This window comes from Bidens hawaiensis, unplaced genomic scaffold (genome assembly GCF_021521415.1).
Source record: "Bidens hawaiensis isolate Kalapana, Puna unplaced genomic scaffold, B.hawaiensis_p1.1 tig00028286_1, whole genome shotgun sequence".
Lineage (NCBI taxonomy): Eukaryota > Viridiplantae > Streptophyta > Magnoliopsida > Asterales > Asteraceae > Bidens > Bidens hawaiensis.
This window is the reverse complement of record NW_027494613.1, coordinates 77,138-149,226: the sequence shown is the minus strand read 5'-3', so window position 1 is coordinate 149,226 and position 72,089 is coordinate 77,138. Positions and strand designations below refer to the sequence as shown.

Sequence of the window (72,089 nt, the reverse complement as noted above, 5' to 3'; positions counted from 1 at the left end):
AGGTTCGCAGTCCTCCCCTATGCTACAAATACAGCACGTATAAGGTTCACAGTCCTTTCCTACGCCTATCTACATTACGTATAAGGTTCGCTGTCCTTATCTACGTTTACATATATCATCTACTTCACGTATAAGGCTCGCAGTCCTTATCTACGTTTACATATATCATCTACTTTACGTATAAGGCTCGTAGTCCTTAACTACGCCATCACCAGCCGAGTCTATGTTCGACAGAAGCTAGAGGGATTTGCCATCCTAACTTACTATGTCGAACGTAGAACTCACATGCAATTCGTGTACCTATATACACATACTTACATTTGTAGGACCGATTCGGGACTCGGTTTCCCAACGATTCACGGGGCAACGTGTTAGAGTGCGGAATCCTCTAACACGGCGATTCGGTGGTGATCAACGGGCACGTAGGTACGATTCCTAAAGGTGTTTGACGCCTAGGATTGGAGGAAACGACCAAGAACACGAAGAACAATCGAGAGAGTTTCTGTAGGCTGCTGGTTCGTGAGTGTGTATTCTGTTCTCTCTACTTGTGAAATTTCCCAAGTATCGTTTATATACCGAAGACTCATTCGATCGAATGAGATACTCATTTGATCGAATGAGATCTGGTTCGATCGAATCAGTCACTGATTCGATCGAATCAGCTTCGTTTGACATTTTCAGTACGTTAACTTGGTTTCACGATCGTTGGTTTCATGTTGAACCAACCTGATAGAACTGGGGACATACATGTGACATTTCATGTCCTAACAAACTCCCCCTTGGAGCCAGTTCTATTTGCTTGAACCAATCGAGTTCTCTTGCTCGATCGTAACTCCCCCTTGGAGTTATCTCACTCTCTCTTTTCTCAAAACTAGTGGTGCATACGTTGCATCCACAAACTCCTTTCTTCATGGAGTTCTCTCTTGATCAAATGGTACAGTCAGTCAGACTTACCATAGGTTCCGCATATCCTGAGACGCTGTCAATTGGAATTTTAGATTAACATTTAAGCACAATTGTATTAGATTTGTAAAATTGACATTAAAGCATAATCTATCACAATATTCCAAATCATATTTCATTCAATTCAAAACAATTACAACCAGAAGATTTAACTTTGAATTACAACAAGAAACAAGATAAACGATAAACATGACAATTAATCTTCAGTTTTTTGGGCATACTTCTTCTGTTGTTCTTTCCAATTTGTTCCCGCATGTATGTCATAGGCAAAGCAAATCCTAATGACATTTCTGTACGTTAACGCTTGCTCTATATCTTCGGGAGCGTAAAGAATCTCTGTCTTGTACAACGTATAGACATCCTCCCGTGACAAATTTGTGAGCCACATTGGATCAAAAATACGAATTGTGCTCCAGTTTCCATATTCATTGAGCACAATAACTGCCTCATGCAGTCTTCCATCATAGTACCTATGCCTGAATGATTTGTAGAAGTCCTGCTTCATCTTTCTAAGAGGAATCTTCTTCATTGTGAGTGGTGGCATGTACTTCAAAATAACTTTTGGCCTGTTGGTGATCGGATCGATCTCCTTTTTGCTTACATATCTCTTCGGCCTTTGTGGTGTGATCATCTTCCATTTTGTGTTGTACTCTTTTCGCAATACACTCTGATAATACGTGGCAAATGGAGATGAGTTGGCGTATAGCATATCAAGATAATTCAGACGGTTCAGATCATAAGTAGGAAGGGTCTTCAAATCAGTAATACGTTGAAAGTATTCAACCCCCCTTTCTCTCTTGACAGCTACGCAGTTAAGATCCTTCAGACATGCCCAAGCGATAATTTCTCCTGAAGTTCTGCGACCCTTCATCTTATATGAAGTTGTATGAGGAATGGTCGGCTTCGCTTGTCGTCTGGATCTTATCTTCTCAAGAATAGCATTGAATGCTTTCTTGCATTCCTCGGTTTTCTCTAAAAATTCGGCTTGATCCGCTTCAGAAGGATGTTCCATATTGTTTGACCTTTCTTCAGCCTTTTTCTGTATTTCCTCCTCTGTTACATTTTGGAAGAAACTTGCAGAGTTAGGAAGATCGTCATTTTGAGACGTATAGTATTCAGGATACTCTTCCTTTGACAAGTCTTCCATTTCAACGTCATCAAATTGAGAGGGATCGACGTGTGAGGGATCAGTGGCCGTAGATGATGATGAATCAGGTGTAGCAGCAGAAGAAGACGTTCGTTCTGTTGGAGGCAAAGCCAGATACTTGCCTGTTTCTACGTTGGATAACTCAAACATTTGTTCCAATTATTCTTCTGTGAAGTTATGAGAAATTTCACCTTCTTCCAAGTCTCCACTTGCGAAGTTTCGCTGCTCATTTGGATTGTCCAGTAGAAACGTGAAAAATTCTGCTGCTGTTTTTGATTGCAGCGGTTGGACATTAAACGGATCATCATCACCTGTTTGATTAAACAAACACAATGTAACAACAATGTTAAGTAAACATATGTAATATCATAAACATTAAATACAATATCATTACATATGAAACTGAGTTTATACAAAAATCATCATTTAACAAGATTTAACATTTAAATCCTCACTACATTCACTCAACTCACTCTTTAGTACCTTCACCTCCATCATCTGAAGAGTCAAGTTCGTCTGTGTCCACATCAACATTTGTTGGACCTTCCAAACGTAGAACATCTCCTTTCAATTCTGTTACTTTCGCCTCAAGGCTTAGATTCGACTCTCGTAGTTCCTTGATAGAAGAGCCCTGTTCGGCGACAGTCGCATTCAGCTGAGTGTTTTCAATTCTGAGCATGTCGTTTTCGGCTTGAAGTTTGGCAATCTGCTCATCTTTCAGTCGATTTTGTTCTTCTTGCCGTCTATTCAGCTCTTCTTGCTCAGTCTTGAACATGAACATCTTCATCATAGCCTTGTGAAGATCAGCTAGTTCTGTTGCAACCTGAGGAGGTATAGACATTTCTGGTTGAGGTTGAGTAGTCGGTTGTGGTGCTGATTGTGGTGCTGGTTGCTGTGTTGGTGGCGGTGCTTGTTGAACGGGAGGAGCAGCAGACGAAGTCCCAACTGATTGTAACGTTGGAGGACGTGGGAGATCAGAAAATAAACTCCGATACTTCCTTGTAACCTTCTTCTTTTGCCTCTTCGCAGGCCTTTCTTCGCCCGCAACATCCTCGGCCCTAACCTCACCAGCAAAGTGCACATCTGATGCACTTGCTTCATCACCAGCATCCAGAACCTCAACGTTAAAGAATGAATCAGCCTCTTTTTCAGCATCTGTTCTGGTGTCTACCGGTACCGCTTCCTCCTCAGTGTCAGATTCGTCGCTGGTTTTCTGATAAGGTAAGTTCTCGACGTCAGAATCACTGGCGGCATTCCTCCACTTCCTCTTCGGAGGAGCCTTGTAAGACGGATTTGCCACGTCCCCAAAACACCGTTTGTGTGGTGGTCTTGTGGGGCGGTCCTTGTAAGATTTTAAACGGTTGAGGGTTTCGTTCTTCATGTGGTCCAGTTTCACCACATCACCCTCATTTTCTTTCAGTAGACCCGGAGCTTGACTATCGACGATCATTTGCACAAATCTCGGGTACTGTAGAAACTTCTCGCCCGCCCCTTGTTTTATTGTCAGATTTTCCACCATATGGCTGAAGGTCATCTGCGAGAAGTTGTAGGGGCGGTTCATCACTAATGCAGCCATTGTGAACTGCATGCTTTCCCTCAATTTGTCAAAACTTGTTCTTTGAGGCCCTAAGCAGTGCATCACCACGTGTGCCAGATATTTGAACTCTGGACATAGATTGGCTTTATGGAGTAGACCGGCATTCAGGTCACCGTCGTACTTCATTCTAGCAAAACATCCTCTGGTTCCAGCAGGATGTAACCCAGTAGGATCTGAATCAGCATCAACAAACCCACAGACTTCCCTGAGGATTTGGGCAGATACAATAATTTCGTGCCCTCTAACCGTGGAGCGAATTACCGACGGCACAACAGTTTTGTCGTGCGAGGCATTCCTCCAGAATTCCTGTTGAACTGACATGATGGGTTATACTACCCTTGAAATAGGTCCGTGAATCCTGGACCGTTTCAGGAATTTGATCATTGTTGCAAAGTCTTTCCCATGGCTTGCCTTTTCGTCGAGAAAGGCTACAATGTTGTGCTTGATTGATGTTTTGAAGGGAACGAAAACTTCTGCAACTTCAGCCATTTTATCTGCAAACATAAACGTGTTAGAACGAACAGATATCGAAAAGACTGAATGCGTTTAACATTTTCAAACTTTCTGGACTGGTTCAATCGAATGAGCAAAGATTCGATCGAGTGAGCTACTCATTCGATCGAGTGAGATCTAGTTCGATCACAGACAGTCGAATGAGATAGATATCATCTTTGACCTCTGATTCGATCGAACTACTGATCGAATAAGTCTCATTCGATCGAACAAGAGACTCGTTCGACCGAATAGACTGATTCGACTCCTTCAAACATCAGCCCAGAAGGTGAAGAATCCAGATCGACCTTTTCGATCGTTTAAAGATACCCAACATATAGATAACATCGGTTGAGGTTTATGAACATGTATCAACATAAAACTACAAGACTTAAACGGTTAAAAACAGTTTAATATGTGTTTCGTTATAATGTCCGATTCCGAGAACAAAAACGACCAAAAACATGATCAAAACACGGTTAAAATCCAAAAAATCTTACATTTTAGTGATGTGCGAGAAAAATTGAATAAGATGAATGGATCAAAACGAGGGTTTCGCGTAAACAAATTTGAGAGAAATTTCCTGGATAATTTTTCGAATAATTCTGACCGATCGAATGAGTCTGAGTATTTATACTATTTCTGGACTCATTCGATCGAATGGACTTGTTCGATTGGACCAATCGATCGAATGAGAGTCTATTCGATCGAATAAGTCGCTCGCAACACCTCTCATTCTCACAACAACTGACTCGATCGAATCGGCTCATTCGATCGATTTACTCGATCGAATAGCAACATATTCGATCGAATGAGGGAAAACTTTGAAAAAAATAAACTTTTAAACTTTTTATTCCCCGCCATCGATCGTGGTGCCTTTGAACCTGCAAGAAAACATAAACTTTTGACACTTGGTTAGTTTTCTTAGACATTTTCCGATAATGAGAGCTTAGTTCCTACAGAACATAAAGATCATAAGACATTAGTAAACACACGGATAAATATCAGGCACAACCATCTTTGGGTTTTCTTGTCACTTCTTCTTTCTTTCATGCACAGCCGGTTGCGCAGATAAACATTTAGCAACCTGCATGAAGTTTTCTTTCATTCCTACACACTGGATAAACATTTAGTAGGAACAGACAGGGATCAGACTACCTGTCACGATGATTTCTCATCGATTATCAGACAAACAGAACTAAATAAAATGAAAAATAAATAGAAATAAAATCCTTTTTTTTTTTTTTTTTTTTTTAAGTATTTACAAGGAGGGACAGGGATCAGACTACCTGTCACTGGATGATTTCTCATCAACATTAAAGCAGAATAAAAATAAAAATAATTCAGAATAAAGATCTTTTTGAATTTTTATAATATTCAAACTGAAATAAGCAACTGTACAAAATTTAAAGTACAAAATTTTTGGTTGAGAATGATCTATAATAAGAAATCATACAGACTTATTTGACTATCTACTGAGACTTTTCGAGATTTTTCACATGTTTTTGATTTTTCTTAATAAAAGAGTATATAATATTAAACTAGGCATAATGAACATTCTTTTTGTGAGAAAGATCCGAACATGGGATCAGTACTGACATTGTAGCACTCAGTAAGTTCAATATAATTTCTTTTGGTCGATGCATATTACCGATGCGATTATGGGTATATTTGTCCATTTAAACTTAAACAAACATCCTCTCGTCTGTCAATGACCATTTGATAATTGCTTGTGATCACAGCTATGTATCCCACCATATTTTGATTGACTCATGTAGGACCTCACAACATATTGAACAGTCAAATCGGCGCATCTTATTTTTGACAAACGACCATAAGCTTATAGGATCCCCTTTGTTCGCTTTTCATCAAATTTTGTTGCTTTTCACATTCTTGCGAATTTAATTAGCAACTTGATGATTTTATCATGTTTTCACATACATGTTCGGTATTCATCTACTTGTCCCAAAATCATTTATTTTATAATTTTTTTCAGGAGATATCCAAGTTATCAGCGCTGTCCAGGTCGATACTTACGTATCACAGAGGGAGATAATAACTTTAGATATACCAGTATGGAAGAGCGCTGTCCAGGTCGATACTTACGTATCACAGAGGGAGATCAATCCAAAACCGGTGGAGCATAAGATATTTAATACATATATCCAAGTTATCAGCGCTGTCCAGGTCGATACTTACGTATCACAGAGGGAGATAATAACTTTAGATATCACAGCATGGAAGAGCGCTGTCCAGGTCGATACTTACGTATCACAGAGGGAGATCATTCCAAAGCCGGTGAAGTATAAAATATTTAATACTCCTCCTTAATCAACGTTTAAAGCATATGATTTAGAAGGGACTTTCGATGAAAGCAGACCTGCAACACGAAGATCTAACATTCTTTAAGAATTTAGCTTTTGGGGGAACCAATTTGGGCCGATGGTAATTCGTGTACGCGTGATAAGACATATCCTCAATTGATATTGGTCTTTAGACAGTGACGTCTCGTCAATTTATCTTAGATGTACACCCATAGCTGACAATCTAAATGATTTAGATAGATCAAATCCAGACTCAATTCAGTAAGATAAGCCTACCAATATATCACATTAGTACTATGCATGACCAATTTTTCACTTTATATCTTTTTAACATCATGCTACTGTCAGTGTGCCATCACTTCCCAAAGGTTGGATACAATTTCTCATTTTCTGATTATATCATCTCCAAAAAAAAAAAATTTTAAATTATTTCGCCCCGATCAAGTCAAAGTCTTCAGGTAAACGGCTATCCTGAAGATCCAATGGATCAGCTGGACCGACCACATACGAGTATGTGTCCTTCTAACTAAGTATGAACGACTATTTTTCAGCGAAAGAATAAAAACCCATCATAAACCGCCCCGGTCACTTTCAGTCGTCTGGTTAATGGCTATCCTCATACTATACAGGTACAAATGAGGACCAAAACATATCCGAAGATATGTCCTTCAAACTGAAGCAACCGACATAATTCTAAGCGATAGTGACGGTTTTTTTTTTTTTTTTTTAATATAAGGAAAATGAGAATAAGCTATACAGAAATAAAAATCTTTTTGATGTCTCAGTATGATAGCGTCTGTGTACTATCATCTTTCTTGTAACAAGATCAACTTCTCAAAATTTTAAAAATTTTGATGTTTTTGGGTTTTTGTATTTTATATTGTTTTTGGTTTTTCTTGAAACCTTTCTCCCCATAAAAATTATAAAAACAAAATCTTTTTGGATTTTTCAAAATTTTTAAGAAAAGAAAAAATGAAAAACAATTTAAATGATATCTTCAGGAACATCATCTGATTGCCGTTTAACGCCGTTGATCTCTAGCAAATATAAAAACCGTGGTTTGTCAAATGATTTAGTGAAGAGATCAGCGCGTTGTTCCTGAGTGGGGATTTTTACCACATCGATTAACTTCTTTTCGTAATAGTCACGAAGGAAGTGATATCGAATTTCGATGTGCTTCGTTTTGCTAAATTGGACAGGATTTTTGGTAATTGAAATAGCAGCAGAATTATCAAGATATATGGGAGTATTAGAACATTCAATACCGTAGTCACGCATCTGTTGCTGAATCCAAATAACTTGAGAACAGCAACTGGCAGCCGCAATATATTCCGCCTCAGCTGTTGAAGTGGAAACTGACGTCTGCTTTTTGCATTGCCACGTTACTAAACGACTTCCAAAGAACTGACATCCTGCTGTTGTTGATTTGTAATCGAGTTTACAACCACCATAGTCCGAATCACTATACGCATGTAGATCAAAGTTATCATCGTGAGGATACCAAAGACCCCAATCTGGAGTACCCTTCAAATAACGCAAAATTCTTTTGACTGCAATAAGATGGGAGACCTTCGGCTTTGACTGGTAACGTGCACAGAGACACGTAGCAAACATTATGTCCGGCCGAGAAGCAGTCAGGTACATTAGAGATCCGATGATCCCTCTATAGTGAGTTGGATTGATCAATTCACCCTTCTCGTCAGGATTAATCCCGTGATTAACCGCTAACGGAGTTCCCTGTGAAGAGGAACTCAACATCTCGAACCGTTTCAAGATGTCATTGACGTATTTTGTCTGGTGAATGAAGACACCGGAGTCTGTTTGATCAACCTGAAGTCCTAAGAAGAACTTCATCTCACCCATGGAGCTCATTTCAAATTTTTCTTGCATCACTTGTTCAAACTCCTTGCATAGTGTTTTATTCGTGGACCCGAAGATGATGTCGTCCACGTACACTTGTACCATAATGAGATCTCCTTCTTTCTCCTTTGTAAATAACGTGCAGTCGATCGTTCCTCTTCTAAACCCGTTGTTCAGAAGGTGTTTGGATAGTTCCTTGTACCAAGCTCTCGGGGCTTGGTGAAGACCGTACAAAGCTTTGTTGAGCAGGAAGGCTTTATCCTTGTGATTTGGGTCTTCAAAACCTGGAGGTTGTGCCACATATACGGTCTCTTCGATGTGACCGTACAAAAAGGCACTCTTGACGTCCATCTGATATACTTTGAATCTCTTGAAAGACGCATACGCCAAGAACATCCGGATTGCCTCCAAACGCGCAACCGGAGCATACACCTCATTGTAGTCTAGGCCTTCGATTTGCCTAAACCCTTGGACCACCAGGCGGGCTTTGTTGCGAACAATCACTCCACGATCGTCGCGTTTACATTTGAGTACCCACTTAGTGCCAATTTTCTTCTGTCCTTTGGGGAGATCCACCAGCTTCCATACACCAAGTCTTTTGAACTGCAATAATTCTTCTTGCATGGCTGAGACCCAGTTAGCGTCTTTCATCGCATCGGTGATGCTGCGTGGTTCTTCTTGTGCTAAGAAGCATTCATGGGCATTTAGTGCAACTGATCCTGACTCCATCATTTCAGTGTAGAGGCCAAAATTCAGTTGTCGACGTGTTTTGACACCCTGTTGAATGTCCCCTATAATGTTGTCTTGTGGATGATCACGTTCAGTCCTAACCACCGGATTGTCAGGAACGACAACATTTTGTTCCAAGTTAGTTAAGTTCGGCTCAGGAACTGGAGCGGTTGGTGCCTCTGAAGTAGACGTTAGAGGCTGATCTGCATTTGGCGCTTCTTGATTTGACGATGAAGGTTGCGGAGTAACCTGTGTCGGTGCCGATTGTACATCATCTGCTGGAGATTCATCTTCAGATTCAGATTCGGATGACTCTTGAACTTGCTCGCTAGACTCTGTGGAGGAAGACGATGATGGACTAGGATGAGGTGAAGATTGCTGTGATTCATCAGGAGGTGCATTTTGCGCCTCATACATCATTTGAATAGCAACCTCATACAGATTGAATGACTTGAACAATTTGTCGAAATCAAACAACCAGTCTTCTCCTGACCCCTTGGCTGGTTCTGTATAGCGTTGAACGTCGACATGGTACCATTCTTCAACTAATTTTGTTGATCTGTTGAAGACCCTTTTGAGAGGTACACTGTAACCCAGAAAATAGCCGTTGATGATCTTCTCCTCGAACTTATTATCGACTTGCCTTTTAAGTAACGTGCAAAGAGCTCCAAATGGTTCCAGGTGCTCTAAATTAGGCCTCCGTCGTTGAAGAAGCTCGAAGCTTGTCTTGCCGTGGCGCTTGACAATGCCTACCCGATTCAATGTGAAACAGGCGTTGGCAATTGCCTCACTCCAAAACGTGACAGGCAACACTGAGTCTGCTAACATTGTTCTAGCTGTCTCGATTAACGTTCGATTCTTCCTTTCAGCAACCCCGTTCATTTGTGGAACGTACGGGGCACTGAACTCCTGAACAATGCCTCTTTCTTTGCAAAAATTTTCAACATTTGCATTCTTAAACTCTGTCCCGTTATCTGAACGCATTCTCCGAACCTTCAGATTGTACTGTGACTCAAGAGTTGTAACCAGCAGATTTATACACCCAAATGTCTCGGACTTTGCTTTCAAGAAAAACACCCAAGAGAATCTCGAATATTCATCAGTAACCACTAGGCAGTGTGAGTGCCCAGAGATACTTTTGACGCTTATTGGGCCAAAAAGATCCATATGAAGGAGTTCCAATGGAATATCAATCGAGTGGAAACTCTTAGACTTGTGGGACCTTTTTACTTGCTTTCCCACTTTGCACTGCACACACGAATCAGGGAGACGGAAACTTCTCAGATTAACTCCCTCAACTAGCCTGTTGTGCACAAGCTTGTTCATGTTCCTGACATTAATGTGTCCCATCCGTTTATGCCATATGACAGTATCACGTTCGGATGCCTTGGACACAAAACATGTCGCCGTTGGAGACGATGACCCTGCCTTAGCCATATCCAGAATGTAGAGATCACTCTGGCGTGCGGCTGACATTAAAACCTTGTCTTCAGGAATGGTGAATTCCTTCGCCAAGATGTGGCAGTCTCGGTTATCAAACATAACTTTGAAACCCTTGTCATAGATTTGACTTATCGACAACAGGTTGTTCTCCAACTCCTTGATGAAATTAACCTTATCAAACGAAATTCGCCCATTAGAAACAATTCCTTGGGCCGTGATGTAACCACCTTGATTTCCTGCAAAGGAAACTGCACCTCCTTTTATCTGTCTGACACTGGATAGGAGATTCATGTTTCCAGTCATGTGCCTGGAAGCTCCAGAGTCGATGATCCACATGTTGAATCTTGGATCATACAGAGCAACCTGCACACAAAAAGCAAAAGGTTTAAATATCATTGGAAACCCAAGCCTTTATGGTCTTGGGTTTTCCATTATCATCACGAATTAACAATTCAATCCATTTACCCTCATTAACACTGTTTTCTGGTTTGACATTGTTATCAGCAGTGTTGTTTTTCTTTTGTTTCCAACTGTCAGTCTTCTTCTCAACATGTTTGACATAACTGGTTGAAGACTGACTTTCACTTGTTGAAGTGGAAACACTTGGGCTTGAGGGATTCGGTGATCTGTGTGGTGAGGTTGGCTGAGGTTTCCTAGGAGAAACCGACCGCGGTGTGTGAGACCGAGTTTGACTTTGAATGTCAACGGTCGGTCGCCTCATAGGAGATGACTTGACATATCTAGGATCCGGAGTTGATATGTATTGCTTAGGATCCGTGTACTTGTAGCAAAATCTTGCTATATGGCCAACCTCTCCACATGAGAAACAGTAGTTTCTCCCCCTTTGACGTGGTGGAGAGTAATACTTTGTTGTTGTTTGTTACCATAGTACCCCTTGGATTTGACATTTTGGGGTGAAGTTTGTCTGGGAGGGGGTTTTGGAAAATTATGTTTTTCATTAAAGTTACCCTCCTTGACAAACTGGGTACTATGTTCCACATGCACTTTCTCAGATTTATTATTAAACTTGTTCTTCTGAGAATTACTTGTTGTTGTCTTTGATTTAGATGTGGATGGGCCTGACTTAGTTGTGGAACCTAAGTCTGTGGCAACAACATTTGGTTTGGTCTCAGGAGCCGGGTCAATAACTTCTTTACCCTTGGACTTTGAAATTTGTTCTGTGTACTCGGGTGTTTTAACATTTGAGTCATCGTCTGGCACAGCTCCTGGTGTGCTCACAAATAGGTTCAGCACGGGGGGTGGGACATTGTGATATCCCACACCTCTTTCCTTTTTGCACCGGAACTCGGGGATAATGTGTTCTAGCAAATAAGAGGAATTGGAGTAACTTTTTAATTTGAAAGTCAATGATTCAAGATCAGCTTTTGTGTTCTCCATTTCCTTTTTCAAGACATTATTTTTATTGATATGAAAGTTTATAGAGTCTTGTTGATTTAGAACACATATCACCAATTCCTTGTTCTGACGCTTAAGGCTATCAACTTTTTCTTTAAAAGCAGACTCTTTCTGCTTCCAAGCCTTGTTTTGAGCAAGAGCGTCAGTCAGTTCAATTAAAGATCTTGAGGCTGCTTGTTTATAAGCCTCGAGATCTTCAATTCTCTCTTTCAGAGAATGAATTTCTTGTTCAGACATTTCACATTTTAAACATTTGGTATTTTCTGGTTTGGGAGTAGTAGGGTTAGAACTTACCTTGGCATCATTTGACGTCTCTGCCATGAACGCAAAGTAAAGATTCCCTGCTCTTTCCAGAAAAGATGCAGACGTTGCTTTTGACAGTACCTTGTTGACTTCTTCTACAGTAGCAGCTTCTGCAGGAATTGTTGAACTTGGAGATGATTGAGGAACATTTGACTCTTTTGCTTGATCCTCCTTAATCTCCACTGATGACACTTCAGCTTCATGCTCTCCTTCATTTATTTCAGTAGCTGTCTCCTCGACAATGTATTCTTCATCAGTTGAGGAATCATCAGACCCAGATTCTGAGTCTCCATCCACAATGGTGATGTCAGCCATGTTAATGCTGAAGTTCCAGGACTCGCCTTCATCACCTTGAACAGCAAGAGCAGTTTCATTGTTGATGTTTGCGTTGTTTGCTGCTGTTTGATTCTGAGGGACCAGTTGTCTCTCATTGTTGACATTTGCAGCGGCTGCAGCAGGAGTAGATGAAGTTGAAGTAGTTCGGAAGGGATATTGGTGACCTTCCCTCTTTGGTTTAGAGCACTCCTTGGCAAAATGACCAAGTTCGCCACAGTTGTAGCATTTAACTTTTGTTTTATCAAAACCAAACTTGGATTTATTGTTGATTGAAAGAGCTTGGCCTGTTTTCTTAGCCCACTTTCTAGCCCTACGGAACGCGCTGCCAAGTGCCCACATTATGTCGATGCGTTCCATATCGTCTTCATCTAGCTGTTCATAGTCATCGCTGTCCAGATGACTGTTGCCAATTTTACCAGCCACCATTAAGCTGTATGATTCAATTATTGTGCCTAACGTTGCCATATGTTCTTTGGCAACTTCCACCGTTACCTTTCCCAAGCCTTCAGTGTTTAACGTTGCCTTTTCAGTTGACTTGGGTCCGGAGTTAGAACTTGAATTTCCGGAATTTGATGTTGGTGGTGCAGAAGATCTCGTTTCGGTCCCCTTTGATTGATTTGACATTGAGGAGACAAACGCAGTCTTCATTGGAGCATGGTCATTTGAATCTGACATTGGTGATTTTGACATGTACAACGACTTGTCAGATGTTGCTCTGGGTTTCCTGGAGGATGCTCTTAATTCAGCGTCTTCCTGTCTGATTTCTTTTATAAAGTCAGAAAGAAGAATCGTCTCCAATTGATGACTTCTTCTCATCACAGTCAGGAAGGTGTTCCAGCTTGTTGGGAGTCCTTGAGCGAGACATCTAACCTTTTCAGTCCCTGTTGTTTTGACATTATAAGACTTTAGCTCTGACATAAAATGATAGAATCTTGACAGCAACGATTCAATGTCTTCGCCGGATTCTGGACTAAACAAATCAAATTCACGCTTTAGCTCACGTGCGTGAATTTCTTTAAGTGACTCAGATCCTTCGCATCGTTCTACCAGTGCGTTCCAAAGAGTTGATGCTGTTGTGAACTGGTTAAACTGATGGAAGAGATCGCTGGAGAGAGCTTGAGACAGTAAGGAGAAGGCTTTCTTCTCAGCATCAAAGGCTATCTTTTGTTCTTCTGACAGCCTAAAGTAGCTCAGACTTTCACCATCATCGTTTGTAGGATGCACCCACGTTGTCTGAACCGTTTCCCATAATCCAGGATTCACACCTGTGATATGAATCTGGAATCTTGTCTTCCAGGTAGTAAACTCATTGAGTGCCATCAACTTTGGAGGCTTGTTGAAGCTTCCAGATTCTGAATCACTCTCAAGGATCGATTGGATCCTTTTGTTTGTACTTGAACTGGCAGACATGTTTGCTTCTTTGCTTTAATCTTTGATCTTTTAATCGAATGTGTTCTGATTCGATCGAATGTATTCTTTATTCGATCGAATGTGTGTTGATTCAATCGAATGACTGACTGATTCACTGTTCTGGTCTTCTGAAGCTTATCCGATCGAATACGATCTTGTTCGATCTAATGAGGTGACAGGTTCGATCGAATGGGTGTCTAGTTCGATCGAAAAGGTTCTGGCAGTCGAATAAGAAAGAGATCGAATGGGTGGATCGAATCTGAGACTTGTTCGATCGACTGGAAGCAGGTTCGATCGAAAGGATGAACTTATTCGATCGAATGGACTTGGCGCAAATCACGGCGGGAAAAACTGATTCGGTCAAAATTCAAACTGGTTCGATCGAATAAAAGGCTTATTCGATCGAATGAGTTCCAAAAATACGACTTGTTCGATCGGGATTTATGGAATTTCCAAACTTAGAAGATTTGACCAGATTTTCGGTTTTAAACTCACTAACACGAATCCTAATTGATCTAGAAGCAAAATAGGACTCTTTTAATTGTTTTAACACTTAAACAAATAAGCAAACACACAAATATGGATCAAACGTTTAAAAAAACGAAGAACACGATGAATGTTCTTGATAAAACCCGAAATTTTAACACCAAATCTTGAGATCAAAAACCAAAATATATGACTTTTTATGAGTTTTTGATAAGAACACAAAGAACACCAAGAACAAAAACACTTATTTTCGAAAATTTTTCAAGCAAAATATATGATTTTCACGAGAAAAACACGAATATCACCACGAATCTTTCGTGAATCAAGAACCTAAGGCTCTGATACCACTTTGTAGGACCGATTCGGGACTCGGTTTCCCAACGATTCACGGGGCAACGTGTTAGAGTGCGGAATCCTCTAACACGGCGATTCGGTGGTGATCAACGGGCACGTAGGTACGATTCCTAAAGATGTTTGACGCCTAGGATTGGAGGAAACGACCAAGAACACGAAGAACAATCGAGAAAGTTTCTGTAGGCTGCTGGTTCGTGAGTGTGTATTCTGTTCTCTCTACTTGTGAAATTTCCCAAGTATCGTTTATATACCGAAGACTCATTCGATCGAATGAGATACTCATTCGATCGAATGAGATCTGGTTCGATCGAATGAGATCTGGTTCGATCGAATGAGATCTGGTTCGATCGAATCAGTCACTGATTCGATCGAATCAGCTTCGTTTGACATTTTCAGTACGTTAACTTGGTTTCACGATCGTTGGTTTCATGTTGAACCAACCTGATAGAACTGGGGACATACATGTGACATTTCATGTCCTAACAACATTATAACATAAGAACACTCTAGGTATTCTTTACCTCATTCATTTAACAACCATATCCCTTGTCGTTACGTGCAATATCCGAAGATCGTTCACGCCCCGACAAGTATTCATTTGAAATATTCATACATCTTCGATATATAATATTCGTACCTTTATTTTTAACCTGACAGTACGCGCAATATCCGAAGATCGTTCGCGTACCGACAAACAATCATTCATATCTATCACACATATCACATATGACATACACTTATCACTTAGGATAAATGTATTAACAACACATCGAGTATGCACACAGCCCCGAAAACATAACAAGGAATGGGGCTAGAAACTCACCTAAACACGGTTACGTTCACCGTTAATCGTAATCCCTTTCTTCAGCTGTGCACGGCTGACTGTATAACAAGTACACGTATCAAACAACTATCACTACTCATATCATCTTTCCAGTCTTAACTACTACCCACAACGAACGGGGGTCCGGGGGCAGCGCCCCTGGCAGCGGGGTCTAGAGGCGGCAGCCCCTAGCAGGGTCCAAGGGGCAGAGCCCCTGGCTGGGGTCGAGCTGCCAGGTCAGCTTGGAAAAATTTTATTTACATTAACTGTCTTAACACATTTTCCATTAGGTTTTTAATTTATTTTCTAAGCGAACTTAACTTTAGGCGAAGTTAAACCTTAAGCGAACTTAGCTTTAGGCGAAGTTAAACCTTAGGCGAACTTAGCTTTAGGCGAAGTTAAACCTTAGGCGAACTTAGCTTTAGGCGAAGTTAAACCATAGGCGAACTTAGCTTTAGGCGAAGTTAAACCTTAGGCGAACTTAGCCTTAGGCGAAGTTCATCAGGCGAACTTAGCTTGCAGGCGAAGTTCATCAGGCGAACTTAGCTTGCAGGCGAAGTTGTCGTCTGCAGGTTCTGTTCGCTCTTAAATCCTTCGTTCCTTAACCAAATAACTCGATTTAGGTACCCATGGAATCGTCTGACCAGCGCCTACAAACCCCAACTATCAAATCGACCTAACGTCGATGTTTAGAGGGTGCGATTTAGGCATATAGGTTACGGGTCTTTTTATCAATCGATTAACCCATCAAATCATAACCATTTTCAGTAAGTTTAGCTTTGTTGGATTCGTTTTTACCATACAAACTCAGATCTACCATTTCTCAAATCAAACCGAACCTATACGAACGATTTCTAGCTATAAACGTACCTTGAACGAGTCGAACTACGAACACGGTTAAGTCTTGATGTTGTTTTGGTCCGTCACGACGTTCCAGCACCAACAAGCTCGGGTTTTCGCCTTCGGATCTTGGTTCGGGTCGTGTGTGTTTTGGGTGTGTGTATGGAATATGTGAGAAATGGTGGTTAAGGGTATTTATATTAGGGATCATGGGCTTAAGCCTATGGACTCTCCTTCCTTCTTTCATAACCCAAGTCCATAACCCATATCCATTACCCAACACTAGCCCGACCCATACCAACTCCTACTCTATTTATTTATTTCCCGATAACCCGAGTAAACTTTCCCTCTATTATTAAGTAATATAATTAATATCATTTTGGAAATTTCGGGGTGTTACAAAAATGCAGCTCTGATTCAGCTCCACTTATTCGTGAATAGAATGGAAATAATCAAGTTATAAGGGTTATTTCGGTCTTTTTACAAGTTATTAAATGTTTAATAATTTTTGACATGTTATGTATTAATTTAAACTGGATTTGAACTTGCTATGTATTATGTTAAACTTATTTTGTATGTGATTAAACCTTTTATGTATAGTGCATTAAGTTTAACTCGTTATTGACTCATTATATACTTGGTTGATATGTGTTTATTAAATTGTGTTTTTATAATTAATCTGACATGAGCCTAGCTCAAACTTTCAACTTCTCGCAAACACTCCTATATGAGATAAGTGGTAAAAAAACCAGTTGTGAAGTGTTGTTGCCGCTGCAACGAGCGGATACCTCATGGTATGTACGTTTGTGTATTTCTACAAAGAAAAATAAACTACAATTTTTACCACTCGCTTAACGAACCGAATTATTTAATATTCAAATAAAAAAATTATTTAAACTTTCATGTTAATATATATAATTATATGCATAATATTTGTTTATTTATCAATAACTAATATTTAGTTTAAAAAACCTAAAAGTAGTAGTAATAGCAGCAGTAGTAGTACCAATAATAATGATAATGATAATGATAAACGGTAATAATAATAATAATAATAATAATAATAATAATAATAATAATAATAATAATAATAATAATTACATTAACTTTAATTAAAATTTTACATAATCCTTATCGAATCCCAAATCTGTCATAAGTCTTGTTATTATTTCATCTATAATTAATTAATATTATCTTAACAACTAGGAACTTTTGTCGACGTGTCCCGAGCAGCTCGGCCGCTTTTATCATAAATTTTATCACTATCTCATCACTTAATTCACTCGTTAATTCACTCGTTAAGGTGAGTAATCACAACACCATTTTATACCATTTTACATTTTTGTGGGTGTTATGCGTTCACAAATTAATTAGATTTATGAATTTCACTACAATTCCATTATTTGCGTAGATATGAAATTATTCTATTAGTTGATACGTGTGAATGTGACTATGTGTTTATTTTGAGTTATGGTTGTTGGTATCTCATCCTCATCCTCTTTAATATGATCATACGCCATTGGAGTAACTCGGACCATTAGGACGACGGAAATGGCCCTTTTTATATTATTGTTATGTTAGTTGTAGTGACTCATGTATATCACAAGAAATTGTGATTTTGAATATTATGTATATATAAACCGTAATTACTTGCTCAACTTTATGTTGACAAACTATATATTTTCACACATGAAGCATGTAGCTTTTTGAGATGAAGCAAGTGTTGAAGTTTAGATTTTACCTTAGGTTGCAATGACGAATAAAGAACTATTTACTGTTAAGTCGTTGATTGTAATGTTATTTCTTTTGAGACAATGTTTGTGTTGTGTATTTGACCGTTACATGAAATTAATAATTTAGATATTGACACGTGTAATTCATTTAGTGTCTTTTAAGCTATAATAAATATTATGTCGCGTCCTGACATGTTCTGTCGTAGGTTGGGATGTGACATTCACGTCTCCATTAGAATTAGATCGTAAGTATATACTATATATTAATGTAGAACTAAATGCTAAAATAACTTTGCTTACTTTGATGTGTAATGTAACCCTTATGGTTTTTTTCGAATTTTTTTACACCCTAAAGTTTATTAACAAAAGTAAACTGTATTAAAAATTTATTGTATCAGAAACTACACCAAGTATCGTTACCATATTGGTTTCATGACGAAGCGAACTAGCACAGACTAACAACATGGGTATGAGTATTTTATTTGTAGGATCTAATAAGACTGTTAGTTTACTAATTGAGCAAGATAGTTAAACCTTTTGAAGAATGTCGTTGGCAACACTACCCAGTGTCGGGAATTTTGTGTAGGCGACACTTAATTATGTAAATAGTTTAGAGTGTCACCATGCTAATGGCAAGACTATTAGTGTCGGATGTCAATTGCCGACCCTAACAATGTCGGCTAGACACATAGAGATACTAGCATGTTTTGTATAAATAAATTTCATTTTAGGTCATTTTGGTTGTTTGTTTGCTTTGTAATTTCATGTTCGTGTGCGTTTTGATCGATTAGAGAATATGTAATAGATGTAGCAATGGCATAATATTGTATATATTTGGCTTGTTACCAATAGAAATGATGTTTTCATTGATTGTGTATATGTATTTTTCATCTATTACATTTTCTTTCTATAGACTGGTGGTTGATTATATATCTAACCGATTGGTATTTCAAGCATCTGATATTGTTTATTGTCATCTTTAGCACGAGATTCTAATCAAATGTACCTACAATTTGGTATCAATCGAGAGCGGTCCATTTCAAAAAAAAATGATCAAGGGTGGCAGTATTCTTTTTTATGACTTTCTGTCGATGTAAAGCATATGTTTTTTATCCTTTACAAATGGATAGCGGTGTTGGTATGGTCGAGAACGGTATCAATATTAGTCTTTGTCGTTCCCAACTGATCGATGTAAAACCCTATTGTCACAATAGGAAGATAAATTTACTAGTTACCAATAAAATAAAATGTTTGAACATCATTAGTCACATGTGGATAGAAATACGTGTTGTCCTTCTAGAAAAAAACAAATGCATAAAACCAAATATCACCAAATACATTAGATAAATGTTTATATTAATTTATTTTATTACAGAAAATGAGAAAAAGAATAGAAACAAAGGTGCTCATTTCTATACAAAAGTTGACTAAATGGTTAAACTTGAAATTCAAGTGGCAGTTTGGAGAACCTTTATGTAATTCACTCACTCCATTCTTTTTCATATTTCTCTCACCCTCACTGTGTGTGTCTGTGTGTGAGAGAGAGACTGAGATGAAATCCCACAAAACAAGCAGCAGCTTCTATCAATTAAAGAATTAAAGAAAGAAACAGCAAGAGAAGCAGCAGCAGAGAAAGAGAAGAAAGAAAAGAAGAAAGAAGTTGCTGCTTTAATGGCTACGGCGGCGTGGCAGACCTGTAATTTTTAGCTTCTTTAATGCTCACGTACAACAACCACACAACTGAATCAATCATCTTCAATTCTCTCATTTTCAAACCACAATTCTAAAATATTGATTTCAATTAACCAAAATAAAAGTATTTTTTTTTACTTTTCCTTAATTATATTAATAATAAATATTAATAATTAAGATATCTAGAAAATAGGTTTGGTTAGGTTATAGTTTTGTTTGGCTATGGATAAGTCACAATTGGGATGTTGTAGGAGTACTTGTCTCTTGCAGAAGCTATGGCTGCCTTCTTCTCATTAGGATCTGCAACTAACTCTATCCAACAAGACCCTATTGAATCTGGTAGCAGCTGGTTGTTGTACAGTTCGAGTACAACAACCAGAACCACACATCACCACAACCACCACCCCCGTCCTACCACCACCAAAGATTTCGAGCTGTGGCAGGAACTGCCACATGCTCATAATTTGCTACCCGGAGTAGCAAATTATTCCATGAGTGGTGGTGATGGACGGTTTATTAATTTCTCAGATGAATCCACTTGGGGATCTGCGAGTTTTGTAGTGACGGGTGGTGGTGGTAGTGGTACTAGTGGTGGCGTGAGTTGTCAAGACTGTGGCAACCAAGCAAAGAAAGATTGTCCTCATATTATGTGTAGAACTTGTTGCAAGAGCAGAGGGTTTCAGTGTCACACCCACGTGAAAAGCACGTGGGTTCCGGCGGCCAGACGCCGGGAAAGACAGCAGTATAACTCCGCCACAAAACAAGATGACAACGGCCGTCATCTTCTTCAAAACACCAAAAGAACGAGATCGGTTGAAGATCCTGAAAACCCTAATTTGGCTAATCCAATTACTGCTGCTACTGCAGTTGCTTCAGGTACTAGATTCTGTAACCAAGATTCTCTAGATTTGTGTCTATATTTTGCCAATTAAATTAATTATTCTTTTTATAAATTATTGCATTAAAAGATTGTGTATATATTGAAGAAATTAAACCTAATTATTCTTTGTACTTGTGGATGCATTATATCTTTATCTTTCATTTTTTTAATCACAATTTTTGGAATCACTTAATTATGTGATCTTATAAGCGGATTCTAAGCAAACACGAATATGAAAATATATCATCGAGTAATTTAATCGAATAATAACTCATAATATGTCATCTCGTGACTTTGATTGTTTTTTTTTTTTTTTTTGGGGGGGGGGGGTTGAATTGATGAAGATGATTAACACTTTTACTATATTTTTAGTCCTACCAAACATATTTTTTAATAAGAGAAGCTTAAACGTCAATATAATACTCATTTATGATATTCAATCACTCTACCCTAATTGTTAACGTTAATGAAAAAGTAAATTGAATTTATTTAGAATAATTGCTAGACTACGTGTGTTGGTTAATTAGGTTTTCAATTATTTCTGGTTATTGATTATGGTATATGGTTAGTCTGATACACAAATTATACAAAACTTTTAATTATTTTATTAAGCTATCTTTTATGTTACATGTTTATTGATGATGGTGAAGTAAATTGCACTGCACTAAATTATTTGGAGGATAAAACAAATTCAAAAAAAAAAACTTAAATTGTTTGATTTCTTGATGATGGTTCATATTTTTTAAATTTTGTAGTTCCTAAATACAAATCTATATGTTATCTGATTTTTATGTTTCATTTCATATGTTTTTTTAGATTGAAAACATATGTTATATTTCAATTATTTTCTTTTGTTTTATTTCTTTTAGATTGAAAACATAAATGATTTGTGTAATGTACCGCGTGTTCTCACAAAAAACTGTCGTTTTGACCTAAGTCAGACTAGATAATTGATTAGTGTATTTCATTTGTTGGATTTCAGAGGTCAGAAAAGATATGTATTTATGTTTAAATAACTGCTAGAGTCCTATATTGGTTAGATGTTCGTTCATGTTATTGTAGTATGTAGTATACTATTTGTAGGCACAAAAATATATGAAATCCTATTTTATCATGTTATACTATACCCCCAAGTGTATAGGTTGGTTATAATGTTAATCATTATTTTCTAGGACAGAAATACAAGAACTTGTATATTAATGATTGTTTTTGTGTGTTGTGAAACTAGGGTTAGAAGTCGGTAATTTCCCACCAGAAGTGACAACACAGGCAGACTTCAGATGTGTAAGGGTTAGCTCGATGGATGAAACCGAAGACCAAATCGCATATCAAGCCGCCGTGAACATTGGCGGGCATTTGTTTAAAGGAATTCTCTATGATCAAGGTCCCGAAAGTCAGTACATGGGCGGAGACACCTCTTCCGGTGGTGACACATCTTTTAGTCATTCGATATACTCATCACTCGGTGGCAACAACGATTACATGCCCAGTACGCAATTCTTCCATCAAATTCCAAGAGACTAAATAAACACTGGTGATCAGTCACATAATAACTTCGATCTACACGCAAACTGGACTCGCTAATTAGTGTTGTTTCCGGAATATTTATGCAATTAACTCGAAACTTAAAGGTTAATTTGATTTTGTTTCCGGTATATATATATATATTTGGATGCAAAGTTTGATTTAAGGAATTAAGGGGATATATTATATTTAGGGTATACCTACGAGTAATGGTGGTATATGTAGCCGGCAGCACCTACGAGTTCTGTCCATAATGTTTTTTTGGTGTTTTCTTTGTTTTTTAATAAACAAATAATTAAGTTTATGAATAATTTCAATTATTTGTCTGTCTCTTGGTGTGAATTTGTTCCAAAAATCTCTTCTTTTCCTTCATTTACGCCTTAAAGCTGTCTAATTAATCTCTTATTTTGTTCTTTTATTCTGTGTCTTTTGAGCCTTCCAGCCATGCAAGAAAAGTATAACACATAGGTCTCTCTCTCTCTCTATGTATATATATTATTATTATTATATACTATATGTATATATATTTGTATATATATTATTATTATAATATACCTATAGTCTTGTCCAAGGTATTCAGTAAAGTTGACTTTTTTTTATCTTGCTGGATGCATCGAGCCACAAAAAATTATGCCAAGATCTTATTTCTTGTCTTTTTGAAAGGTTCTACAGTTTTGAAATAAGTACACTACAAGAGATCGAACATGGTCGGGTTAAATGCGACTTTAAATTACCGGTGAATAATACTTGTAATGTGGACACAATAATTATTTACATTTCTAACCTTTTTTTTATCTGATAGCAACCTAAAAACCCCAAACCGAACATCGCACGGCTAAGCCAATAAGTCATAGGAATTTGCAATCTCTAACCTATTATTATACACTAGTTGGGTGTTCGCGCGATGCAACGGGGTGAACGTGCAATATGACATTGAACGCATAATCAATGTTGTTACATGCATGCGTCAATTGATGACAGTGCACACATAACTCGAATGTAGATGTGTATCTCGTGCAAAGTCAATACGTGTGTAACCAAAGATTGAACACACGTAACCGGCACCTGATACAGGCATTAAACTTGCATAGCCAACAACTTGCACGTAATTCAGGCTGATTACTGGTGCAGGGAGTTGGGTTGAGTTCTTACCGATGTTGGTTAATTACGTGTGTTACGTGTTGACGCTTGACACACGTTTATCGGTCCCCGTACATGTAAACAATGTCTTCGCATAACTAGTGACGAAAATCAAGTAGCAAAACTGAAATGTATTATAGTTTCAAATAAATATTTTTTAACCCAACCTGTTTTAATTCGAATCCTATTCCAACCTAACACTGTCCTAAACTAAAAGATTTTCTTACCTAAGTCCCTTCTACTCAAACCCGTACCGACACGAATCGAACTAAATTATCCTTTTTTGTATAAGCTCGTTCCAACCCTAATTTGGTCTTACACATGACCCGAGCTCGCCCGACTCAATTTGTTTTAGGTCCTAACCGGTAATCACACGTAATATGTTAGTTTATTAAAGTTAAAAAAATATAGCAATACCATACTCAAATTAAAGAAAATAAAATGTTTATTTTTATGGTGTAATAATTTTTTAAATAATACTAACGTTTGAAAAATTTATGGTCGTTAAAAAATCACGGAAGTAGTTGGTTTTGAATAATGGTTAATTATATAACTATTATATAAATTAACACAAATTAATTGCAGTTAAGAACCAAACTTATAATTATTATTATTTAAAAAAAAAATAATGCACATGATGTGCCCTAAATACAATATTACCCCTATAATGTTTCAAAACTTTATGCATTACATGTTATACATTTTGCATGAAATAAATTTTGTACCTCTTCAAATTTTAGAGGTCCTTCACTTATGCATCATATATATTATACATTTATCTTTTGTTAAACTATGGGTTGATTGATTATTTTAGAGCATTCATATTCAACTCTTTACCATATATTCATATATATATATATATATATATAATTACATTAAAAATCAATACAGTTTTTCTTTCCTTTTTAATTAAATAATATATTTATTATACTTTTATCTTTATCAATTCTTTGTCATTCACTTACAACCACTTTCAGAAAATATTATATATTATACGGTGTGAACAGTGAAACCCCAAATTTAAATTTCTTGTATAATGTTTTCTCTCTCCTCTACTCACAACCATTTATAACCATACCATATAATTTTCAATTCCCCGCACACATTTTTTAGGACTAGGTTGAGAATGCTCTTAGAGCATTCCCAGCCCGCCTCCATCTCTGTCTCTATAATTATACTAAAAAACACTGCATTTCTCTCTTTTGTTCAATTAAATAATATTTTTTTCCTTTATCATGATAGTGATCCCTATCTTCTACTCACAACTAGTTCAACTAATATTAAAAAATAAATATGGGCAAACAAAGATTCCCCAAACTTACAAAAATCACTACATTTTATCTCTAAACCTTATAATTTACACTCATAGCCCCACACTATAATTTGCAAATTCTCATCACATAATTTTAGAGGATGAGTTAGGAATGCTCTTAGTTGTGACATTTTCCATGTTTTTAACCTAATTTTGACTTTACTTTTGTTGTGTCAGGTTAGCGTAACGATTGTGTTATATATTATGTAGGGTGGGTTGATGATTGTGTAAGTAAAGGTTGTTGATTCGTCGTACTGTGATTGATGTGTATGGGATAATAATATTATGTAAGCTAAGTGTAAATCCTGAAATTTCTAAGAATAATATTTAATATATTATTTATTCATGATGGAAAAGTTTACTTGAGTTAGTAGAGAAATAATAAAATAATAAAGATGGAAAGATAAATAGGCTTTAAAGATGGAATTACATATGGACTAAAACGGAAAGATGGGCCTTAGGTCCATCGTCTTAAGGGAGTATAAATACCCTTTAAACCCTAATCATTTCAATTTTCATCCATCTTTACAAAATAGCCTACACCTTCAAAAACACACACTTAACCATACACTCTCTACACCACCAATCCATCTTTATAATTTCAGACCATATCAAAGAAAGATCAAGTTTGTTTATTATCTACAATAACAAGAGATCATCAAAGCTTAGCTAGGACAAACGTGAAGCCTAAAAGATCGGTCCATTTAAGGTACGTATTATCTTAATGATTGTTCATTTGATATCGGGTTTTCTATGAAAAATTATGGAACCTTATATCGGGGTCTAAGGGTTAATAAAAATATAAACTTGACGTTGAAACGAAAACGTTATGGGTCGGATTCCTTCAAATCATTAGTTAAGTTCGGCTCGTTTAGTATTCTAGATCTAGCAAAAACGGGTTTTGAAATCGATAAAGGTTCAAGCTTTATACCAAAAACAGGTTAGATATTGATGATTTAATAATAATGAGAGTAATATGGATAAGAAAATAGCCATGTTAATAAAAATAATAATAAAAATCATCAGTAGTTACGAGAGAAAGGAAAGAAATGAAAAGAAAGGAATAAAAGCATCAGACATGGGTTCTCGGTTCCCTTGAGTTCTCGGTCACAAGTTCCCTGTTTAGAGTTCTCGGTCATGAGTTCTCTATTTGGAGTTCTCGTTTATGGGTTCTCGGTTCCCTTGAGTTGTTGGTTCCCATTGAGTTCTCGGTTCATCTGAGTTCTCTGCTGAGTTCTCTATCTTTGAGTTCTTGGCCATTTAGTGTCATGTTGTGGACTTTGGGTCTGGTTCCAGTTGGGTCCAGATGCCATAATGGACAGTGGGTTTAATCTAACAAAGTTCACGAGTTTACTAAGCCTATATCCTAATGTAAAACAAAGCTAGCCCATTTGTCACACCCCGACCAAAAGCGACGGAAACGTTGGGACTTGACCGATTGTCCATTGCACAACGACACTATTAAGTGACAATAGTTAAACAACTCATTTATGTTCATAATATCATAAATAGCACAACATTTTTCATACAAATAACCGAATAAATAATCAAACAAATAAATTGTCCATTTATGTCTAATAACCTAAACGGTCACAAGATAATAGTTCTTCAAGTCTCCAAATCAACCAAGTAATAAACCTGTAACATTGCATAAAATAAACTTTGTCAACACGAATGTTGGTGAGCAATTTTCATGGTTTTGAACAGTAAGTATATAATAGATGAAATCCACAACTCGTATATGGAGCAATAAATATTAGCAACAATCTAGATGTGCAAATAGTAATTAGTTTGAGACACATTTCTATATGGTAACAACCAAATATACTCGGATAATAGTTGTCCTATGCTATTAGCAATTAAGCTAAAATAGTTAGGGGAGTGCATGATCATGCTTAATAGTTTAATAGAGGTCAACCCGCCTAAAGCAATAAACATATAACATGTTATCATGTAAAGCGTACAACACCAAATCGAGCATTTATTTAAGTAACATATACTAAAGAGTTTGTGGTTTGAGACACAATGAACAAATCATTTGAATTTGAATAAGTATACAATGTCAGCCCTAAAATGTAATATGGAAAACGGGGGATGAAAAAGTACTCACATTAAATAAATAACTTGGAGGGTTTGTTTGTGATAAACCGGGATAATAAGTTCAACGAGCGAGGTCTAGGTTAAAAGGGTCTCGGGTTGGAAGATGGTCTTGAAAGACTTTAAAGTAAAACAAAATGACAAGTTAAATAATTAATTAAAGTTTGAGATTTAAAATGTAAATACTTGAGAAATTAAAGTAATGGTTTTTGAAAAGTAAGTTTGCTCAAAATCGAGTCTCGGTATTCTATTCATTAGTTTTACTTAACCTATGTTAAGTAACTATGTGGGTATAAATGCAATATTGCAAGACCCTTTGTTATATAGATACCAAAAACGAGACTTAATGAGCGTTCAGATTAGTCGGTTCGGGTCTTGAATAATAAGTCAAGTCTTAAGCCAACATTCCAAAGTGATAAATGTTATGAGATAACTCAATAAAATCAAAAGTAAACTTAACCAAGTTTGTAGTTCTATTGAGAAGAACCTTAACGTTCGTTAAGCGAGTGTTCGATTTTATCGTCCAACTTGTTATAAGATCAAGTTGGAGCCGACATGTCGAGTTTGTTGAGAAAATAACTAAAATTGGTTTATAATATATTTTAAAAAAAACTACGAGTTTTGGTGGCCCAAAACACAACTAGTGTGTCTTAAGCGAGTGAACTCGGTTTAGTTTGGTTTGGTTCGGTCCTTGACTAGGAATAAGACCGAAGATGGTTACCACATGCCCAATACCATGGAATTTATTAAATAACTTAGAAATTATAATACACAATCTTATATGTAGCATATTATTAAATCATTTTATATATAACGTATTTAAACGAAAGTTTGGTTTTGGTTCGGTTCTTGACTCGGGATAAGACCGAGGATAGTCACCACATACCCAATACCCTGGAACTTATTAAAAATGATTTTGGGAAAGTATAATATTCAAATCTTAAATACAACATGCTTATTCAACTATTTAAACAAACAAAGCTTTTAAATGAGAGTTCGGTTTAAGTTCGGTGCTCGACTCGGGATAAGACCGAGGATAGTCACCACATACCCAATACCATGGAACTTATAATAAAAATGATTTTAGAAAGTAAAATATTCAAATCTTACACACAATATGTTTATTCAACTACTTAAGCAAACAAAGCTTTTAAGCGAGAGTTCGGTTTCAGTTCGGTGCTCGACTAGGGATAAGACCGAGGATAATCATCACATACCCAATACTGTGGAACTCAGTAAATTAATTTACAAACTGAAATAAATAGTAACTACAATATTAATAAGCATTAAGACGGAATATAGTATAATCAAGGATTGCAATAATCCTTCATGTAGCCTTGCCTTATAAGCCCAACACTTCACCGACCGAGACCAGAGAAGTGAAATCTGAAGGAAAACAAGGGGTATATATATATATATATATATATATATATATATATATATATATGTTGCAACAACAATCTTTAATTACTTAAAGTTAGTTAGAATTAAATAAATGTTCTTGTTTGACTTTTAGAAGTCAAACAAGGAAGAACTTGAAAGATGGAGTTTGGAGCTTAGATTGAGAGTGTTTGGTAGTATGAGTAGGTTCAAATGAGTTGTGTGGTCTTGATTTATGAAGGATAAGGTGTAAGGGTTATCCATAAGGTTGTTTTAGAGATTTCCAAGCATTTTGATTGGTTTAGAGGGTCAAACATGTGATAAATGACAACAAAAACGTAACTGGCTGCTACAGGGCTCCTTAGCGCGGCGCTAAGTGTCGCGGAGGAAAAATCTGATCTTCAACTTTGGCAGTTTTAGTCTCTGTTCGTTTTGAGCGTTTTAGGGGCATTTTAAGGGTTGTAAAAGATGTTTTTAAGATCCGACAATCATAAAAAAAATATGTAACATAAAATTCTTCATTTTTATATTATTTAAAGGTTCGGGATACAAGACAAGTCTGTTTTCATAATAAAAACAAATACAAGAGCGAATACGAATCAAATTGGAAAATGACGAAGGTCACACCATCAATGTAAACTAAACGAACGAGCCTAACTTAGTAAGTGTGTTGGTTAATTGAAATACAAACTTAATAAATTATACAATTGCTTAACAAATACATATATTTAACAGTTAGCCGTGTACAATTAAAGAAAGGGATTACTGTTGGCTCCGAACATAACCGGATCCAGGTGAGTTTCTAGCCCCACTTCCTTGTTATGATTTCGGGCTTGTGTGCATACTCGATGTGATTAGTTCATACACTTACCTTAACTGGTAAGTGTATGCTATGTGAATGTTTATGAATGATGTATGTATGATATATGAATGTTTATGAAGGATGTATGTATGATATATGAATGATGTAGCAAAGATTAAGAGTGTGTATGGATGTATATAATAATGTAAAAGAAAAGGAAGGTATGTATGAATCGACAGTAAGAAGGTGGCAGACCCTAATAATATATGTGAAGAAGGGTGGCAGACCCTAATAATATCTGTGAATGAGGGTGGCAGAACCTAATAATATATGTGAAGGAGGGTCGCAAACCCTAAGAATATCTGTGAAGAAGGGTGGCAGACCCTAATAATATGTGTGAAGGAGGGTGGCAGACCCTAGTAATATTTGTGAGGTTATAAGGCGAAAGGTACTTTAAGGGTGGCAGACCCTAATAATATATGTGAGGTTATAGGGCGAAAGGCTCTTTAAAACGTATAAGTATGTATGTAAAGTAAGATAAATTATGAAAGTATGAAAGAAAGAAAGAATGAAAGTAAGAATTAAGGTATATACTTATGTATGTACGATAGAAAGAATGAAAAGGTTAAGTAACTAATATGTATCTTCGGATACATATAAGTAAGTATGTGAATGTATTGTATGTTGCCTGATTAACTAGAACTCACTCGGCATAGCTGACTTTTAGTATGCATGCAGGTGAATAGGTTGAGGTCAACTCGCTTGAATAAGGACACCTGGCATTAAACACAAGAAACTAGCATCTTGAGGAAAATGTTATGATGTTATTGTGGTTTATGTTTTAATTTGAAAGATAAAATATGTTTAATTTGAAAAGATTTGAACGATTCTGTAATATATGTTTGAAGTTTATCATTCCGCAAAAAGTTTTAATTAACTCTGATATTTAGAACTGTGTTTATGAGTAAATCCAACGTCTATGTAGGGCATTGGGATCGGGGTCTTAAAATTTGGTATCAGAGCGTAAGTTCGAGAGAAATAAGCATCCTACATGCTTAGACTCGAACAGAGAATGGGACTTAAGTAAGAAAAGAAAGAAGATGTCAGTTCAAGAATGTCATGTTTCACTCAAGCAAGCTAAGTTAAGGTAAAGTATATGATTAACCTTATGTGAAATGTAATAATGTGTAAGTAAGATAGCTTAATTTCTAAGTATATGATTACATGAACTGTTAGATTGTCTAACTGTTTAAAAGTAGAACTAGCACAAGTGGACTCACGAAGGGAAGTGTATATGACACAGAAAGAAACGTGATCAGCTAATCACAGCTGGCCACTGTTATTACCTGTTAGCATTACTATCCTTGTACTATATAGTTCCTTAAGTGATGACGTTTGTGTTTCCTTATAGAATACGAATGGCTGGAGAAAGAAAGGTTGTCAATCAAGGAGGTCGTACGGGACGTCGTGGTAGGCCACACATTACCCGGGAACCTTCAGTAGAACCAGTTACTAACACAAGGGAAGAGATGAGTGTGCGAGGACTAAGCAACAAAGGATATCAACTGGATCATGTTGTTCAAGCCGCCATTGCTCAAGCTGTAGCTGCTGCAATGAAGAACCTGCAAGCTGAAAAGTCTGCAGCCATGTAAGGACCGTTGGGAGGGCAGGGGATGACGGTAAGAAAGCTGATGATGGGGAAGGTGATTCGAGTGAAGTTCGATCGGCGAAAGTTGATGAGAGAAAGAGAGGCCGAGGTGGGTGTAACTATAAGTCGTTCAAAGGTTGCGACCCGCCAAAGCTGACTGGTTTAGGGGATGCAATCACTACTCTCCAATGGATAACCGCCATAGACAAGGTAATCTGAATTAGTGAGTTTTGTCCTGACCAAGCTGCGGGTTATGCTACCCAGTCGTTTGGAGATGAAGCTAGGTACTGGTGGGAGACTGTGGAACAGAGGAAGACTCGAGAAGAGATTAAGGCGATGAGGTGGGATGACTTGAAGGAGATGGTCATGAAACGTTTCCGTGCATATGCTGAAGTTGAGAGGGCTGAGATGAAGTTCCTGAATTTGAGGGCGGGTAAGATGACACACCGCGAGTACACTGCTGAATTCAACCGCATGTCGAGGTTGGTGCCTGACATGGTGAACACCGAGGCCAATCGAATCAAGTGTTACATTAGAGGACTTCCACAGAACGTCCGCACCTTAGTCAGGGCAAGTAAACCTGCTACTTTTGACTCTGCTGTCGAACTCGCAGAGATGATTTACGATGATCTGGTTGTGGACGATGTGGTGGTGGAAGAGAAGAAATAGAAGAAGTGGGATGTTCCTACTAAACGACCTAGTACTCATTTGTGCAACTCCAAGGATATGAAACAGAAAGTGTGGGAAAGGAAATCATGCAAGACTTATGAAAAAGTGCATGATGGTGAGTGCAAGTGGGGTACTGGTTCTGATGTGTGCCATAAGTGTGGGAATCTCATGGTGGAGAATGCAGGTTAGGGTCAAATGCTTGTTACAAATGTGGGAAGGTGGGGCATTACGCTCACGAATGCAATGCCAAGCCCACATGTTACAAGTGCGATAAGAAGGTTCATATGGCAAGAGAATGTACCGAGGTCGGAGGAAGTGGAAAGAAGGACGCTGACCAGTCTAGGCCAAGGACCAAGGCCTACATGCTAACTCAGGAGCAAGCCAAGCAGATCCCAAATGTCATGATAGGTACGTTTCTAGTAAACGGTATTTCCGCTTCTGTGTTGTTCGAACCAGGTGCAAATAGAAGTTTTGTAGCTACGGCATTTAGTAAGTTAGCCAAAATGAAATATTGTCGTGTGCCTGAAAAGTTTACCGTAGCAACCGCTAGTGAAACCTCGGTTAGGATAATGAGAATAGTTAAGGATTGTAAGATAGAGTTATAGGGACGTGAGTTCCCTGTTACCTTGTATGTTATGACCTTTGGAGGGTTCGATGTGGTTTTGGGAATGGATTTGCTATTTGAGTGTGAGACCCAAATAGTGTGTAAGAGTAGGTTGATAAGATTAAAGTCCTTGGATGGTGGTACGGTGACGGTTTATGGTGATAAAGAAAGTTCAGGGCTTAATGTTATTTCGACGATAAAAGCTGAATGTTTGTTAAGGCGAGGGTGCGGTGTCTACCTGCGTATGTTGTCGAAGCTATGGCCGAGATGAAATAAGTGAAAGATGTTCCTGTTGTGCGCGACTACCCAGAAGTGTTCCCTGAGGATCTTCCGGGGTTGAATAGACTTAATACCAGGAGCACAGCCCGTCGCGAAAGCACCTTACCGCCTGGTGCCGTACGAGATGAAATAATTGATGTCCCAACTACAAGAACTCCTCGATAAAGGTTTTATAAGACCAGGTGTTTCCCCGTGGGGATCACCGGCATTATTTGTTAAGAAGAAGGATGAAAGTATGAGAATGTGCATAGACTATCATGAGTTGAATAAGCTTACGGTGAAGAACAGATATCCGTTGCCACGGATTAAAGATTTGTTTGATTAACTACAAGGTTCGAATTGGTTCCCACGAGTAGAACTTAGATCAAGCTATCATCAGCTGAAGGTGAAGGAGGCAGGCATCCCTAAGACAGCGTTTCGGATGCGGTATGGACACTACGAGTTCCTCGTGATGTCGTTCGGTCTAACGAATGCTCCCGCGGCATTTATGGATATGATGAATAGGGTATGTCGGCCATTGTTAGACAAGTCAGTTATCGTTTTAATTAACGATATATTTTTTTATTCAAAGAACGAGTATGACCATGCAGAACATCTAAGAGAAGTATTAGACACTTTGAAGGAAGTGAAGTTGCATGCTAAGTTTTCAAAGTGCGCATTCTGGTTGCGTGAAGTGCAGTTTTTAGGTCACATGATCAATCCTGAAGGGATTACAGTAGACCCATCTAAGATTGAGGCGATAATGAATTAGAGGACTCCGCAAAACCCTATTGATATACGAAACTTCTTAGGGTTGGCGGGCTATTATATGAGATTCATTGAAGGCTTCTCCAATATAGCCGCACAGTTGACCGATATGACCCGAAAGTCCGTAGTATTCAATTGGGGTAAATTTTAAGAAGAAGTTTTCAAGGAGTTGAAGAAAACACTCACACAAGCTTCAAACCATACTCTACCCGATGGTGATGAGGATTTGGTTGTTTGTACCGATGCTTCTCATCGTGGGTTAGGTTGCGTGTTAATGCAACGAGAAACTAGTGATAGCTTATGCGTCCAAACAGTTGAAAGGTCATGAGAGTACCTACCCGATGCATGACTTAGAGCTAGTAACAGTTTTACATGCTCTCAAGATTTGGAGACACTACTTATATGGTACTAAGTGTACTGTATACACCGATCATAAGAGTTTGAAGTATTTCTACCAATCGGATGCGTTTGGGAAAAGAGTTTGCATATATTATTATGAAGGATGTGTTTTGTCGGGTCTTGAAACCATGAACTAAAGTGCCTGTTTTTTAATATTTAGAGCTGTGATAGTCTTTGAATCGAGTCAGTTTAACTTTCGTTGTTTTTGGTCGATAACCATTTTGTATTAGTTTGGCTTAGCTATGAACCATAAAGCCAGCTTGTGTTTAAACAGAGTATATAACTGAACACGCTCATTTATGCTACTAGATTCAGTTAAGTGAATACTCTTAAACAAAATACACAAGCTGGTTTCGTGGTGTAGTTGGTTATCACGTCAGTCAAAGTTTTTGTATTTGTTTTTCTTAGTTCGAGCAGAAGGAGCTAAATATGAGATAAAGATGATGGTTGGAGTTGATAAAGGACTACGACTGTGATATCAAGTACTATTTGGGCAAGGCTAATGTGGTTGCTGATGCACACTAAACCGTAAGAATGAAGAAGCCATTGCAACAGTGAAGTCGTATAAGTTGATCATTAACCCATAGCTAGTGAAGAAGGAAAGAATTTTTGGACAAAAATACGAGCTGATGGAGTGTGAAGACTAGGTTTGACCGCATGTGGATCCCGTGCCATAGAGATCTTAGAGGCCGAATCCAAGATGAAGCTCATAAGTCAAGGTACTCGATCCATCCAGGATCCACCAAGATGTATCAAGACCTAACGAGAGACTATTGGTGGCCGGGTATGGAGAATGATGTAGTAGATTATGCCAATAAGTGCTTAACATGTTTGCAAGTGAAGGAAGAACACCGGAAACCTTATGGGAAGATGCAGCCTTTAGAGATACCATAATGGAAATGGGAACACATCACCATGGATTTCATAACTAAGTTATCGCGTACAACTAAACATCATAATACCATTGAGGTGATTGTGGACCGTCTAACGAAAAGTGTTCACTTTCTGCCTATACGAGAGGCCATCTCGTCAGAAACGTTAGAAAATGTGTTCATAAAAGAGGTTGTGGCTAAGCATGGAGTGCTATTAATGATCGTGTCTGATAGAGATACTCGTTTCACTTCAAGATTCTAGAAGAAGTTCCATGAAGCTATGGGAACAAGATTGAATATCAGTACGGCGTATCATCCTCAAACATATGGGCAGTCTGAAAGGACTATTCAAACCCTTGAGGATATGCTATGTGCTTGTGTTTTGGACTTTGGAGGAAGTTGGGATGATCATCTGCATCTAGCAGAATTCTCTTATAACAACAGCTACCACTCGAGTATTGGTATGCCACCGTTTGAGATATTGTATGGTAGACGATGTAGAACTCATGTATGTTGGGGAGAAATTGGTCAGAAGGAGATTGGGAGTTTAGAAGTTGTGCAAGAGACCTCTTCATGTTTTGATCGGATCAAGGCAAAAATGAAAGCTGCTCAAGACCGTCAGAAGTCGTATGCTGATAAACGGTGATGACCAATCTAGTTTAACGTTGGTGACAATGTGATTCTCAAGGTCTCTCCTTGGAAATGAATTATTCGTTTTAGGAAGAGAGGAAAGTTAAGTCCAAGGTATATTGGACCGTTTAAGATCATCGATCGTGTGGGCGAAGTGGCTTACAAGCTGGATTTTTCTTAAGAGATAGAAGGGATTCAATCTACTGTTCATGTTTCTCACTTGAGGAAATGTCTAGCTGATAACACGTCCCACATGTTGTTAGTAGACATCAAGGTTGATGGACAGTTGAACTACAACGAGTAGCCTATTGAGATAGTGGATCGTAAAAAAAAGCAGCTTCGTCATAAAGTTATTTCTTTAGTGAAAGTGATATGGAAGCATCGTAAGGGATCAGATGCTACTTAAGAAGTTGAAGAAGAGATGTGTAAGTTTTACCCAGTATTGTTTAAGTAAGAGTTAGGTTTTGGGGACGAAACCTCTTTTAAGTAGGGTAGACTTGTAACATCTTGAAATTTCTAAGAATAATATTTAATATATTATTTATTTATGATGGAAAAGTTTACTTGAGTTAGTAAAGAAATAATAAAATAATAAAGATGACATGTGAAGATTTTTCGTGATGTTTAATAAAGATATTTATATGTTATGTTTTTAAAGACAAGTTTGAATGTTTTGTAATGAATTGTTGAAGTTTTATTATTTCCGCGAAAGTTTTAATTAACCCTGACATGTAGAACTGTGTTTATGAGTATATCCAATGACAATGTAGGGCACCGGTACCGGGGCCTTACAAGTTGGTATCAGAGCATAAGTTTGAGAAAATTAAGCATCCTACATGCTTAGACTCGAACAGAGAATGAGACTTAAGTAAGAAAAGAAAGAAGATGTCAGTTCAAGAAAGCCATGTGTCACTCAAGCAAGCTCAGTAAAGGTAAAGTGTATGATTAATTTCATGTATAATGTAAGAATGTGTAAGGAATTTAGCTTAATTGCTAGGGATAGGAGTATATGATTGCATTAACTGTTTGGCTGTCTAATTGAGTAGAACTAGCACAAATAGATTCACAAAGAGAAGTGTATAGGACACAAAAAGTAACGTGATCAGCTAATCATAGCTGGCCATTGTTATTACCTATTAGCCTTACTATCCTTGTACTAAATAGTTCCTTAAGTGATGACGTTTGTGTTTCCTTATAGAATACAAATGTCTAGAACTAGGAAAGTTATGGGACAAGGAGGTCGTACTGGACGTCGTGGCAGGCCACGTATTGTCCGAGAACCTTCGGCAGAACTAGTTACTAACACAAGGGAGGAAGGAAGTGCAACTGGACGAAATCTAAGCAACAATGAAGGGTATCAACTCGATCCTGCAGTTCAGGCCGCCATTTCTCAAGTTGTAGCTGCCGCAGTGAAGAACCTGCATCCCAAAGGATCTGCTAGGAGCCATGCAAGGACTGCCAAGAGGTCAGGAGAGAACGGTAAGAAGGATGATGAGAGAGAGAAAGGCGACTCGAGTAAGGTTAGGTCAGTGAAAGTTGATGACAGAAAGAGAGGCCGAGGTGGGTGTAAATACAAGTCGTTTAAGGGTTGCGACCCGCCAAAGCTGACTGGTTTAGGGGATGCAATTGCTACTCTCAAGTGGATAACCACCATGGACAAGGTTATCCGAATTAGCGAATGCCATCCTGATCAAGCTGTGGGTTATGCCACTCAGTCATTTGGAGATGAGGCTATGTACTGGTGGGAGACTGTGGAGCAGAGGAAGACTCAAGAAGAGATTAAGGCGATGAAGTGGGAGGACCTGAAGCACTTTTTGATGAAACAATTTTGTGCTGTTGCTGAGGTTGAGAAGGCTGAAATGAAGTTTTTGAATCTGAAGGCGGATAAGATGACACACCGCGAATACACTACTGAATTCAACCGCATGTCTAGGCTGGTGCCTGACATGGTGAACACTAAAGCCAATCGAATCAAGTGTTACATCAGGGGACTGCCACAGAATGTTCACGTCTTGGTCAAGGATAGTACACCTGCTACCTTTGATTCTGCTGTAGCACTCGCAGAAATGGTTTACGACGACCTGATAGCGGACAATGTGGTGGCGAAAGAGAAGAATGATAAGAAATGGGTCGCTCCTGTAAAACTACCTGGTACACAGATGTGGAATCCCAAGGATAAGAGGCAGAAGGTGTGGGAGAGGAACCCTGCAAAACGTGTGGAAAGATGCACGGTGGTGAATGTAGGTGGGGTATTGGTTCTGATACGTGTCACAAGTGCGGGAGAATCCATGATGGGAAATGCAAGCTTGGTACGAATGCTTGCTACAAATGTGGGAAAGTGGGACACTATGCTAATGAATGTAATGTCAAGCCCGCGTGTTACAAATGTGGTAAGACGGGTCATATGGCAAGGGAGTGCACTGAGGGTGAAGCTGGAGGAAGTGGGAAGAAGGATTGTGATCAGGCTAGGCCGAGGACTAGGGCCTATATTCTGACTCAGGAGCAGGCTAAGCAGATCCCAGATGTTGTGACAGGTACGTTGTAACACCCTTGGCAAACACAACATCGTCCCACTCTTAGGCTATCCCACATCGGCCGTGGACAAGAGAGATCCTTGGTTCATAAGTAATGCTCTGCCTCTTAATATCACCAACGCGTTTTGGGCAACCAAAAACAAATCCGTGAGTTTCCGGATGGGCAATCCATCGGGGGCAAAGCGGACAATATTGGTGGTACGAGAGGCCAGGGTGTTACAGGTGGTATCAGATCAACTCTTGTGCCGTTCGGGATTATGGGACACGCCTCATCGAGGACGATGAGTCCAAAGGGGGGTTGTTTGTAACACCCTTGGCAAACACAACATCGTCCCACTCTTAGGCTATCCCACATCGGCCGTGGACAAGAGAGATCCTTGGTTCATAAGTAATGCTCTGCCTCTTAATATCACCAACGCGTTTTGGGCAACCAAAAACAAATCTGTGAGTTCCCGGATGGGCAATCCATCGGGGGCAAAGCGGACAATATTGGTGGTACGAGAGGCTGGGGTGTTACATACGTTTTTTGTAAACGGTATTTCGGCTTATGTGTTGTTCGACTCAGGTGCAAATAGAAGTTTTGTAGCTACGACATTTAGTAAGTTAGCAAAAATGAGATGTTATTGTGTGCCTGAAACCTTTACAGTACCGCTAGTGAAACTTCGGTTAGGATAATGAGGATGGTTAAGGATTGTAAGATAGAGTTAGAGAGACGTGAGTTCTCTGTTACCCTATATGTTATGACCTTAGGAGAGTTCGATGTAGTTTTGGGAATGGACTGGATATCTGAGTCTGAGGCTCAGATAGAGTGAAAGAGTAGGATAATAAGGTTAAATCCTTGGATGGTGGTATATTGACGGTTTATGGTATTAAAGAAAGTTCATGGCTTAATGTCATTTCGATGATAAAAGCCGAAGGTTTGTTAAGGCGAGGGTGCGGTGCCTACCTAGCGTATGTTGTCGAAGCTACGGCAGAGACGAAAGAAGTGAAAGATGTTTATGTTGTGCGCGACTACCCAGAAGTGTTCCCTGAGGATCTTCCGGGGTTGCCACCGGAGTGAGAGGTAGAATTCCAGATAGACTTAATACCATGAGCACAGCCCGTCGCAAAAGCACCTTACCACCTGGCGCCGTCCGAGATGAAAGAATTGATGTTCTAACTACAAAAACTCCTCGACAAAGGTTTCATTAGGCCGTGTTTTTTCCCGTGGGGCGCACCAGTGTTGTTCGTTAAAAAGAAAGATGGGAGTATGAGAATGTGTATAGACTATCGTGAGTTGAACAAGCTTACGGTGAAGAACAGATATCTGTTGCCACGGATTGATGATTTGTTTGACCAACTACAAGGTTCGAGTTGGTTCTCACGAATAGATTTTAGATCAGGCTATCATCAGATGAAGGTAAAAGAGACAGACATCCCTAAGATAGTGTTTCGGACGCGGCATGGACACTACGAGTTCCTCGTAATGTCGTTCAATCTAACGAATTCCCCAGCAGCATTTATGGACATGATGAATAAGGTATTTCGGCCGATGTTGGACAAATCAATTATCGTGTTCAATGACGATGTATTGATTTATTCAAAAGGAGAGTCTGACCACGTGGAGCATCTACGAGAAGTGTTAGAGATTCTGAAGAATGAAAAGTTGTATGCTAAATTTTTGAAGTGCGCGTTCTGGTTGCGTGAAGTGAAATTTCTAGGTCACGTAATCAACCGTGAAGGGATTACCGTAGACCCAGCTAAGATTGAGGCAATATTGAATTGTAAGAATCCACAGAACCCTACTGATATATACACAACTTCTTAGGGTTGGCTGGCTACTATAGGAGATTCAGCGAAGGCTTCTCCAAAATAGTCGCACTGTTGACCGGAATGACCCGAAAGACTGTGGTATTCAATTGGGATAAGTTTCAGAGGGAGGCTTTTGAAGAACTAAAGAAAAGACTCACGCAAGCTCTAATCCTTACTCTACCAGATGGTGATGAGGATTTGGTTGTTTGTACGGATGCCTCGCATCGTGGGTTAGGTTGCGTATTAATGCAACGAGGAAAGGTTATAGCTTATGCGTCCAGACAGTTGAAGGTTCATGAGAGTACTTACCCGACGCATGATTTGGAGCTAGCAGTAGTAGTGCATGCTCTAAAGATATGGAGACATTATCTGTATGATACTAAGTGTATTATCTACCCAGATCATAAGAGTTTAAAGTACTTCTTAGAGCAGAAAGAGTTGAACATGAGGTAAAGTAGATGGTTAGAGTTGATAAAGGACTATGACTGTGATATCAAATACTACCCGGGTAAGGCTAATGTGGTCGCCGACGCGCTAAGCCGGAAGAATGAAGAAGTTATTGCAACCGTGAAGTCATACAAGTTGCTCATTAACTCAGATCTCTTTGAAATGATCATTAAGGTACAGGATGAAGTGCTTATAGACGAAGGGTTAATGAAGAAAGAGAGAATCTTCGAACAGCAAGACGAGCTAAAGAAAAACACTCATGGTGTGAAGACTAGGTTTGACCGTATGTGGATTCCACGCCATGGAGACCTTAGAGGTCGAATCTTGGATGAAGCTCACAAGTCGATACTCGATTCATCCGGGATCTATCAAGATGTACCAAGATCTCAAGAGATACTATTGGTGGCCAGATATGAAGAATGATGTGGTAGATTTTGTCAGTGAGTGCTTAACTTGCTTACAAGTTAAAGTGAAACACCAGAAGCCTTATCGGAAGATGCAGCCGCTAGAGATACTAGAGTGGAAGTAGGAACACATCACCATGGATTTCATAACTAAGCTACCCCTTACAGCTAAATATCATGATACCATTTGGGAGATTGTGGACTGTCTAATGAAAAGTGCTCACTTTCTGTCTATACGAGAGGCCATCTCGTCAGAAACGTTAGCAAATGTGTTCATAAAGGAAGTTGTGGCTAAATATGGAGTGTCATCCTCGATCGTGTCTAATAGAGATACGCGATTGTTTTCGAGATTCTGGAAGAAGTTCTATTAAGCTATGGGAACAAGACTGAACATCAGTACAACATATCATCCTCAAATAGATGGGCAGTCTGAAAGGACTATCCAAACTTTTGAGAATATGTTGTGTGCTTGTGTTTTAGACTTTGGAGGAAGTTGGGATGATCATCTACATCTGGCAGAGTTCTCCTATAACAACAGCTACCATTCGAGTATTGGTATGCCATCGTTTGAAATGTTGTATGGTAGACGTTGTAGAACCCCTGTATGTTGGGGAGAGATTGGTCAGAAAAAGATTCGAAGTCTAGAAGTTGTGCAAGAAACCTCTTCAAAGTTCGATCAGATCAAGGCAAGAATGAAAGCTGCTCCAGACCGTCAAAAGTCGTATGTTGATAAGCGGCGACGACGACGAATCAAGTCTAACGTTGGTGACAATGTGATGCTCAAGGTCTCGCCTTGGAAGGGAATTATACGTTTCAGAAAAAGAGGGAAACTGAGTCCAAGGTACATCGAACCATTTGAGATTTCGATCGGGTTGGTGAAGTAGCTTACAGGATGGATTTTCCTGAGGAGTTAGAAGGAATTCACCCTACTTTTCATGTTTTTCACTTGAGGAAATGTCTAGCTTATGACACGTCCCACGTGCCATTAGTGGACATAGAGGTAAAAACGATTGAACTACATCAAGCAGCCTATTGAGATAGTGGACCGTAAGGAAAAGCAGCTTGTCATAAAGCTATTCCTTTAGTAAAAATAATATGGAAGCATCGTAAGGGATCAGATGCTACTTGGGAAGTTGAGGATGAGATGCGCAAGTTTTACCCAAACTTGTTTAGGTAAGAGATAGGTTTCGGGGATGAAACCTCTTTTAAGGAGTGTACACTTGTAACATCTCGAATTTTATAAGAATAATATTTAATATATTATTTATTTATGATGGAAAAGTTTACTTGAGTTAGTAGATAAATAATAAAATATTAAAGATGGAAGGATAAGTATGTTATTTAGATGGAATTAATTATTGACCAAAAAGGAAAGATGGGCCTAAGTTCCATGGGCTTAAGGGAGTATAAATACCCCCTAAACACTAATCCTTTCAATTTTCATCCATTCTATACCTTAGTTTACACCTTCAAAAATACACACTTAAGCCAAACACTCTCTACTCTTCTATATTCAACGATCCGAGACCAACCGAAGGTAAGAAATGAGTTATCTCAGCTGTACCAATATATTAGAACTCGACATCGCAGCCCCGTGAAGGCGTATGTGTCGTTTGTATCTAGATCTAGCTTTGCCCGGGCGTTTAATTAACCAAAAACAAGCTGAAGGACCACCTTAGCTCAGATCTATAAACGATCAAACCCCGATCAACCATGGTGGTTAACGGTGGCTGACGGCGCCGGAATCGAATAAAAACCCCAAAAACGCATATACAAGAGCTGAACAGAACGTATACGACGTATAAGTATATACATCGTATATGTATAGAAGCTTATAAGTATGAAACGTGTAAGTAGACAACGCATAAGGTTGGACAGCGTATAAGTGTGAGCCACGTATGTGTATGCATGACGTATATGTATATACATAGCGTATATGTATATACGTATATGTATAACTTATACGCCGGATGTCACTTATACGTTGGGATAGACTTATACGGTAAGAACGACTTATACGTGGAGAAGACTTATGCGCCGTAGCAGCTTATACGCCGGAATTAATGATTTTATGAATAAGCGAGCGATAAACAACGTATACGTACGTAAAATATGGACACAAACTTGTATGAAATATGAAATAATTAATAATGACATGTAATGTTTAAAATGAAGATTTGAATTGATTTGATGAGGTTTTTTTAGTAAAGACTTATTAATGAAAATAAAATTTTTCCAAGCTGACCTGGCAGCTTAACCTCAGCCAGGGGCTCTACCCCTTGGACCCTACTAGGGGTTGCCGCCCCTAGAACTCCACTGCCATGGGCGCTGCCCCTAGACCCCCATATCTAGGGGTTACAACAGCTTAGAAGTATGGTATAGATAGAAGTAGTTAATTGATACTATGATTAATAGCCGGTTAGCCGTGCATAGCTCAAGAAGGGCATAACAGTAAATTCAAAAAGGAATCGCTTGCAGGTGAGTTTCTAGCCCCATTTCCTTATTATGTTTTCAGGGTTGTGTGCATACTCAATGTGATTAGTTAATACACTTACCTTATTTGGTAAGTGTATGATATGTGAATGTTGATATATGATGTATGAATGTTTTATGTATGTTATATAAAAGATTAAGAGTACGCATGACAGTTTATAATTATAAATATATAGAAAGGTATGGTATGGTAGTATGGAAGAAAGGGAGCCGGGCCCTAATAATACTCGATGAAGAAAGGAACCGATCCCTAATAATACTTGAGGAAGAAGGGAACCGAGCCCTAATAATACTCGAGGAAGAAGGGAACCGAGCCCTAATAATACTCGAGGAAGAAGGGAACCGGACGCTAATAATATCCGAGGGAGAAAAGGAAACCGGGCCCTAATAATACTCGAGGGAGTAGGGTGTAATTCTCTTTAAAACGTATAAGTATGTAAAGTATGATTTAATATAAAAGTATGAATGAAAGAAAGAACGTATATACTTATGTATGTACGAAAGAAAGGTACGAAGGTTATATAATATGTATCTTCGGACGCGTATGTATAAGTATGTGAATGTATTGTACGTTACATGATTAACTAGAACCCACTCACCGTAGCTGACTTTTAGTATGCACGCAGGTAAATAGACTGAAGCAGCTGCTTGAGAGAGACACATGGCAGGAACCAAGGAAGCTGGCATCTGAAGATTTGTCGTTATGTTTAATAAAGATATTTTTATGTTATGTTTTTTAAAGAAAAGTTTGAATGTTTTGTAACGAATAATTGAAGTTTTATTATTTCCGTGAAATTTTTAATTAACCCTAACATTTAGAACTGTGTTTATGAGTAAATCCAACGACAATGTAGGGCACCGGTATCGGGGCCTTACAAGGTCTGTAGACAAAATTTGTGGAACCAGTTTACACCATAACCGGTTTTTTACATGCATGATTGGCTTGCATGAATATGGAGTTAATTTGTTGGATGTGAATATATGCAGCAAGCCAATCAAATGTTACATAGCAACAAACACATGGCACTCAATTTGCAATATAATCTTTTGAGAGCCCTGTTCACTAACTTTGTTTTAAGTGTATTCTTCTACAAGCCCGTTCTTCTTTCAAGATTTCAAGGGTATTTTATTTAATTGGTCGATGAAAAGTACATGCTCACAGGTTTGTGGTTTCATCATTGTTCCTCTGGGGTTATGACATGGACTGGATCATTTCCCATATAGATGATATTTTCAAACCTTGACCTGATATAGAGTATGATTCTGTACCATGGGTTTGGTGGTGTGAACCATAAAATGCTCACTCCTATCTTCCTTGCTTAATTTGAAATCCTTCTCATCTGCAAGATTTGCGAGAATTCTTCTTTAATTTGAAATTCTTCTCATCTGAATATTGTTATTGGTTTTATTATGCTCACAACTTAGAATTGGGAGTAATATTACACTTTCAACAACTTTCAACAAATTGTTAAATAGTGTATGACCTTATTGCCCAAATTGATCAAAACTCAAACAATTATACATGGCGCACATCTACACCTTCACACACAATAAATGGATCTTTTCCACCAAACTCAAGTTTCAGTGGTATTAATGTGTTAGCTGCCTTAGGTTGGGATGTTTATAGATTCTCTAAGCAAATGACAATATTTTGTTACATTGTTTTACATGTAAAATGTTAATGAAAAGTGAAAATTTTGCAGGTAAGTCTTTTAATAGTAAACTGTTGTTTTACATGTAAAACGTAAATAAAAACTATTGTGTTACATGTAAAATGGTAATTAAAAGTTGTTTTACATGTAAAATTTTGATTACATGTGTTGATTTACAATTAAAAATCAAATAAAATTATTGCTTTATATGTAAAATGTTGATGAAAATGGTTCTTTACGTATAAAATGTTAATGAAAAGTGAATATTTTACGTATAAATAATCAACATTGTTGTTTTACATGTAAAATGTTAAAAAAAATATTATTTTGCATATAATATTTTAATTAAAATTGTTTATGTAAAATTCTAAATGAAGTGTTGCTTTACATCTAACATGTTAATGAATATTGTTTTACATGTAAAATGTTAATAAAAATATTATTTTACGTGTAAAATTTAAATGAAAATTGTTGTTTTACATGTAAATTTTAACAAAAACTTTTTTTTTTACTTATTTTAGCTATTGTTTATGCAAAATAAATCATTTTACATGTAAATTTCATTATGTTGGTTTAGTCCATAAAGTGATATTATTCTTGTTTTGCATGTAAAATAACTTCGTGTTACATGTAAAATAGATCACTCTACTTGAAATAAACATAATATCTTAATAACAAAAATAAATTAACAAACTAATCTTTAAGAATCATTTTACATGAAAACAAACCTATTTTACATGTAAAAAAATCGTATCATATTCACAAAAATTCACATGTAAAAGAACTCATTAATACATGTACAAAAAATCGAACTTACAAGAAGTTTTAGCCCTTTTCTTATTTAAAATTTCACAAATTACTCCCTTGACCAAATCTATGAAATTTGACCTATATTTGTAGCAGATTAATTCTAAAATACCTGAAATGCCCATTCAACTAGTATCAACTTTATCAAATCAGTGGCAATAACATATGTGTCCGCAAGGGTTCCTTTCTCTGTTGCTCTGGATGTGGTAAGACATTTTGGTTTATAATCTGTTTTTGATGTAACAGATCCACATAAATAGTCTGCAATATATCTTCCAAAAGAATCCCTAAGCAAAACAAACTTCTCAAAGTTTTGGGCTTTCCGCCTCAATATACCAATAAGCTTATTCCCCTTTTGGTTCCTGAAAGTTACACAACACCTTAAATTAATTATTTGTGGTCACAATATTAAGAACTGTGATGTCAACTAGATGTACAGAAAACAAATATGAAATAATTGATCATATTGTTTTTTGTTTATATCAAATGTAAACATCATAATTATTAGTTATCCAAAAGTTTTAAAAAGCCACAAAATTATATTAGTTTAGAAATTACATGATCATCTAACGCTATATGGATAACGTACTAAAATTAACTTCTACTGAGTCAAGCCAGCGAGGCCAACTTCTGTTAGAGCATAATGTCTAATGCTAAGATCTTGTATTTGTATTGAAAGCAGTGTTGGAAATAGGTTTGAATGTATAGAGGGCGTATAATTCATATCCAGCGGATATGTACATATATGGCGGATATGTAAATTTCTATATATGTACGTTGACATATCTAGTCCAGTCTTATTAGTTGTCTAGATTTTCATATTTTGTACTGTGTTAAAAGTTGTCATAATCATTGTACTGATATCTGTTTTCATGGAATATAAAGTATATTAAAAGTGAATCTATCTTGTGCATATTATCTCATAATGATTTCCGCTCATTAAGTCGAAGAGTAGATTGTAAACTCGGTGTATCGGTCCTAAACGTACATGTTCTTTCAACTTCACCTATATTTTTTAAGGTGATTGGATGCAGCCAAGCCAATGGTCTGCATTGTTAATAAAAATTCAACGTATGAAAACTCAAAACATACCTAATAAGTTGAGCGGGGTTGATATTCAATGTTTTTAATTGACACAGGGTTTTTGGCAAATACCAAGCACGCGTTAACCTTCAGATGGTGGGGCAGACCTAGCCCGCAAACTCCGGGAAGCTGTTTGTTCGAGCACCGATCTAACGCCTCACGTCGGTTCTGATATTTATAGGACTTTCAGTTCAACATATGTTGAAAAAAGTTGCTTCAAATACAACAAATATAGCACTTATCTATCATAATTCAGAAACTAGGTAAATTAAATCTATATATTCTATTTTGTTCTTTGACTTCAATTTTTATAAGCTACAACCACTTTAACTCACCTTCAAGATCATCTTCTACATCACTTGATTTTTTAACAACACCCATCATTTCATGCATACACAAAACAACACAAATCAAAAAAATACTTACAGCCTATTGTCAGCAACATTTGAGTTCTACAAGGCCTTTAATCACACACAAGTTTGGAAAACTGGTGTCCATTATAAGATCATATGGAAATACGAACCTGTTACAATTATAATAGATTTAAACTAATAACAAGCATATAAGTCATCTATGTAAAATCATGTTAAAATAATTTGTTTTACATGTAAAATAACACATATAAAAACTTATGTAAAACTAATTTATTTCATTTTAGATAATTTATTTATGTTAAAATGAGTTGTTTTTCATTTAAAACCAATTTGTTTTACATGTAAAACCATACAAAACTAATTTAAATAAGTTAGTTTTATATTGAGCACGTAAATAAGCAATACATAAATGATTTTTATTTGCAGCCTTAGTAAAAAAAATTGTCATCGAAAACTATGAACTCAATTTCATTCTTTTTGTTTAAATGTGTTTTTGTCAAGATTTGAATAACAAGAGAAATCATGAGTTTAATATATATTATTCTTTGATTTGGGATACACTGGTTACATTGTTTAAGTAAAGGTTTTACCCAGTGAAATATTTTTTGGTTACACTGTTTACATTGGTTACAGCGTCCGGTAAGCTCTGCATAACACAATATTAATAGATGAACACAAAATGTTACTTTAATGACAACATACGGTCTTAGTAAAACACATGCCTATGTTGCAGTGGCATAACAGGTGTTTTCCTCTTTTTAGTGGAACCAAAAAGATGCCCTAAACTTCCCTGGTTTTTATAACCGATTACACGTGAAGCCCCATCAATCACATGCCTATGATGTTTCTATGAATCTTACCTGTAGTACCTTTCTACTTAAAAGTGAGATGTTGCAAACAACCCCCTAATTTCTCTAGAAATCTCATATATAACATATAAATTCCATCTACAGTTTGATTGAACCCTGAACTTTCGGGACATTTTATTTGTGACTTTCAAGTTAAAAACAATCAGAAACACCAAGAACAAAGTTAGATCAAGCACCACTTAAGCACAACTGCTAACACGATAACCATTCTTTTATACGTCCAATGGCGCGCTACGAAAAAAGCTAAACATACTTGACCAAACTAGTTAAACCAAATTTCATGGGTATTTCTCATATTACATGTTTCTGCTTCTTTAGAAACTCGAGACGTGAAGAAAGTTCAGCACATTTTCTTTTCGTGTCTGCAACTTGTTTCTCTAATTCGTCCACCTGATTCAAATTGAAAAATTAAAAAATATGCACTCTAAGAGATCAAATTATCACATTCAAAAGGTTTAGCTAAAACTTGGACTTACAGTAGATTTCAACTCAGTCTCCCTTTGCATATACTGCTCACACCTACAAAATAGTATAAAAAAAATAGCATAAAAGCTGCCAGCTATACATAAAGAGCACATGCAAGGGGGCAAAATAGTAGTTTCTACCTCATGAATAGTTGAATGTTCTCATCACATATTTCATCAATAGACCTAGAATCATCAGTAGTACATGCCACTTCTTGATCAAAACTCGCTGATTGGAAACCGGGAGGAGGCCGAACCATTGTTCTGTCATGAATCTGTGGACCACTCACACCGGGGCTCGGGCTAACCACGCGACCCGGAACGGTGTGGTTAAGAGGTTCACCTCGGGTTTGAAGAGGTACAGAATTAGTCTTTTGCAATTTGCGCAGGAAAGTTGGATCGGGTTGGTGACCTATCAAGTGACAGTGTTCTCTCCTGTGTTGTAGGGAACAAATTAATAAAGAAAAAAAACAAACTCAGCACGTGATAGTGTTTGAAATAAACGAACCAGTATTCCATTTGCATCTGTTTTAGCTTCACTTCCAGTCGTGAAAACACGGATGATCTTTCAAAATCCTGCTTATCGTGTGCCGGTTCTATGAAATTTGCTTCTAGAACTCCAACAATTCCATACCCTTTAGAATGCCCTTCACCCGTTACTTTCCAGAATGGCTGAAACAATTTGACTAATATATTAACCTTAAAAACATGCTAGAACAAATCAAAGTCTCGATATTAGAAATGCATACACGAATTAGACGGTTTTTATGGTACACGTTAAATCCAGTAATCCCAAGAGCCGGTGCTTCTTTGATGAATCCAAGAGTCGTCTCCGCAACAGCCTACATCAAATTGACAATTAATAACTGTGTGTTTCTTTTATAGAGTTTCACATATATGGTTTTAAAGTTGGGGGTCTCTTTGTAGTACGGTCTGCCTACATCTCACCCTCCCAAGATCCTACTAATAGCGTTGCTATTCATGGATTTTTTTACCGGGTATGGTTGTCGTATATATATATAATCATATAGATATATGTAGGATTTATTACGTGTAGCACAGAAGAAACTTGTGGCTTGTAGACGATTACTTCCCGAAACTTCAAATCATCTGCTATATTATACTGCTCTACGGGTTTCCCTCTTAAGATGATTTTAAAGTTGTTGAACTTTTGGAGGTATAACATAGAAGCATACGCCTAGAAAAGAAGCACAGAATGTCAATAATGAAACCAAATATAACGTTTTAGCAGTTTTAAGATTTAGATAATCACCCTTAATGAATGAAGAAGGCGGTAAGAAATGTGTGCCTGCATATCTACGGCCTTCTTGCTCAGTTTTGACACACGAGCAGCTTCATCTCTCAGTTTTATATCCTATATTATTATCATCAAAATAATATTTAGTACTGGTGTAATTATATTATTATCAACAGTATTCAAAAGATAACCTCATCATCTTCATCAAAATTTAACTCATAGATGCCTTCATCATTGAGCCATAAGTTATATATCATTATCTTTGTCCCGTGTGACCCGATATCTTCAAACTGAAAAAAGATTAAAAAAAAAAGATGTAACGAAAGCTGATATACTGCAAGTCATCAAATAAACTCAAAACAAACCTGTTGAATTAGGTCATCTTTTGTAGCAAATGGGGACCACTCGAGAATTGTGTTTAAGTTAGTAGACCAATCCTCCTGAGTGCCATATAATATCGGTTCTGACCAATGCTTCGTGATATCAAAATCAATCTGCCAATGGGACAATTTTACATAAGTGATTTTTTTTATAAAATCATGAGTTTAATTTAAATACCTACCATTGGGACAATAACGTCATCCTGTCCGGTTCGGCGTAGAAACGTATAGGATAAAAGACCAACACTCTGAGTTGCTCGTCTACAAAATGGTAGTATCAAATAACATTAAGAGCATAATTGTCCATTCCAACACAAAGATTCAAACAACACTAAACAGTACCCATTCCTATATGCACGGCTGAAAACAATCACGTCGGCTCCTAATCGCATAGTGCTTGTTTTGAAGCCGTTACCATCTAGAAAAATAAACAAATAAATAAACTTTCGAATGAACTCAAAAGTCAAAACTTTTATACATTAAACAAAAAAGCTTCTAGAAGCAAAATGGAGTTACATTGCCCAATTGTATTGTTGGTTTTCTTAGTTGAGTATCCCAAACTCATGCACTTCCGAATACCATCCGGATCCATTCCACCTCCATCATCTGCAACAGTATTTCAAGTTACCGAATTAACCTTATAATACATTATAACTACCATAAAATGCATCAACATTAGTACCAAGAAAAAGTAACGCGGGAGAGTTATCTCTTTTGCTGTAAACTCGGTCCACCTTCACAAAAGTTGCTCCATTGTTAATCTGTTACACAAGATTAACAACATTAATCTCATAATACAAACTAAATATCTCAAATTCTCAATTATCAATGCAAGAAAATGGAAACACAACCACTAAAGATTTAATGTGTTTATCACATGAAGGCCACTTATAAACTTCATAATGTCAACGACTAATAGTTACCTCATCAACCGCGTTATCCAAAAGTTCAGCAATTGCTGCAATAAGATACAAGTACATTGTTGAGCATTAACTCTGAACAATAACATCAATAATATTAAATCACACCTCCAAAAGCCCATTTGTGTGAAGTTGCATTAGAATGAAGAAACTTGGGGTGCACGCGGGCGTGTTCTAATTCGCCTGCAACACACCAAAACACCATTCAATAATCACGCAAGTCAATTATGCACAATTACAGCAATTTCTATTTTTATAACTGTAATCATAACTAATATTTAAATTACTGTAAATTGTTACAATGCAAACTCTAAAACCGGATTAACCTTGTGAAGGGTTCCATTTTGTTGGACCAATATCAAACGCTCCTGCTTTCCAGAAACTCCGGTTCTCTAATCTCCGGTCATCGACCGGATTATTCTGAACTTCCGGTCTAGGTGGTCGATCGTCGGCTTCGTCATCGCTGTCTAGAATATTTAAGACGTTTGTGGGCTTCTGGGAAAAATTAGACATTGTAAACGAGTAATTGAACAGAAATCAGAGATGGGTTTTGATTGGGAGTACGAATTGAATGGTTGAATTTGTGTAATTAGGGTTTTGAACGTCAGTTAAAAATTGAAATTGGGGGGTTTGTTGTTTGGTTTGAAAGGGAAAGTTTGATTTATGGATGTTGTTTGTTCAGTCCTTGGTTTATATTTGTTGTCCATTACTAGTCCCTTCACTTTAAGAATGATGATTAAGGGAATAAGGGTTAAGACCAGGAGTCGTCTCCTAGATGAGAGCTCGGGTTTAAAAGATCAATGCCGCAACTGCTCCAAGGGTTCACGAACCAGTTTCAAGATGGGGTGGGGGGTGGGGGGGATGGGGAAAGGTGAACATGGGTAAAGAGCAGGGACGGATCCAGGAAATTTTCTTATAGGGGTTGAAATTTTCTTGGTCACCACTCAGTAATCAATCATACCTAGTAAAGTCCCACCAACAGCAAAGCTATAGGTAGGGTCTGGAGAGGGTGGGATGTAGGCACACCGTACCTCTATCCAAAGGGATAAAGAGGTGGTCACCACTCAGTAATATATATAAAAAATATCGTTTCGGTTCAGCCGTACGGGTCGGGCCAAATTGGTATACAATTTTTTTGGCCCGAATAAGTCGTTCCGGTCGGTTCGGGTCGTATAAAAAATACATATAATATAATTTCTACTCGCATAAACGTATATGAAAATGTATATAAAAATATATATATTTATGGCTGATATACAACCAGTTGACCAATTTTAAGTTGCTAACTCTAGGCTGGACTATTATACCAATCAATATTTGTTTTAAGGTTTTGTATACAATAATAAGTTATAAAACAAGTAAATAGAAAAGATGAGAAGTGAAACGAAATAAAATATAAACGGTAAGTCGATAAACAACCAAAAGAATTTATAAGCTTGAATAGTAAATCGAACAAATCAATATTAAACTATAGTCACAAATTTCTTATATGTTTTTTGTTAGGTTAGAAGGAAAATAAAGCCTAGAAAACACTTTCAAAGTTTCAATCAATCAAAAAAAAAATTCTTAGCTTTTTAAACTGGGCCACAAGCTCGCAAATTAAAACTTAAAAAGCCTAAGTAAAAAATAAATAGGGCACCCTCAAGCAGAATTGTCTCTTCTCTGTCATTCAAACAACTGGAAGGATTGTTGAACGGCTGCCCACCGGTCGGAGAAACGTTTTCTGATCATGCTACCTTCTTTCTTCCATTTTTCTTTCATCACCCATCGGGTTTCGAAACTCCACAAGGGTCGGTGTCAAAATTTTATAGGGGTCGGTCAGAATTTCAACACTATAAAAGCACTAATTATCTTTTTTTCACAGGGGACGCCGACTCCGTACCATTGGGGTAGATCCGCCCCTGGTAAAGAGTTGGAATGGAAGGGTTTATATGACAGTGCTTCCTTTTCATATTTTATATTTTAAATGTGATAAGATGATGTTCTTAACACCATAAGTGACGAAATTATCAACGACGATTTTTGATGGATGTAGTGGCAATTACCATGCCGATATAAGCGACAGATCACCAACATGCGTTATCGAACGAATTCTTACGGCCAATTGAATTTTCTAATTTTTAATGGGATTTGTTGTTGATGCTTTTTTTTTCTAATAGTGTGACATCATGATATCATATTGCTTTATAATTTGAAATTACAATTTGCTAAACATCTTTGTTTAGGGCATGATAAAACATAGACATCGATAACAAGATAAACATTCAAATAACGGATAAATAAGTTGTGTTAGCATTTTAATGTTAATAAATTTACTTTTTGACATGTACAAACATATATATTTTTTATAGATAAACATTAAAAGTTATCAAATTTTATAATAGTTACAACATGGAACGTGTTGGTTTAATCAAGAAGTTAATTGAGTAAAAATTTTTATTTTTGGAAATCTCTCATCAATAAACATTTGGTAAGAACATTTTGTAAAATGAATACAAAGTGTTTAAAAATCGATTCCCTTGAACAAAAAATTTGGGTCGACTACTATTCTCAACATAAGTATTTAAAAATCTTTAATGAACAAGCATAAACAAACAAACATTAAGGGTATGTTTGGTTGAAAGTAATGGAAATAAAAGAGAATGGAATGAGAGAAGAATGAAATGAACAAAAGAATGGAATGAACAAGGAATGAAATGGATTATTACCATTCCTTTTTCTTGTTCGATTAACTATGAGAATGAAATTAATAATTACTTTATGTTATTTGGTATTCAAAAAAAATTGTATGAATGAAATAGAAATAGAAATAATAAAAATATTCTTATCCCAAAATATAATTTTTTAACAAAAAAAAAACCCTGAAATAGCGATGGTAGCTCCGGCGACGAAAATGGTGGTGGTGGCGGTTAGGCGGGGTGGTTGTGGTGGTCGGGGGTGGCAGCAATAGCATTGGTAGTGATGGCGATGATAGGGTGGCGGCGACGGTGGTGGTGGTCAGGCAGCGACAGTGGTGGTGGGTGGCGGTAGTAGCATTGGTAGTGATGGCGATGATAAGGTGGCGACGACGGTGGTGGTGGTGGCGGTTATGGTCAGGTGGCGCTGGTAGCGCTGGTGATAAGGCGGTGGTGGTGGTGGCGGAGGTGGTGGCGACAGTGACGGTGACAGTCAGGTGGTGGTGGTGGTGTTGAGAAAATAGGGTGAAGGATGAATAGAATGAAAAAACAGAAGGGGTGAGAATGAATGGTTTTGATGGAATGAGATTCCATGTGTAATGGATGCTTCCATTCCATTGAGTAACCAAACACCACTTACTTCATTCTCACATAATGAATCATTACATTCCCCATGTCATTCCTACATACCAAACGCTACCTAACAAACATAAATCGACATAGAAGCATACATTTGAACGTTTACGAACACAAATAAACGAACATGACCTCTGACTAAGTTAATCCATTTTGTTATTAAAATGAAACTTCCTGTTAAAGTTCATTTATTTACTAAACGAACAAACGTAAACAAATTTTCCGTCAAACAATTCACCGATAACCATATCCACTTTATGAATCATCTACGTTACTTACGCGTGATACTTAAAAAATGAAATGAAATGAAATAATAATCGTAAATCTTACTTACTACATACAATCCAATCCGTGTGTAATAAACAAGAGGAACCCACCCACCATACCTCCGGTAACCGAAGCCACCGTATCTCCGCCGCTATGACCGCTTCCTCCGTTTCCTCTCGAAAGGTCCCATCTTTCTCACTTTACCCATCTATATATACAAACACGCGTGTATTTATATGTATCTATCGGTAATTCATTTATATGTATTAATTAATTAATTAATTATATGAATTTTGATTGCTTATTAGGTTCTAAGCAAAATCGCCACCAATAGACTTCAGAAGGAGCTGACGGAGTGGCAGATCAATCCTCCATCTGGGTTCACACACAAAGTCACCGACAATCTTCAACGGTTTCTTATTCCTTTAATCTATTATTATTATTATTTTAAATCAATCTAGGGCTTATTTCGTTCTTTCGTTTCCAATTGCACTGTCAGATCAAAGGGAAATCCTTATTCCAATTAAGGGTTTCTTAATTGCATCAAATTGTTTGTGAATCATGATTTTTTTATTATTATTTTTTTAAAGGTGGGTGATTGAAGTGAATGGAGCTCAGGGGACTATTTATGCTAATGAGAAGTACCGGCTTCAGGTTGATTTCCCGGAGAATTATCCGATGGAAGCGCCTCAGGTGAAATGATAGTGATTTGAGTTAGGTAGAAATGCGTTTTGGGTTATTGCTTACAAGGTGTTTGATGAAATGTCACAGGTGATATTTTTGCATCCGGCTCCACTTCACCCTCATATCTATAGCAATGGCCATATTTGTTTAGGTACTTTTGTATGTATTGCTGCAACTTTTTGCGTATTTTAAGTTTGCGTTATAATTAACACGCTTTGGATTTTATAAGCTCGTCTTTCCGATTATATATATTCATTATATGAATTATGGTGATTTAATAAGGTTCTTTCTTTTGTAGATATATTATATGACTCATGGTCACCAGCCATGACTGTTGGTTCCATCTGCATCAGCATTCTCTCTATGCTATCAAGTTCTACAGTGAAGGTTTTATTCTATCTCGGGCTTTAACGAGTCTAGTATCTTAATTCTTAAGCCAGACTCTCATAATTATAATCAGTTTCACAAATCATTTCTAAAGTCTAAACATCCTTGTGAAGCTAAATAGTACACTACTACCTTTGTCTGATGAAACTTTTGACGTAAACGTTGCTTGAAGAGCGTATGACTAATAGTCAAATGTCTTAAATACCCTTTGATTTTGATAAAATATTGAAATTCTTGGTACCTGAATAAACCAGTTCATTTTTTTGTAAAATTATAAGTTTTGGCTTAAAAAGTTGTCAAAAATGAAACCTTTTTCTTTCTTGTATACCATTGCAGGAACGACCAGAAGATAACGATCGCTATGTCAAGAACTGTAGAAATGGTAGATCTCCAAAGGAGACTAGATGGTGGTTCCATGACGATAAAGTTTGATGAAATTAAGAATGAATGAGGTGCTGCTCCGTGTCATATTTCTGTAAATGAAGAGCAAATTTTCTTGTTTGTTTGCTCAAAAAGTAAGAATTTATTGTGACTTATGTTTCTGAAGCAAATTTGATATATTTAACTCTTTTCATACAATCTTTAGTTTCATATAACAATATACCATGATCACCAAATCTTTGCATTCATGAAGAAGATAAACTTTACAAACACACATATAAAGATTTGACTTTTCAGTTGTTGACCCTCCTGCAAATCTTTCTGATCTCTCCATGATTACCAGTCAATGGAGTTATATTCCCCATCTTGACCATAGACTTTGCGAACTGCTTAAAAAACTCATCTTGATTCTTGGCATAAAGTTTTACCAAATCATATGTTTCTTGGTTTTGTGTATAGAGGATTTCATCTGAGCTTAACAGGCCCTTTAAAGCCAGCAAGTTCTTGTAGTACCCGTTATCAAACTTTGTTGGTGAACCAGAGTCCAAAGGAAACAGGTTTTGGTCACCACCTGTTCTCGGGCAGTTCGCACGCAATTGGGCCGCATATGATGTTTCTAGTTTAAAGTCGGGCTGCCCGTTACCTGTGTTGTTGTATAGCCTTTGTCTGAAGCTTGTGCACCTAGCGTTTCCAATCGTGTGACTTCCTGTAAAACAAACACAAAACGTAAGCATTTTTTTATAAATATGATTTTTGTGTTCATTGGTTGACTTTTAAGATTACCCGAAAGAGTTACAAAGTCAACGATGTCAAGACCCTTGAGTTTGAATTTGGTGAGGATGGTTTGGAAGGTGTTGTTTGGGGCTGGTATGTTTTGGTTTGAGCCACTCAAACTTGCGCCTAACGAGTCCCGTCTTCCTAATGGGACATCCCAACTCGGCCCACCAGTCTGCATAAACCATAATTAGGTTGTTGGTTGACTCGTTTGAAATAAAATATAACCAAAATATATTAATTATTATGGTACCAATACGGTTGAGTCTCTAGCTGCCAAAGCCAAGATATCAGCGCAGGAAATGGTTTGAGGACATATTTTCTCAACCGCAGATTTGATCTCGTCAATGACTTCAAAGCCACGAGCTGAGTTACGGTTGGGGATCGATCGCTTCTCACTGGTTATGGTTCCACTGTTGTCTAGAAGTATCGACCCATCGCAACCCTGCATTATTAGTAGCAAACATAAGTAATACTTGCATCTAAATGACAATATAATGAGGGTCATGAGTTGTTAGTTAAGTTAGTTATATATGAACCTTGACGAAACAATCATGGAAATGGAGGCGGAGCAAAGAAGCCGCCATACGCGGTTCTCTTGCAACTGCCTTTGAAACAATAGATTTGACAATATCATTGGCTTGTGGGCATGAGAAGTCGTAGTACTGCGGGTAGAGAACATTGGCAGCGATGGTTGTCGGAGAGAAGGAAAGTACAAGAGATAAAGCCAGGAGTACTACCAGGATTGCATTGTTAATGAAGTGAGCCATTGATTGGTTGTGATGTAAAACATGAAGTGATTTTGTGGATTTATAGAGTAACTGCGAATAGTGATTTGGTGAAGGATAGTACAGGAGTAGAAGCACCTACTCTACTCTCTTTTTCAAAATGGATTCTCATGTCAATATTATACTGGAAATTGAATAATATGTTGGATTTGTTGAAGTTAGAAAGTTTTAGTATTGTTAAAAAATGAGATCGGAGGGTACTGTTTTATCGGTGCGAACACTGAACCGAACCCTCTTCCCAGTTCATCAGTTTGAAGCTACTGTTTTATTGGTTGAATTATACAAGTGCATAGTATCAAACTATCAATATACAAGGAAAATCAAATATAAATTAATTTTAAGCGAACTAGTTACTAGTGAACATCTTCTGCTCAAATTAGGCTCAAAATGTTTATGAGCTGACTAGCTCAAGGTTAATCATGGGCAGCTTTTGGCATTTGCGGGTTTAACCGCTTGATACGCGCAAACAATAGCTGTAGTTATGAAAGTGCGCTAGATTGTAAGGTTACTTGATATTCTTTGGTAGTTAACGTAACCTGTGTCATCAACTTAATAAATACAACCAATTAAAGAAAAAAAATGGGCATCTACGAGGGTAACTATAACGATAGATGATACTTGTATGTTAGGCCTGATTCGCGGTGCTCAAACCCTGTTCAACTCGACTTGGTAGGGTTAAGAAGGTTCTACTGGCCGCCTGGGAAAGGATTGTTGTTTGAAAAAGATGAAAAGTTTGAATTAAAAGGTTTTATTGATACATATTAGGTTAAGTGTTTGGCTACAAGAAGATGTGTCATGCTTTTAGTATTTTTTATTTTTTTGTGGGGTGGGGGGTCATTGATTTCTCTTAAAAGTAACAAAGGTGTAGTTGTTTCAAGGTCAAGCGCTGAATCAAAGTATCGAGCAATGCACATAGCTAGCGATGAGCGTATATGAATATTGAATGTTGTAAGTGATCTAAAAAATAGTCAGTAATATTAACTTGCCAATCTTTAGTTCTTTACTATGGTAATTGGGCAACTATTTTGTTTTCAAATAACCTATTTATGATTAAACCAAACATTTTGAAATCGCTTTGCATTTCACGAGAGAAAAAGTTATGGCATGCGTGCTAAAGCCCGTGAAGATTAAGAGCAAAACAACCTGCAGTTATTGTGAACTATTCTAGGGTGTTGAAATAACCTATTCAAGTCTCATCCAGTTTGGACTTTGGAGAATGAGTATCATTATCATTTCCATGTATATAGGTGTTAACATTAAAGTTGTGGAAACTCAAGGGCTGAAGCTGGTAGATTGTATTCTTAAAAGGACTAATTCTGAATAATGTTGATAGTTGGGAGTATATATAAGATTGTGCCTTTTCACAAAGCTTCAAAAGTCAACGCAGATTAAAGATTCGATGGATCTATGCTCTCCCTTATCTTGTGGGCATGCTGGATTGCTGGGTAAGGCTCAGCTTAATTAGTATCAATCATTGTGTCACACTTTAGTATTTACCACACAGGAGGATTATCAAGTTAATCGGGCATTGGCTCAATTATAGTTGATCCTGAGTTTAATGTTGGGCCTCTAATGGACTTATTGGTACTTGTGATGATATAAACTCGGCTAAAATGATGGGTTGCAATTATGCCAGGTTGGTGGATGAATTTACGAACTTGAGCGCTTTTCATATATTTATGTGTATCAAAGATATCAACTCTAATCTAGATGCAATTAAAAATTATGTTACACGAACATGTCCTGTGTAACCCCGTTTATCTAAAAGTCAGCTGATATTCTTACTAAATCTTCCATGATCAGAATATATTCTCTAAGTTCTTGCAAATCTTGTGTTGAAATCTTTGCACGGCCCATATACATGCACGCCCCATAGACATTGCTTAAACGATGCCACTAGACTTGAGAAAATGCTCAAACAAAGTTCGATGTTGTTGGTGCTATAAATACGACCTTGGCGAACCATGGGAACTTGCCATTTTAAGGTGTCAAGTTAGATATTCATCGACAACAAGAGAGAGCTTGTTTGGTAGCCAAGGATGACTTGCCTAATTCTTCTATTCAAAGGGTTTGGTTTTTTTACGATGATGATTTAAGACCTTTTGTTTTATCAGTTATTAGGCAGTCTTCTTGGCTAACCTGACAATCTCTCTCTACTTAATTCATTAGATACGCGTTTACATGATAGCTTTTCATAGACTTTTAGTTGTAATAAAAGTATAATTATGTTATTAAAATCATCAGTTACTTAACAAACTCTACATTGTTATTTAATTGAAAACCTACATATATAAGTTTTAACCTTTGTCATTTAACATGCTTGTGTTGACTCACAGGAGTATCCCTCTTGTTGTCTTAAAAGACAATGTGTGTGTTGCGGGTCAGACTGCGTTGAAGGCGAAATTAGGCAAAGTTGCCAACCACGAGAAAGCTTGTTTAGAGAATCAACACGTGTTTCTACCACTTGCTTTGGATACATTCGGTTTCCTGGCTCCGGAGGCTGTGGCTTTTTTGACTAGGGTTCAATGGGTCGTGAGTAGTAACTTTTTGGCTCGTAAAACCCAAAACTTCGTTTTAGTATGACTGGATTTACGATTCAAAAGGGATAAGGTTATGTTGGTGCACGGTACACCCCTGTATTTGAAACCACATGAAAAAATCTTTAATTTGAACCAAACCAAACATGTCATCCATATAATTTACTCGTTTTGAAATATATTTTTCCTAATTGAAGAATCACCAAACTAACCCGGGGGTAGGCTTAGCTTGATATCTCAAGTGAGACTAGATAATCACCAATCTAACCCATGGTGGGCTCAGATTAATGTTCTCCAGTTTTCAAGATGAACCGACTCACACCTCGATCTTCTTCTCCGGCAATTGCTCGAGACCGGTCAAGGAAGGCAGGGGAAGCGGAGGTGATTGATAAGAGTTTCCTCTTGTTTAGAGCATTCTCAATAGCTTCTCTAATTAATAATTATGTAAGCTTCTCTAATTTTTTTAGAGGGTTGCAAGTGGTTGTGAGAGGATGAGAGAGAATTTTAAAGAGATGAGTAAATTTTGAGGAACACTGTTCATCATCTATTTATTTTTTAATATATTTGAAAGTGGTTGTGAGTGGAGCAGAGAGAAAAAATCATTATAAAGATGTAAAAAAGTAGTATTTATTTGTATATGAGAGAGAAAATTTAGTGTTTTTCAATGTAATTATAGAGATAGAGATAGAGAAGTTGTCGGGAATGCTCTTATAGACACAAAAATATGTTGGAGGGCAAAGGTTCAAGAGAGGATCCTTTCATATGAAAGAGGAAGGCTCATAATATAGGAACTCCATGGCCACCATCATGAAACTCTAACCTTAGTGGGTCCATCCCGATGAGGGGTTACTAGGGGTAAGCAATAACCGAATTTTAACTGAAAGAACCGAAAAACCAATGAAACCGAACCGAAAAAACAGAAAACCGAATTAACTTAACCGCACTGAATGCTTCATTATTTTCATATTTTCAAGCATTTTTCCCTCTATTTCATGTATTATATGTATTAATTGTTTAATACTATCATTTTCATGTATTTATCTTCATTTCATGTACTAAAATCTCAATTTCATATATTTATACCTTCATTTTATGTAGTTATACACTTATACATTCATTTAATATATTAAAGTATTCATGTCATGTATTTTTAAGAACAATTTTAATTTTAGCCCAAGTTTAATATTAGTTATTAATAAAAAATAACCGAACCGAACCGTGTACACCCCTAGAGGTTACCTTCACAACTCCCCGGGTCATCGGGCTTTGGTTAGTAAACAAACATAACAAATACAAAATATACTATAATAAATAAAAGGTCGTACATGGGGTCTAGTACCCTACCTCCACGCTAATCCTAAGGGGGGACGGGGCACCACGTGATGGATCATCCATCACGCGTGGTGGGGTTTTCAACACCGCCGCCACTAGTTTGTCACGCTTGATGGAGGGGCTTTGCGTGATGACCATCACGCATGTGATGGGTTTAATTCCAAGAAATCTAGCCGTTAAATGTAGCCGTTGGAAAATAAAAAAAAACATATTTTACCTATATAAATTTATCTTCAAAACATACACAAATCCAACTCAAAATCTTCTATTACACACACCATTTTTAACATATCAAATGGAGGGTTCTAAGAAACGTGGGTCGGGTTCAAAGAAAACCCAAACCCGAACAAAGTTTCGACAAAATCTAGGCGAACCGACGAGATTTCGCTTACAAGACGAACCCGACACAAACCAACCTTCCCAACAACAACCTTATTATCCACAACCTTTTCAACCGTCCCAAAACCAACAACAACCTTCCCAACAACAACGTTATTATCAACCGTCCCAAAACCAATCGTATCAAAACCAACCTTTTATTCCCCCTTTTTCTACCAAAAATTACCCAAATAATGCTTTTCAAATGTTTGGATCTCAACCGTCTCAAATGTCCGTCGATCCCCTAGACAATAACGATGTTATATATCAATTTGCAAGTGATTTTCGTCACGAAGTGTAAACTTTGGATGAAGATGACTCCGCGGATGAGGAGCCGCATCAAAGAGGTGCTCGGCGTTGGTTGGCCGATGAGGAGGTCGCCTTAACCAAGGCTTATTTACATTTCTCCGAATAAAAAAAACACTCAAACCAACATAGAAAAGAAGCGTTTTGGAAACGTATTAAAGAACATTTCTCGAAACTTCCCGGCGCAACCAAACGAAACAAGGATCAAATAATTGGCAAGTGGGGAGATTTGAATAAAAAAATGTCAAAATTTAATGCTTGTTACGTCCAAGAGGTAACTATTTTAGTTTATTTATTTTATAATCTATTACTTTATTTTTATAATTTGATATATATATTTTTTCTAAATGTTTTGTAGTCCCGAATTCCACAAAGCGGAGCGAGCGAGGCGACTACATAAAGAACGCTTTGGCCGAATATGTCCGAGCTTACAAATGTAAGGATTTTCCCCACTTGGAAGCGTGGGAGATTGCGAGACATCACGCGAAGTGGGAACCGATTTCGTTGGTCGATTTGAACGAACCAACGGCTCCAAGGAAGAAAGGATCTTCTTCAAAAAGATCAAAAACTTCCGAGTCCGGGGACTACACAACGTCTACCGGCGGCTTGTCATGCAGCATGCCAAACATGAACTTGAACGAGGAACCCGAAGACAATCCCGACGAAGACATATCCACACCCACATCCACACGGCCGAATCGTAAGAAAAGTGGGGAACCGTCAAGACTTGGAAAGGAAGCGATGGCCGAAAACTTCATCGAATACAAGTCGGCTAAGATGACGGAAATGGCTGAGACGAAGGAGCGAAGGAAAGAGGCTCATATTTTAAAAATGAAACGTGAGGATACGTATATCAACCATGTGAATAAAAAACAAAAAAACGTCGATCTAACTTTCCTCCTACAATCGCACGAACATCTTCAGGAACCCTTTAAATCGCTCATACTTCAACGCAAACGCGAGATATGCGACAAGTGGGGTTGGGAAGGGCCGTAGGTTTTTTTTTTTTGTCGGTTTTTTTAATTTAGTTGTCTTTATTTAATGTAATCTTGTTTTATTTTTTAGTTAATGTAATATTGTTTTCTTTTTGTTTATTTTAGTATTTATTAAAAAAAACCATCACACACAATCACATCACACCACAATCCCTAGTAAAAAAACCATCACATGTAATGGATTTGAGATTGGTGATGTGACACCATTTGATTGGGTGGAGTGTGTGATGAGAAAGTTAATCACATCCATCACCCCTCCCCCCAAGGCATTATGTATTATAAAGCTAAGGTTTCTATCTTTTTAGTTAATATACAATCGCCTTTAGCTATGTATCGAAACGAGCTAACTATATGACATTTTTGTAATTTTAACGTACAAGATGACAGTAAACCACTTGTGAGGTCTACTAATTAGTATAGTAACGTCACTAATTTAACAATATCAACATGACATTTTTAAAATTTCTTTTGACAAATTGTCATGTTCCTTGCATTAATGTACCTCGAAATCACCCATCACTCTCATTGTTAGTTTTGCTAACAAGATGCATCTTGTAAAGTTGCAAGCTTACGTTCAGTATGCCATTAGAGCTTGAGCTAGGTTTTCATGAAGCTGAAGGTGAGTTATCGATCAATTGCAGTAGTTTTCGCTTACAAATAGATTTCACTTAGACTAGGTTTTCGCATTAGTTAAAGTTTCCACGTGATTGCTAGTTTTTACATGATAGTGAGCTATTTTATGAGGGAAGGTGTTGAAATAAACCTATTCAAATCTTAATCCATTTTTGAATAACGAGTATAACGTTTCCATGTATGTAGGTGTAAATATTGAAGAAGTAGAAAGGCTGAATCTGTTTAAGTCACACTTGAATGGCTGTAGCTGGTGGATTACATTCTTAACGGAACAATGCTGAATAATGGCTGTGCCTTTTCAACAAGTTTAAAAAGTCAATGTTGATTAAAGATTCGATGGATTTATGCTCTCCCTTATGTGTGATGGGCCTTTTCATAAAGTTTGATAAAAACTTATCTTGTGTCCATGCTGGGCTGGGCCCTGCTTAATTAGTATTAATCATTGTGTGATTTGTGTCTCACACTAGTTAGTTAGTATTTACCACACAGGAGGATTATCAAATTAATCGAGTATTTGCTCAATTATAGTTGATCTTAAGTTTAGTGTTGGGCCTTATTGTTAAATCAAAATAAGGAATCTTTATCTGTGGTCATTTTGTCTTGCTTTTATTTTATTCCAAGTGTCATTTTGATGTGTCCCGGTCAATACCCGCCTTTTCTTTACAAAAAAAAATCCCTTTATTTTTTTTAATTATAGGCACTGTGCTTGGTTGTGATGAAATAAACTCGGTTGAAATTAGGGTTATATTTGTGTCGGGTTAGTGGATGAATATACGAACTTTAGCGTGCCTCATAAATTAATTATTCTATGATGTAATTCATAATTACTCTATTTGTATATATAATCACTCTACTTGATTCTTACAATTAGCATGTTAATTTCATGTGTATGTTAACTTTTCCCTATATTTATGCCCATCAAAGATATCAACTCTGATCTAGATACAGTGTTCACATCTTTGACAGAAGGATGAAGATGTAGTCATGTAGAAGAACAACAACAGTGTTCACTCCTTCCATCCGCCATGTCTGCACTTTCATATGTTCAGTTGTTTCGTTTTCTGAAGTGCCCACAAGGTGTTCGATGAAATGCTCGGTGTAAGTATTTCTATGAGCTTCGGTTCAAAAAGCTGTTGAACCGTCGGGTAGCTCTTGTTTCTGTTTTTTTTTTCCTTCTCGTTTTGAGGTGGAGACATTGTCTCGGTTGAAGTTGTTCTCAATTCGGTGGTTTTTTTGGCCATGTCTAATGGTTTTTGGCCTTGCCCCTTTAAGGGGTTCCATTGTTGCCCCAATGGTGTTGCTGGGTCTAAGGGGATCCGAAGGCTTATGCCTCATATTAAAAGTCACCATTTTGGTTCGGATGATAGAAAAGATACTTTGAGGCGTGCTATTGCTGAAGGCCCTTATCTTTTTACATCTGTTTGCGAAGCCCTTAGGTTGTCTGAACAATGGTTGTGTTGGGAGTGCATGCGTCTTCGTTCCTTCCGTTGGGCGTGTCACCATGAAGATCGGGTTATTCGGTTTATGCCAAGGGAAGGGGATGAGGAGGGTTTTATTGTGGGAGTCCCTAGACCGTGTGTCACAACGGAGCCTTCCTCGTCTGGAGAGGTATGTGTGGATGTTGCTCTCCTTAACCGGGTTTTTTCTCTTCCTATTAAAACTGTTAAGAGCATCCCTTTTAGTTGTCGCATGGCGTTTGCCCAAGCCTTAACCACAGCTTTGGACAACGTGGTGGCTATGCCTGATTCGGTTGATGCATGGATTCGTCTGCTACTTTTACCTCGGTGTACGCTGCGTGTGTTTACGCTAGTCAGCCGCCAGGATAAGAGGTCAGGCAACAGGAAAACCGGTCAATGCCTCAGTATATAGCGAGTGCTAGCCCAATGGGGGGACCGTGAGGGGTTTGGCACTCTCATTCAGTCTTTGTTTGCTCAACCTGCGATGGAGGGCCCAAACGGTTTTAAGAAAGGGTCTGATAAAAAAGTGAGGATAGGGGTTCTAACGTCAAGCAATGCTTACGTAAGGTTGCCGATGGTCATTTTACCGTTGCAGTTAAGGTTCTATGTTCTTCTGGGGTCGCACCACTTGATAAGAAAACTTTGAAGGCTCTCGAGGATAAACACCCCTGTATGCCTCCCCCTACAATGCCCGCTTTCTTACTAGCAGAGCCTCCCCTTGTAGCAGAGACTGACAGTGTACTGGTGTGCATCAAATCCTTCCCTAAAGGGACGTCGTGTGGGAGAGATGGTTTGAGGGCTCAGCACCTTTTGGACGCCCTTTGTGGGGAAGGGTCCGTGATTGCGGCTAGTCTGGTTAGGGCGACTACAGCTATGGTTAACTTATGTTTGAGGGGTGGTGCCCTAGGAGTTTGGCGGGGTTCGTTGCATCTGCTCCCCTTACGCCTCTTCTCAAGCCCGATAATGGGATTAGACCTATTGCAGTGGGTTCAATATGGAGGAGAGTAGTCTCCAAGGTGGCTATGAAGGGGGTGGGGAAGGATATGGCCAAATACCTTGGCGACTTTCAGTTTGGGGTCGGGGTTCCAAACGGGGCTGAGGCGGTTCTTCATAGTGCGAATATGTTTGTAAATGCGCACCACCGAGACGGGTCGTTGTCTATGCTTACCGTCGATTTTTCGAATGCCTTTAACCTTGTGGATAGAACTGCTCTTTTAAATGAGGTAAGGAAAATGTGTCCATCCATCTCTGCTTGGGTTGATTTTTTATACGGGCAGCCAGCTAGGCTTTATGTGAGAAATGATAATATTTGGTCTTCCACAGGGGTTCAGCAAGGGTATCCCTTAGGGCCTCTCCTGTTTGCCCTTGTTTTACACCCCCTTGTCCACCAGATCAGAGATCACTGTAAGCTTCTTTTTCACGCCTGGTACCTGGATGATGGGACCCTTATTGGAGACGCTACTCAGGTTGCCAAGGCTTTAGACATCATCAGAGTGGAGGGCCCCTCTTTGGGCCTCCTTCTCAACATCAAAAAAACTGAAGTTTTTTGGCCTACATGTGATGGGGCGAAGACTCAAGAAGGTTAATTTCCACGGGACATTGGTAGGCCGGTGCATGGTGTGAAACTTTTGGGTGGTGCTGTCAGTAGAAACGAGGAGTTTATTAGTGGCTTGGCCCTCAAAAGAGCAAAACGTGCTGTTGAGCTGATGGAATGCCTCAAAGGCCTTCGTGACCCTCAAAGTGAACTCCTCCTGCTTCGTTCGTGTATGGGAGTCGCTAAACTTCTGTTTGGGCTTAGGACGTGTCAGCCTTCCAATGTCGGAGGAGCCGTCTTTGTTTTTGACTCGGGTCTTCGAAAAGCGATCGAGGACATTGTTGTTTGTGGTGGTGCCTTTTTTGGGGACCTCCAATGGAGGTTAGCTTCCCTCCCAACTCGTTTTGGGGGTCTTGGGATTTGCTCGGCTGAGGATGCCTCTTCCTACGCTTTTGTGGCTTCAAGGGCCCAATCTTGGGTTCTTCAAGACCACATCCTACGGGAGTGTGGGGGTGAGCTGTTTGACTATGATTATAGGGGTGCGTTGGATACCCTGCATAATTCTCTTCCTGATCTTGATCTTGATCTTGGCGGTTTCGACTTTAAAGACACCGCCCCTCCTAAAGCCCAGAAAATTTTGGCGAATGCCTTATATGGTGAAATCGTCAAGACAGTTGAAGAGAAGTTCGCTTTGTCCCCGCGACAGCGAGCCGTGTTTGAGTGTTTACGTGCCCCTCACGCTCAGGATTTCCTGTCAGTTGTTCCCATTGAAGGTTTAGGGCAATGTATGTCGCCAGTGGAATATCGGGCCATCCTCAAATACCGGTTGATGGTACCCCTTTTCCCGGTGGATGACCCGTGCCCCATATGCCGAAAGGCTTGTTTGGATTCTTTTGGGGAGCATGCAGTCCATTGCAAAGAATTACCAGGCTTTTAATATCGACATGATCTAGTTCGAAATGTGCTTTATGACGTCCTTAAGCGGGCCGGGATCTCGGAAAAAAAGGAAGCCCCGGTGAACTTCTTAACCGACCCTTTAGATGGGAGATCAACCCTAAGAACCGCTGACATTCTTGTTTTTGGATGGGAAAAAGGGAAGCATGCGTGCGTTGATTTGACAGGTGTGTCCCCCCTCGTTGGGCTACGGGACCATGGGTTTGTGGTGGGTCATGCGATAAACAAGGCAGAGGCGGGTAAAGTAGCAAAGCACGAGAAAGCTTGCCTTGAGAATCAGCACGTGTTCATACCGTTTGCTTTCGACACCTTTGGCGCTATCGGCCCTGACGCGGTTCAGTTCCTTAAGCGGGTTCAGCAGGTGGTCAGCAGTAACTCCGCCCATGCTAAATGGAACGTTGTGTTTAGTAGGGTAGGGTTTGCTATTCAGAAGGGGGTAGCGGCGCAGCTTGTTGCCCGTCTATCTGCCGTTAGTCTGTAATTGTCCCGGTGTAAATTTTAATTAATTTATGTATTTTGTTAAAAAAAAACACAACTAGATACAATTAAAAATTATGTCACACAAGCAGGTCCCGTGTAACCCATTAATCTAAGCGAGTCACACGGAGTAACCGGGTTGTACTAAATGGGTTAAATGTGTCATAAAGGGGCAATGGGTTGACAAAATAACATAGTTTCTTTCTTTAGTTTAAACGGGTAATCTATACTCGACAATTTTTATTAAGGTGATTATAAATAACAACCCTAAAACTGTTTGAATTACCAACCCTGGTTATAATAAAGGGGTGTGTAGCATTGCATTTTGAAAGTGATTATGAGGTCTCAGTTTAGTGAATTTGGTTTGATCATCTCTAGTTCTGATTATTTAATTATTCAAAGTTTATATAATTCGAGTAGAATAGTTGTAACAAAATATGTTATGTTATACACAGGCCATTTTACATGTAAACCCTAACTATCATAATTTGTGAAGACAATCTAATTATCACGACTTCGACAATGAATGCATATCCAGTTACTACTTCAAACCACCCTTTTTTTATCTGTTTCTTACACGTAATCATTATGAAAACACAATGCCAAACACCTCTAAATTGCATTTAATTTAGTATGGTATTGGTTGGGTTCCGTGGGTTTTCATATAAGAAGTTTTCATAGTAAAAAAAAAACTAGATTCTACTTGATTGTTTTATGTTGTAGCAAGCTAAATTAGTCTATAAAGGTGCATACAAAGTCCAAAGGTCATCGCCTGAATGAGGCTGTGTTTGCCAAATATGGAAAATCAAATGGCAAGTCTTGATTTCAATTACACTGTAAAAGTCAATTGATATTCCTACTAAATCTTGCATGATCAGAATATATTCTCTTAAGTCTATGCTCTTGAAAATCTTGTATTGAAATCTTTCCACGGTCCACACACATGCACGCCCCATACACAAAGCTTAAATGATGCCACTTGACTCAATTGAGAAAATGCTCGAACAAAGTTCGATTCCGTAGGTGCTATAAATGCAACCTTGGCAGACCATGGGAACTTGCCATTTTAGATTGTCAACTAGAAACTCATTGACAACAAGAGAGAGTTTGTTTGGTAGCCAATGATGACTTGCCTGTTTTTTCTAATCAAAGGGTTTGGTTTTTTCTAGACCGATGATGATTTGAGACCCTTTGTTTGGTTGGTTATCAGGCAGTCTTCTTGGCTAACCTGACAATCTCTCTCTCTCTCTCTCTCTCTCTCTCTCTCTCTTGTTATCAACGCCTTGGCTAAACCTATTGATGATAAAGGTGTTTGTTTGGTTTGGTTTGTTTGTTTGCCTGTTTTTCTTTTGTCATTCATTGTATTGTTTTGTTTGTTTACACATTTAATAATAGCTGAATTAAAAACACGAATAAAAGGTGAAAGTTTTAACATAACTTCGGTTAAAAGTGATAGTCTATCATGTTGCCATACTTAACTTGTTTCTTTAGAGATGTTGGAAAAGATTAATTTAATAAGTTGTTTTTATGGCCACACCACGTGTTGATGTGTTATCTCGTCACTAGGGAAAAACATGGACTTGCATGTTTTATATTAGGTAGTATCATGTCTATCAATGTCATATAGTCGGTGTTTTAAAAACCGGTTTAAACCGGTCGATTGAACCGATCAATGTTATACGTTTATCAATGTCATATAGTCAGTGTTTTAAAAACCGGTTCAAACCGGCCGGTTGAATCGGTTAAACCGGATTTTGCACAGCAGGCCGGTATTTTGAGTCCAATATTTTTGGCCGGTTTGCTAGAATATTGTACCGCGGTTTTTGTCTAAAATACCGGTTTTTACCGGCAAACTAGTTTTATGTTCGAGAAATTTTTGATATTTGTTACCCATATTTTTTCAAAATTACTTTTAACCCAACAATTAACATTCAAACGTGTAAACTTTAGGACTATTTTTTAAAGATTGAGTGTTTTTGCATTATTATTTTAATATGGATATTTTTTGTTATGAAATCATTTAGTTTTGAATTATTTTTTGTTATGAAATCATTTAGTTTATAGAAAATTATAAGGTAAACTATTCAACCGGTTGAACTTTCCGGTAAAACCGGATTCAATTGATTATACCAATTTTTAATCCAATCCAATACAAATAAAATACCAATTTTTAAAACATTACATATAATAAATTAGTGATGTATTTATCTTTTAAAAACACCAATTTCCTTATATTACAGTGTCCTTCACAAACACCTTTTCGTTTCCACATTATCATCGACTTTCATGTTAGTTTTTCTAAACAAATTATTTATAATAAACTATTAAGTTATAATTAAAACAAAAAAAGGAACAAATTATATATATATATATATATATATATATATATATATATATATATATATATATATATTAAAAAGCATATTCTCATTCTCTGACATTATTCACTATTTATCAAATGCGTGGTTCATATCTCTTACATGTCATGACTTCTTAATCAACTTTTTAACATGTGGTTATGATGCATTGTATGTATCTTCATTTCAGTTTCTCAATTTTACTTTACAGGGGTTGTGTTCTCTGTCTGATGCTGCTCTTATGAAAGGGTTACAAACAGGAGAAGAAAACTAGGAGATAGAGAAGATTTATTCAAATTCTGGATGACCTCCGGGTTACGATTCATTCATTATATAAAAACTAGAGTTACAAATATAATCCTTAAACAAACAGAAAACAACCCATATTACCCCTATAGAATACGAAGTAATTAAAACCCAAATAAACTAAAACGACACGTAACAATACTCCACCCTTATAAAATTCTTGACCCCAAGAATCACAAGATAAACTAGAATAAAAGAAATTGCAGCATCCATGTACTCTTTGGTTTGACCCGCTCTATGATTCACGCCACTTAATTCTTCCGATAACAATAGATCGAATTGTCACCAAGTAACACGGGAGATGCCATTGAAATGTTTCGTTGGAATTCGGAGCCATGTTAGTGTCATGCCACGGTGGCCGCCACTCGCGTTCCCTAGCTACACCAATAACTTTAACATTCATCTTATTACTATTAGATGCTTCATTCCTTAGCTGGAAGCATATTATCAATAGTCATAATGCAACCCAAATTTCAGACAGTAGGTCTCCCACCATAAATATAAACACCACCCCAACCAAGAATACAATTCCAATATTTGCCTTAAGTTGTTTATCATCGATTCCTAACTGAATCTTACAATGAGTAATAGAAAGTAGATGGTGATGGGCAGCAGTAACCTTACATTTAGTAGTGCAATCCACCTCCCCTTTACAAACATGAACATTAAAGCAATTAACAAACCCATGGGGTATAGAACATACCATTGACAACTTGATGTCAACAACCTGAGTATTGCCCAAACCACCAGAACTTTGATCAGATAGGCTAGCCCACTTTGAAAAGGTATCATGTGTTGGGCTCTCTAAGGCGAGGGATTTAGTAATAGAATTGTCATCACGAGCAGTATATTCAAGCTTATGATGCATAAATTCCGTTTTCACAACCATAATATTCTGAGCAATTTCAAGATTATGAGGCAATGGCTTCCATTTTTCAACCCTTAACTCCTTGTTTACATAAGGCCAGGTTTTCCACTCAACAAGTAAATTTCCACAGTAGTTGTGTATTGTACAAGCAGACCTTTCCTCTTCCACAGATATTGCAATGTCACTTGATGTAGAGATTTTATGCTTGTCTGCAAATGGTTCTCCAGTTTGTGAAAATATAACTAATTTGCTTTCACCATCAGTAAGATCCACAAGAACTGGACCTAGATCCACAAGAACCGAACCTTTCTCTATTACAACATGATCATGTGTTTCATTTACATTGAACATATCTCTATAACCCACATTATTCTCGGTTCTAGTCTTTGTCGGTGAAACAATAAATGGAGTCTTAATTGTAACAGTAGCAAAAACAATTGTAAACCTACATTGCTCCTTGTCTACTGTGTTCAGATTTCTACCACCCTTATCTTCAGCAAAGTGTCTATGTGGGATGTTACCGTACCATACCATTTCATAATAAGCTTCATATTTATCATAGGCAATATCATCAATCAATACTTTTTTGTTTTGTTGGTTTAGCTGAATAACATTTTCAAAGTTGACATCAACAATACGCCCATCGCGCATGGCCAAAATATCTCCACATTTGATAATATCATACCACTTATTATAAGTATACCGAAAATCCAAGCCCATTATAATATACCGACAGCTCTGGCGTATACATAACCCATGAAAACAATGGTACGCTAGACTTTGTAAAAGCCCGTTTGAACCAAATTTGTCACTTTGGGCCCACACAACTAGAGAACCCTTATGACTTCCCTTAACCATCTTGTTTAAATATTGACGTCTATCAACAACCCACCATTGCCCATCCAAAGAAAAATGATTGTCCACTTTATCCAAACTGAGTCTGTTAATGAAAAAGT

General features: G+C 37.7%; 4 protein-coding genes across 5 annotated transcripts; 2 read left to right on the top strand and 2 right to left on the bottom strand.

Moving 5' to 3' along the window:
* The first annotated feature begins 19,505 nt into the window (after positions 1–19,505).
* LOC143576751 (protein EXPRESSION OF TERPENOIDS 1-like) lies at positions 19,506–22,585 on the top strand. 2 transcript variants are annotated; one of them, XM_077060779.1, is made up of 2 exons: positions 19,506–20,824; positions 22,066–22,585. In XM_077060779.1, the coding sequence occupies exons 1-2, from the start codon at positions 20,224–20,226 to the stop codon at positions 22,350–22,352; spliced, it is 888 nt and encodes a 295-aa protein (XP_076916894.1). In that variant the 5' UTR covers positions 19,506–20,223; the 3' UTR covers positions 22,353–22,585. The 2 variants fall into 2 exon arrangements, with proteins under 2 accessions (XP_076916894.1, XP_076916893.1); XM_077060778.1 differs by having other exon boundaries at positions 19,507–20,824; positions 22,057–22,584.
* Positions 22,586–47,564: 24,979 nt separating this feature from the next.
* On the bottom strand, positions 47,565–50,997 carry LOC143576750 (protein MICRORCHIDIA 2-like). The gene is made up of 16 exons (XM_077060775.1): positions 50,734–50,997; positions 50,516–50,590; positions 50,411–50,445; positions 50,170–50,248; positions 50,004–50,093; positions 49,830–49,905; positions 49,670–49,748; positions 49,473–49,601; positions 49,299–49,397; positions 49,123–49,224; positions 48,901–49,047; positions 48,599–48,691; positions 48,358–48,521; positions 47,991–48,284; positions 47,862–47,904; positions 47,565–47,775 (listed from the first exon to the last, which is right to left on the bottom strand). Exons 1-16 carry the CDS (start codon positions 50,918–50,920, stop codon positions 47,677–47,679), a joined length of 1,791 nt encoding a protein of 596 aa, XP_076916890.1. The 5' UTR covers positions 50,921–50,997; the 3' UTR covers positions 47,565–47,676.
* A 2,977-nt stretch (positions 50,998–53,974) lies between these two features.
* Positions 53,975–56,467, top strand: LOC143576749 (putative ubiquitin-conjugating enzyme E2 16). The gene is made up of 6 exons (XM_077060774.1): positions 53,975–54,168; positions 54,294–54,397; positions 54,576–54,678; positions 54,757–54,820; positions 54,968–55,056; positions 55,393–56,467. The coding sequence occupies exons 1-6, from the start codon at positions 54,139–54,141 to the stop codon at positions 55,486–55,488; spliced, it is 486 nt and encodes a 161-aa protein (XP_076916889.1). The 5' UTR covers positions 53,975–54,138; the 3' UTR covers positions 55,489–56,467.
* On the bottom strand, positions 55,731–57,806 carry LOC143576748 (peroxidase 72-like). Its single transcript, XM_077060773.1, has 4 exons — positions 56,751–57,806; positions 56,465–56,656; positions 56,221–56,386; positions 55,731–56,143 (listed from the first exon to the last, which is right to left on the bottom strand). Exons 1-4 carry the CDS (start codon positions 56,979–56,981, stop codon positions 55,731–55,733), a joined length of 1,002 nt encoding a protein of 333 aa, XP_076916888.1. The 5' UTR covers positions 56,982–57,806.
* Between the last annotated feature and the right edge of the window lie 14,283 nt (positions 57,807–72,089).

What these genes read in the sequence shown, in the direction of transcription:
- LOC143576749 (XM_077060774.1), top strand. Translation starts at nt 54,139, where the DNA reads ATGACCGCTTCCTCCGTTTCCTCTCGAAAG. An exon ending in ATCCGATGGAAGCGCCTCAG is followed by an intron (nt 54,679 to 54,756) that starts GTGAAATGATAG and finishes GAAATGTCACAG; the next exon opens with GTGATATTTTTGCATCCGGC. An exon ending in CAATGGCCATATTTGTTTAG is followed by an intron (nt 54,821 to 54,967) that starts GTACTTTTGTAT and finishes TTTCTTTTGTAG; the next exon opens with ATATATTATATGACTCATGG.
- LOC143576751 (XM_077060778.1), top strand. Translation starts at nt 20,224, where the DNA reads ATGGCTGCCTTCTTCTCATTAGGATCTGCAACTAACTCTATCCAACAA. An exon ending in TGCTACTGCAGTTGCTTCAG is followed by an intron (nt 20,825 to 22,056) that starts GTACTAGATTCT and finishes TTGTGAAACTAG; the next exon opens with GGTTAGAAGTCGGTAATTTC.
- LOC143576750 (XM_077060775.1), bottom strand. Translation starts at nt 50,920, where the DNA reads ATGTCTAATTTTTCCCAGAAGCCCACAAACGTCTTAAATATTCTAGAC. An exon ending in AAAATGGAACCCTTCACAAG is followed by an intron (nt 50,591 to 50,733) that starts GTTAATCCGGTT and finishes GGTGTGTTGCAG; the next exon opens with GCGAATTAGAACACGCCCGC. An exon ending in AGCCGTGCATATAGGAATGG is followed by an intron (nt 49,749 to 49,829) that starts GTACTGTTTAGT and finishes ACCATTTTGTAG; the next exon opens with ACGAGCAACTCAGAGTGTTG.
- LOC143576748 (XM_077060773.1), bottom strand. Translation starts at nt 56,981, where the DNA reads ATGGCTCACTTCATTAACAATGCAATCCTGGTAGTACTCCTGGCTTTA. An exon ending in CTAGAGACTCAACCGTATTG is followed by an intron (nt 56,387 to 56,464) that starts GTACCATAATAA and finishes TGGTTTATGCAG; the next exon opens with ACTGGTGGGCCGAGTTGGGA. An exon ending in TGACTTTGTAACTCTTTCGG is followed by an intron (nt 56,144 to 56,220) that starts GTAATCTTAAAA and finishes TTTGTTTTACAG; the next exon opens with GAAGTCACACGATTGGAAAC.